Source organism: Mustela putorius, unplaced genomic scaffold (genome assembly GCF_011764305.1).
Source record: "Mustela putorius furo isolate JIRA1106 unplaced genomic scaffold, ASM1176430v1.1 tig00003853_pilon_pilon_pilon, whole genome shotgun sequence".
Classification (NCBI taxonomy): Eukaryota; Metazoa; Chordata; class Mammalia; order Carnivora; family Mustelidae; genus Mustela; species Mustela putorius.
In genome coordinates, this window is record NW_025422005.1 from 8,174,344 (window position 1) to 8,226,898 (window position 52,555).

Genomic DNA, 52,555 nt, shown 5'->3' on the forward strand with positions numbered 1-52,555 from the left:
TTTAAGCCACCGACTTTGTGGTTATTTTTTGCAGTGGCAGCAGGAAAGGAATGTACCCCCAAACACAGGAATTCTAATCAGTTCCATTTCACATGATCACCATTGAGAAAGGACACACACACACACACACACACAGTGTGTTTATCCTGGTATATCATGTGTTCTCAAGGATCTTCCTGACTGGAGAGAACTGGTTTTGACAAGATCTTTGTGAGAACCACTTAAGAATTTCCACATCCAGGATGCCTGGGTGGCTTGGTCTGTTAAGTGTCTGACTCTTGATCTCAACTCAGGTCTTGATCTTAGGGTCGTGAGTTCAAGTCCCATATTGGGCTCCACACTGGGCATGGAACCTACTTAAAAAATAATAATAATAATAATTTCCACATCCAACAACAGGCTTCCTGCTCTACACAAGCCAAACCACATGCCAAACTTTCTGAGACAGGCACCTCAGGACACACATACCTCCCAAGTCAACTCAACCCCTAGCCCATGTCTTCACATCATGACCTTGGGCAAGTCATGGGTTGGGGGTAGTAGAAGGGCTCCTTAACTAAACTCAGAGATTGTGAGCCACATATGTAGATCCTGCTGAAACCACACCAAAAAATGTCCCCTCAGCTTAACCTTAGATGGATTCTAATGAGGTCATGGCCACCCCTACCCCCCGACCCATAGGCAATGGGAAAGCAGAGCGTCTGAGTGGACAGAGATGACAGTCTTAATGGGCTGCAGTTAATACACCTCCATTAGCAAAGTTTACAAACACACCTAATGGTGTGGACATGATGTTAGGGGAAGGGACCTGTGTACGAGAAGAACCTGGATCTTGAGCACCAAGCTTGGGCAAATCCACGTTTACCCCATTCAAGTAACTCAAAGCAGGAGCAGTGCCTGGGGCACAACGGACCTGGAGGGGTGATGGGAGCAAGTGGTGGGCCAGATGGCTGAGCCTTGAACCCATGTGATTCACCAGTGGTGACTAAGACAGTCACAAGGTGAGGTCAGAGCAGCTGCTAGATGGGGAACAGCTGGAGGACGGGCTGGATGTGGGAAGGTTATTTCAGGGGTCCCAAGAGGAGCTGATGGAGGCTGGGAGCTGGGGGGAGGAGCAAAGTAGGAGAACCACAAGACCTTGGGACAGACTGGAGGTGGGGCTTGAGGAAGGGGCAAGGTCAGGGGTGACTCTGAGGTTCTGGCTGATAGATGGGAGGGTTGGAGTGGAGCAGGGGCTCCAGGAAGAAGGGTTGTGAGGGAGAAGAGGAGACCCTATGTGCTCACCTCTCCTTCCATCCACTAAACAGAGAAAGGAGTTTTCCCTCACTTCCCCTGCAGCCAATGAACCATGGCATCGGGACCAGACTAAGATCCACTACGCTAGTGCTACCAAGGTGCCTCAGCCTGGGAGGAAGAGCAAAAACTCCAGAAACAGAAATGGGTTCTTTTCTTGGGGACAATCTTGCAGCTGCTCAGGCTCCCGCTGGACCAACCCATTCCCAAGGCTGTGGTGCTTATTCACCCCCACTGCTCAAGCCCCCATTCCTCACCCTCTGGGGATATCCATCTCCCCCACCCCAACTCCCAAGCCAAGCCCAGAGTCTTTGCTAGTGCTTATTAAGCTACTAATTAATTGAATTTTTCCCCCTCATTGCATGCTGTTAATTAGTTTCTTGTAGTAACAGAGACTATTATTCTTGGAAGTAATAACTTGGTCCAGGAGGCAGTTTTAATGTTACTTATAATTGCTGGAGAAGGCGGGTTCTTGGGCTCAGGTGGGTGGAGCTGTTTCAGGAAAGGAAGTAAAATTGACAAGATTCTCTTACCTGAAAGATGACTTTTATGTTTGTCTTTTTTTTTTTTTAAGATTTTATTTATTTATTTGACAGAAAGAGTGAGAGAGCACAACCAGGCAGAGCCGCAGAGGGACAGGGAGAAGCAGGTTCCCCATTGAGCAGGGAGCCCGATTCGGGGCTCAATCCCAGGACCCTGGGATCATGACCTGAACCGAAGGCAGCCTCTTAACCAACTGAGTCACCCAGGTGCCTCGACTTTTGACTTTGTCTTAATGTTGCCCTGTGTTTTCCAAATTTTCTCCAATGGTAAGCATTGTCTTTATAATATCAAAAGCATGCTGGAACTAATACATGAATTTAACAAAGTCTCAGTTTATAAAAATCAATGTACAGAAATCTGTTGCTTTTCTATATACCAATAATGAAGCAACAGAAAAAGAAATCAAGGAATCCATTCCAATTACAATTACGTCAAAACCGGTAAGATACCTAGGAGTGAACCAAAGAGGTTCAGAGTACACTCTGAAAACTATTGAACACTTATGAGAGAAACAGAAGAGGATACAAAGAAATGGAAAAATATTCCATGCTCATGGATTGGAAGAATAAATGCTGGAGGCATCACGATTCTGGACTTCAGGCTCTATTCTAAAGCTGTGATCCTCAAGACAGTATGGTACTGGCACAAAAACAGACACATGGAACAGAATAGAGAACCCAGAATTGGACCCACAACTATATGGTCAACTAATCTTTGAAAAAGCAGGAAAGAATATCCAATGAGAAAAGACAGTCTCTTCAACAAATGGTGTTGGGAAAACTGGACAGCAATTTGCAGTATAATGAAACTGGACCACTTTCTTATACACACACACACACAAAAAAAAATAAATACAAAATGGCCAAGAAACCTAAGGAAGTTTTCGAAATCCTAGAGGAGAACACAGGCAGCAACCTCTTTGACCTCAGCCATAGCAACTTCTTACCAGACTCATCAGCAGAGCCAAGGGAAACAAAAGCAAAACTGAACTATTGGTTCTTCATCCAGAAGGAAAGCTTCTGCACAGCAAAGGAAACAATCAACAAAACTAAAAGGGAGCCTACAGAATGGGAAAAGATATTTGCAAATGACATGTCTGATAAAGGGTTAGGATCTAAAATCTATAAAGAATTTATCAAATTCAATACCAAAAAAAAACCCCAAATAATCCAGCTAAGAAATGGGCAGAAGAGGGGTGCCTCATGGCTCAGCTGGTTAGCAACTGACTTGATTTGGGCTCAGGTTGTGATCTCAGTGTCATCAGATAGAATCTTTCGTCAGGCTTCATTCTGGGTGTGGAACCTGCTTAAGATTCTCTCTCCCTGCCCCTCTGCCCTTGGCACAGCTCACTTGCTCTCACTCTCTCTCTCTCTCTCAAAAAAAAAAAAAAAAAGAATGAATGAAAGAGGAAAGAATTGGGCAGAAGACATGAATAGAAATTTTCCAAAGACATCCAGATGGCTAACAGACACAGGAAAAGATGCTCAACATCACTCATCATCAGGGAAATTCAAGTCAAAACCATAATGAGATACCACCTCACACCTGTCGGAATGGCTGATAGTAACTACACAAGAAAGAACAGGTGTTGGTGAGAATGCAGAGAAAGGAGAACCCTCTTGTGTTGTTAGTGGGAATGCAAACTGGTGCAGCCAACTCTGGAAAATAGTAAGGAAGTTCCTCAAAATGTTAAAAATAGAACTACCCTATAATCCAGCAATTGTACTACTAGGTATCTACCCAAAAGATACAAAAATGCTGATTTGAAGGGATACATGGACCCCAATGTTTACAGCAGCAGTATCAACAATAGCCAAACTATGGAAAGAGCCCAAATATCCATCGACAGATGAATGGATAAAGAAGAGGTGATCTAGGGGCACCTGGGTGACTCAGTGGGATAAAGCCTCTGCCTTCGGCTTAGGTCATGATCCCAGGGTCCTGGGATCGAGCCCCACATCAGGCTTTCAGCCTGGCGGAGAGCCTGCTTCCTCTTCTCTCTCTGCCTGCCTCTCTGCCTACTTGTGATCTCTGTCTGTCAAATAAATAAATAAAATCTTTAAAAAAAAGAAGAAGAAGAGGTGATCTACATATATAAGGAATATTACTCAGCCATCAAAAAGAATGAAATCTTGCCATTTGCAATGAAGTGGATGGAGCTAAAGTGTGTTATTTTAGGCGAACTAAGTCATAGAAAGACAAATATCATACGGTTTCACTCATAGGTGGAATTTAAGAAAAAAAAAAAGGGGAACAAAAAGAGAGATGGGGAAACAAACCAGAAGAGACCCTTAATGATAGAGAATTGAGGGTTGATGGAGGGAGGTGGGGGGGAGGGGCTGGATGGGAGATGGGCATTAAGGCGGGCACTTGTGATGAGCACTGGGTGTTGCACGTTAAGTGATGAGTCACTGAATTCTACTCCTGAAACCAATTTTGCTCTGAATGTTAACTAATTAGAATTTATCTTTTTAGAAGACTTTATTTGAGAGGGAAAGAGAGAGAGAGAGCACAGGAGTCCGATGCAGGACTCAATCCCAGGACACTGAGATCATGACCTGAGCCAAAGGCAGATGCTTAGCTGACTGAGCCACCCAGGTGCCCCTTAACTAATTAGAATTTAGACAAAATTTTGAAAAAACATATATATATATATATAATATCTAAAGTTTTTTTTTTAAAGCAAGGCAGGCAAGGCCTCAGAGTGTCTAGGAAGATCATGCCGGGGCATGGAGCCACAGAGTGCTAGGCTAGGAGCTGGGAGAGTGGGCTCCCTTTGCTCCCACAGCTTCTGTCCCAAGCTATCCCTTCTGCTTCCTCTCCATGATCCCACAGCTAATAAGCAACACAACCAGGGTGCAAAATCTGGACTCGGATTCAGAGCCCAGGGACCTCATGGGGACCCCTAACGAGTTATGGAAAGAAAGCAGCTGGGAGTGATGTCTTCCCCCGTCAGGAATCGGGGGCCACAATGAGGAGATGATGAAGAAGCATCTGAAATTGTACCCCAGACTGCTAAATCCCTCTTTCCCATCTTCACAGAGCTTGCATTCTAGTGAAAGAAACAAGAAATAAGCAGAAAATAAAGTGAAAAAGAAGACCGTGGGAACAGAGAAACATACCGTCGCTAGGATGATCAGGTCTCCTTGAGGAGCCGACACTGAAGCTGAGGTCAAACGGATGAGGGGGAAACCCAGCCTTACCGTATGGGTATTCTTGAGGACATGTCTGGGTTTACCTGGGAGGAGGGCCTCGGCGCACCCCACCCTCCCCGGCCAGACTCCTGCCTAGTCCTCAGAGCACCGCAAAAAGCTATCACTCACACCAATAAAAGCACCAGTTAACCTTGATGAGACCACAATTAGCCCGCAAGGTCTTAACTCCATCATTAGCCTGGGCGTGGGAGGGGAGGCCAGTGGGAAGCCCATCAGATTCCCCAAACGGCCTGTGGTGTTGAAAAGTGGCCAGAGGCTGAAAACACCGGACTCTTCCATGGGAGTTCATTCTGTTGTTCCTCAATTCTCCCCAGACAAAGCAGCCACTTGCAGTCAAGAGGGTCATCCTTGGCGGCTCCCTAGTACACCCCCATCCTTGGCAGCTGCTTCAGAAGACAACACCAGTCAGAGAGCTTAGGTGCAGTGATGTGCCGGTGAATGCTTACCAGCCCGCTCTCCGAGGGGGGAAAGCCCTGAACTGCGGCATCTGCCAACGCCCGTGGTGTAAATACTCCCACCAGGGCCCACTGCAAACAACCAGCCTGACCTTCCCGAAGACCAGGTTGGGAAGAGATGCAGACAGGTGCACCACTGCTCAACCCTTGGCAGGTTTGCTCATCGGCAAAGTGCAGATTAAACGAGGTAAGGTAAGTCACCGTCACCATCAGGAAGAGCCTGAACAAAAGTCAGTGTTGATAAAATAAAGGTTTCCCTTTCCCACCCAAGGAAAGCATGGGAGTCCCAGCACAACATCGGGAAATGTCACCGGAGCATTTAGGGATCATATATCTTGTTTAGCCATCTGGACAGACATGGCATGGAGTGGGATTGTGGGAGACAGGCAGGACAGAGAATGTAGAACCCATCAATTCCCAGTCCCCACCAGTGCTCCGCGCCATCTCAACTCCCGGGTAGTAGCAGAAGGGAGGGCTCCCCAGGACAGGGGCCAGGCTTGGCTGGTTCACCCCCGCATGTGCAGCCCCCAGCCCAGTGTACAGCAGGAAATAGCAGATGTTTGAGAGCGTGTGCCAGATGACTGAATGAATGCATCCTAGAGACCTCTCCCAACGAAGGAAGGTAGCCTCCCCCTCTCAGCCCACGCACATGCACGACATGCAGCCTAAATCATGATCACCAGGCCAGCACCCCCCACCTCCCAGACCCTCACCCCCCACCCCAGGACACTGGGAAAGTATCATGGGACCCAAAGATGGGCACGCGGTGCCGTGCGAGAGCAGGTTAGAGACAGCCCCGTTATTCATAGCAGCAAATGCCGGGGAAATAAATATCACACTGCCCTAACCCTTCCCACCCCAGGCTCTAATATCCTTTCCGCAGAAAGAGGCCTTATTATTCAGTGCCCGTGGTGACAGCTAACGAGTAAATCAGTGGCCTGGAGATTGCTCCCTGGGGAAATTGTCTATGACTTCTGGTGGCAGCCACTCTGTAGGGGCTGTGTGGGAATAGGAAAGGTCACACTGGGGCAGAAGTGGGGGCAGGGCTTGGGTATGGAGAGAAACTCCCCACCCATCTTCTTGCTTCTCGGGAAGCCCCACCCCCCACCCCCACCTCACCCCCATGCCGTCACTTGCCTTCCTGGAATAGAACCAGCTCATGGAGGACATAGAGGCACCATTCAAAAGAAGTATCATATAGTCTTCTGGGCACTAGCTCCCCCAGGACCCACATCGTGGAGGCAAATCCACCCTCCTGGGCTGGAATGGGTAAGAACCAAATTCACCAGTTACAGTGATAAGAGATCACCTCTGTTTTCCCCCATGTCAATACCTGATTCTTAACTATGTGCCTGGCACATAATCACCCCTCAATAAATACTTTGTGAATGGAGAGATGAATAAAGGAAGGCACGAAGGAATGATGACAGAACAGGCATGGCTGTGCATTTTCTTCTATTTCTCTGCCTCGTTATCTTCCTAATCTTTCCAAGGACGCACCACCACTTTTCATCACGGCAGTGATATAATTCACTGGGTCATACCAATTTCTAGTCGCCTGCTTCAAGCACCGCTTGGTTTTGCTTTCCCTTCCTCCCACTGTCAAAGTGACACCACCCCAAGGTCCTCTTCCTCCCTGCAGATGGTGGGCATCGTAGGCAAACTGGACCCTGTCCTCCCCGCTGGGGTAATGTCTTCTGACATCCCCAGCAGGCCCCCCACGTGATGGCCTTCCTAGAATGCCAGATGCTGGGCCAAGCAAGGAGATAGTTTGGGGGTAAGAGGGCTCTCCTATTGCCTCGAAACCCCACAGAAGAGTACATTTTGGGGGACGAGTGCCTGGGAGGCTCTGCAGAGAACGGGATCCACGAACTTGGTGAGGGTAAAAGACCCAGTTCTGAGTTTTCCCCAAGGTCAGCAGGATACAGCAGCACCAGCCCTGCTGCCTGCCACTCTGGCAAATCTTTCTCCTAATTATATCTGAATTATGCAAATCAATACCAATGTCGATATACGATTTCCTCTAACAAGTCAAGAACATGCAAGAAGTGAAGACCTGGAGAGACGGAAACCCATCTAATTAGGAGTGAGATTCTCTGTTTTTCTCTTGGCTGTGGGAGTAGTTGGCTGCGTGATAACCCCAGGGAAGAGAACGCTGGGGCACAGAGCAGGGCAGAGGGCAGACCGAACATGAAGATGGGGTGTGGGCAGGAGGGGTCAGGAGACAGGGGCCATGCTGACAGCAGGATGAGTTTAGGGCCAGTCTCAGATCAAGCGTGTAACCTTGGAAACTCTCCTTCCACTAAGCAGTTTCAAGTGTCTCGAAACTTGTTGTTGGGGGCCCCGGAACACAGAGAAGGCACAGTCTGCTCCCTTTGGACGTGGGCTAAGAAGGAAAGAATGAATGAAGGAGTGAATGAATATTATAGTCATCATACACTGGACCTTCGCCATGTGTCTCTGCTTGACTCTGTGCCGCCAGGCTTTCATCTAATCTTCAACGCTCTGAGTCAGATACTACTATGACCCCATTTCAAAGATGAAGATGGTGAGGTCAGAGAGGGGAAAGGGCCTGCCATGGTTCCATGACTACAAGTAGAGGACACTAGCCCTCATCGTCCCACCGCACCCCACTGCTTCGTTATGTATAAACTTGGGGATCGTAGACAGAGTGTGGACAGACAGAGTTGCCTATGGAAGGGTAAGAGAGGGAACAAGAACACCTGCTTTAAAGCCATGGGGGCCTTGGGCACAGTGACCCCTCCTGCAGACCCCTCATGCAAGGAAGAAGTACCAACATCTGAACCCGAGAAGAGGAAAGTCATCACAGGAAGGGGCTGGCTGAACTCCATTTGGAGTTTATGCCCAATCATTCTGTTATAGCATCTCTTCCCCAAGGGGAGACTGGAACACCTGGTGAGCTCTGAGGGCTCAGCATGAAGCACTACGCTGTAGTAGCTAAGGACCTGGCCTCTGGAGGCAGACTGTCTCCAATCCCAGCTCTGCCACTAGTGGCCATCTGGCTTCTAACAAAGTACTCACTATGCCTCAGTTTTCCCATCTATAAAAGGGGACTGATGGTAGTACTTGACATATAGTAGAACCTCAATAAATGTTAGCTATCGTGATTGTTCGGGGCAGAGCTCCAGGCCTCAGGATGAACAAGGCATCATCTCTGTCCTTGAGTGGTTCATAGTATAAGGAGAATGGGAAAAGGCAGCACTGAGATAAGTCAGTTATGGAGGTGAGCAAAGGGACCGTGGGAGACCAAGAAGGAAGCCCTTACCCTTGCCTGGCTCAGTGCTCTGGGGATCTATGGAGCAGTCAAGGAAGGCTTCCCAGAGGTGAAAACACTAGGGCTGAGTCGTGAATGATAAATGGTGCTTACAAGGTAGAAAAGAAAAACAATGGTTTTGCAGGCAGAGGACCCAGCCTGTGCAAAGGCCTGGAGGCATTCAGGATGTGTACATCAGCCCAGGGCAAGAGCTGAAGATGGCGAGGTGGGCAGTACCTTGTCTTCCAGAGCCCTTGAATACCAGGCTAAAAGATTGGGATTTTTCCTAGAAATGCCAGGAAGACCCTGAACATGGACAAGATGAGATTTACACGTTGGAAAGAGCGCCCTGCAGGTGACTGGATACTGGAGCAGAGATGTGGAGTGGGGAAGGCAGGAGGCTGCGTCCTGGAGCCTAAGCCCCAAGCTCCCAGCTCCCAGCTCCCAGTCAGACTCCCTCTGAGGGGCTGAGGGGGGAGCCGGAGCTCAGCGGGACCAGAGAAGTTATTAATCGCTCCACAACGCCGCAGGCCATGGTCCATTTGCTGCTTTTCTTGGTCTGTTTTGAAACTGTGAAATGAGCTCCAGTCTTCAAGGCGGCTCTAATAACCATCCTGATTCTGACATTTAAATTACAGATGGCATTTTCAATTAAACAGGCGCTCTCAGCAGGTTTAATCTAGCTATCAGTTCTGGTCTGTTCTTTAAGTGCTTTAAAAAAAAAAAAAAAAAAGGCCAACAGTGAATGCTAGGTCTCCTTCCAGGAGGAGGGAGGGTCTAAGAGATACCACACCAACTCTCATCTTCCAGCTCCCCCAGGGACTGACACAGCCTCCTGTCAACAGTCACACTCCACTGAACCCACCCTCTTGCACATCCAGTGACAGTCACAAAGCCACACACATAAATACAGATCCAACCTCTCAGCTGTAAGCCCAACAGCTTTGGAGTCATTTTTGTCACAAGTGTACTGAGGCCGTGCCTCTTCTGTCTGATCAGAGTCATAGTAAGAGATTCTAGAGCAAGACAAACCTCGATGGAGGTCCATTCTCTACACGAACCAGCTGTGTGACCTGGGACAACTTGCTTAAACTTGATGAGCCTCAGTTGTCTCAGCGGTAAAACAAGAATGAAGATAAGGCCAGGTGCGAGTAATGTATTAAGGTGTCCAGCACTAGTGTGGGCTTATATGAATGCCTATTAATCCTTGTGCCCCCTACTCTCCTTCCCTTAGACTGTGCTACCCTGCTGTCTTGTGGTTCTCCCATTCAGGATTTCCACTCCTGGATTCCTGGATTCCCCCGGGGGCGGGAGTGGGGGTGTGTAGGGGGGAGCTGTCGCTGTCCACAGTTCTGAACCATGCTTATTGCTTGCCTTAGTTCCAGGTGAGTTATCTCCTGTCCCACCAGCCTGCTTCGCTTGCCCTGAAAATCTCACCACCACCCCGCAAGGCAGCCCCAAAGGCCCAAATAGCCTCCTAAGGTTCTGCCTCCCCATATCCCAAAGTGATTAAACTGAGCGCAAGGGGCAGAGACAAGGAAAGGAAGTGTGCCCAGACCTCCAGCCCATATCGACACAGAAAATCCCCAGCAATAGTCCAGCTGCTGGGCTCTAGCATGTGTGTCTGAGGCTTGTGTTGCTCTGGTTGATCCCTGCTCTCTTTTTGGGTTCTGGTCTTCTCTGAACTTTTGTCATCTGGACTCCGAAGTGCAGGCAATAGACCTTTGCTCTCTCCTTCCCTCAGCCCTAGTTCCACTTGGTCAGAAGTGGATCTGGAAGGGAAGGGACAGGCGGTCCATTCAAATATACCCCAGCTGGCCACTTGCAGCTTCTCCAAAGCCAGCTTCTCCCTAAAACACTGGAATGAGCACACACGGTGCATCAGGTCAAGACTAGAGATCCTGTCCACCCCAAGGCCAATAGACAGGGGGAACATCCTCCTGAAGACATTAGAAATTGGGGGGCAGGGGGGACATTGGGTTGCAGCTCAGATACTCCATAAAACAGTGTCTCCAAGGGAGGGTTTTATAAGAGAGAAAATTCTTCCAGTCGAAACTTATTTGCAGAATACGAACCGTTCATAAAGCACGTTCTCAACCACCCCATCACTGGTTCCAGCAGGTGTTCCGTGTACTAAGTACTATTATCCTACTTTATAGGGAAGGAAGCTGAGTCAGAGAAGTAGAGTAACTTGCCTAAGGCCCCTGGGAAAAAGCAGCAGTATGCGGACTTGAACTCTGGACTCAGGAAGTCCCATTCTCCCTGTCCTCATGCCCCAGGCCACCTTTCACAGGAGGGTAGGGCAGTTGGCAGAAGACAAGGAGGGCCAGTGCCCTCTCAGGGCAAAACATGGAGCCTGAACTGAAGCCACGGGAATTCAGCCAGACGTAAGAAGGCAGATGGGTGTGCGTACTGCCCCCACCAGGCTCTACACACCTGCAATAGGTGCTTTCAAGGCAGGGCACACCTGGGCTCGGCAAGGCTAAAGCTTCAACTCCCCAGACAAGTTCTCTACTTTCACCTCCTCATGGTCCTTCCCAGCATTTCTCATCTGGGCTCTGTACTCTGTCTCCCGAGCCACAGCCTTTAGGGGATGTGCAGGACCTCAGAGGAGACTTGAACCCCTCCCTGCACACATCCAAACCAGATCACTACCAGTCCTCGGTGAGCACGTGGAGTGTGTCCAGTGCTGTACACAGAACAAACTTAACTCTGGAATAGGTATCATGATGTCCATTAAAAAAAAATCTTACTGAGATTCTAAGGGGCAAAGAACTTGTGCAAAGCCCTCCAGCTCTCTAAGAGTAGAGACACATTTGAACCCAGATGCTGCCTACATTTCTTCCAACCATGCCCACTACTACGGGTTGATGGCTGGGAATTGGGGGCAGCCTGGGGAGACGAAAGGGATTCTGGAAAGTCTTGGAGACAGAGCACTTCTGGACTCCCCCAGATCCAGCCTCCACACTACCCCAGGTGCCCCCCCTTCACGGGTCCATAAGCTTCCATCTCCCACACCACCTCTGTTGCTCCTTCCACAAACCCCTGTGGACTACAGGAAGCAGCCTTGGATGACCTCACCCCTGTCCTTCATAAGGCCTCTAGCTCTGGCCCCTCTTCCAAAGCCCTCAAGTAACTTTTATGCCCTAGAGGAAATATAATACTCATGAAATCAAATATTTGTTTTGAGCCCTAACCATGCCAGGTGTTGCACTGTGCCTTACACCATCCAACTTCCTTCTCATGTCCACCAAACAAGGTAAGCCCAGTCTTGCTCCCTATTGGACAGTGGAGAAAACAAGCTCAGAGAAGTCTGGAGTCTTACTCAGAGTCACACAGCCAGCAAGGGCTGGAGCTGGTCACTCCTCTTCCTCTGCACCCATGCCTGAGCTGAGGACCTCGGCACTGCGGTGGCTCTCAGAACCCAACCCCAGGTTTGCTCTCTGTGTGTCAGCACCAATTCCTCTGGCTTCCTGAGGTCCCATGGACCAGGCGGTCAGATCAGGCACTGAAACTCCCCCCCTCCCCGCCACCAAGAAGCCCAGGTCTGCCAGCTGTTCCTACTTCCTACTTCATCTCCTTTCTGGCTCCAGAGTCTTCCCGATGCACACACACCCTTCCTCAGCCTGGGTTCTCCTCCACCCAGAGGACAATGGTGTAGGATGCAACCTCCCCCTCCACACACATCTGATCCCAGAACCGAGGTGGCTGACTCTCAAGGGAGGCATGTTCATTCCCTCCTATAACATGGCCTCCGTTTCCTGATCTGTACCTGGAAAGGTACAGAATAGGGGGTGCCTGGAGTGAAAACACCTAAGACAGAATGTGCCGGCAGTCTGCGGAGAACAGGAAAGAGGACAGCTCCTCTTTTCCATCCTCTTCTTCCTCCTTATCCTCCTCCTCCTCCTCCTTCCTTGGTCCCTGGGGCAGGTGTCTAACGGATACGGCAGAGTTCATCAGAATCTCTCAGCATGTGTTGGGAGGAAACGCTCGTAACATAAAAAGGCAACCGTAATATTAAAACATGACTTTATATTTGGGGAAAATAAAACAGATACCTAGGGCTTTCACAGTGCAGGCTGGATATAATCGAGCCTAGCAAAATTGTCTTGGCCATTGGAGATTGTTCCTGCATGTGGGGGATGGGACACCGATGGGGCCTCGAGGAGAGCAGGTGCCCCTCGAGAGTCGGCAGTGCCACTGCGGGCTGAGCTGCTCTCGGCTCAGGGGGCACAGAGCCCCCTCTGCCCCCACCCCTCTCTCCCTGGCCAGACCTCCAGCTCCTGCAAAGCCCCAGCTTCGGCCCCCTCCCCAGCAACTCTCTCGGCCCCAGCTCATTAGCCCTGAAAAATCTGCTCAAATCCAGGGGGAGGGTTTTTCAGCTAAAATAGCTCCATCTTGAACCAGCTTTTTCCTTTCTTCCCCACATCATTAGTGAAAATGCAATCTCGGCACCTCCTGGGCTGTGTGGGGTGAGGGAACCCCCCTCCCTAGGGACCCCTGGCCAAGCAGAGGGCCAAGGCTGGGATCTGGCCTGGGGGGGCGGTGGGCTGGGGAAGCAGATGGAGCGGGAGACCATGAGGGAGGCAGAGAGTCTGGGCAGAGCCCGGCTCAGGCCGACACCGCATCGTCCTCGCTGAAAATTGGCAGCACTCACTGACGGCAGGACTGTGGCTGGCAGACTGCTTGTCCTATGCCCCGTGCTGTGTCGAACACCCGCTCATTCTTGCCTGGAGCCCATGAGTGGCGGGGCTCCGTCCCAGGACCTATAACATAGGTCTTCTTCAGGCCCCACAGCCCTCCTACCGCCTTCTCCCAGCCTGTGGTCCTCCCTCGGTGAGTCCATGCCACGTCTTGCCCACAAGAGGGCCATGACTGGCTCAGAGGCGGGTGCGGGAACCCACTGGACTTAATGTGGGGAGTGTCGGGCCCCTTCCAGAGTGAGCCTGTCTGGGATGAAGCCACACAGAGCCAAGAGACAAAGAGAAAACCCAAATCCTGAATATGCCATTAGAACCCCTGGATCCAGCTATACCTGAGAGAACTCTACATTGGGCTTTTCTGTTATGTGAGCCCCAAATCTGCTTTTTCATTAAATCACTCCCAATTGCATTTCTGTCATTTGCAGCTGACAGAGTGGCAGCCAGTATAAGGATTTTAGTAAACCCATTTTTTGGATTGGGAAACAGATGCCCAGAGAAATTGAGCTACTCTTCCCAGGTCACACAACTATGCCTGGGCAGAACCAGTATCCCAGAGTAAAAAGCTCTTCCAATTTGTTCCAGCTGGGATTTGGCAGGGGGGTGGGGTTGGGGGGGGGCCAGGGACAGGGGGATGGATTTGAGGCCATTTTCAGCTTGGCCCAGAGAGGGAGGGACAAAAAGGTAACAGGTTGCCATAGTTACTAGTTCGCTGTGTGGCCTCAGAAAAACAACCTCAGCTCTCTGAGCCTCAGGCTGGGAACAAAATGTCTCATTCCTGCAAAATGCAGGTGGCCTCTTGGGCAGGTGAGATGACTGCCTCTTACCCCCCCAGCCCAGAGTACTGTGAGCAGGGGGCTTCCCCAGCCAGGCGATAGAGGCCCCCGTGGTTGTCAGACACTCCCCACCAACATGCACACTCCACCTGGTTTTAAATTGTCTCGCAAAGACCAAATCCAATTTGGTATAACTCCGCCAGCTCTGCAGTGCAGAATTCATCGGACGAGAAGCCTGCTTTTGGGGGAATAATTCATTTTTCCGGTGTCGGAGAGCAGAGTAATTGATCCAGGGGGCTGATGCCTCCCTCCCTCCTCCCTCCCTGGGACCATCTGATGCCAAATGCAGCCCAAGACAGTTAGGTCAAAGTCACGGCAATAAATAGGAGGGGGGGCTTCTGCTTTAATATATTGGATTATTCCACTCAGTGGTGACGAAAAACAAGATCTAATTCCCTGAGAACGCCAGCTGAGAAAATCATTTCCCTGCCTGCTTCTCCTTTACTTGTTTTTTTTTTTTTTCCCCTTTTTTTTTTTTTTTTTTTTCCAAAGACATCTTTGTCTTGATGCAGGCCAGGAGGGCCTTGCTACATCCTGTACAACAAGAGATGTCTCTGCACCTGCCCAGGGTCTTCTATCTTTAGAGAAGATTCAGGACCCTCTTGGCCCACCACCCTCAATTGTGGGTCCCTAAGGACACAGATTTCTGCTCAAATCCACAGGACACTGTGGTGCTGAGCACATTGATAAATTATAACAAGAAGCCCCAGGAGATGACCGGTTACTACCGCAGCTCCACCTGATGAGACAGGAAGCTAGGAGCTGGTTAGGGAAGTGATTTACCTTCTCACTATTCCTCAGATCGAGAGTCCATTCACTGCTATCTCCAGGAAGCCCTCCCTGATTAAGGTCCAAGTTAGATGCCTCTCCTCTTGGGTTCTCAAAATACAGTGGGCCTTTTCCTCATAGCCCTTTTACTATGGATTACAAGCTGCCAGATTTGTTCATTTTACTTCTTTAACAAACTCACATACAGTCCTTGCTATGTGCAAGCCCTGACCTTTACAAATATTACTTTGTGCACTACCAATATTCATTCATTCGATCCTCATAACAACCCTCTGAGGTTGAGTACTATGATCAGCCCTGATTTATAGACAAGGAAGCTGGGGCGCTGACTGGTTAAGTGACTTGGCCAAGGTCACACAGCAGGGAGGGTCAGAGCTGGCAAACTAGGTATTACCCCCTTTTGTTAGTGAGCTTCTAGAGGACAAGCCCTTCAGGGGTTCACTAGAGCCCCATGCCCCCCCCTCAGTCCCACCCCTTACAGGACAGAATCTGCCATGAAAGTCAAGTCATGTGGGGACAGCCTCTTGGTGTGGACAGGACTCCCTCCCTGGAGTGGATTCCAGCTGTGTGGCCTCCGGCGAGCCTGCGTTCTCTGGCCGTTGGTGAGAGCCACAGTCTCTCACACGGGAAGGGAAACAGTGCCTAGGTGTGCTGGAAGGATTCAGAAGTCACGCACCAGCGCCTAGCACACAGTGAGCATTCAGTAGGTGTGCAATACCATGAACTAGAAAATGCAGACTTCGGGGATATTCTTGCCACACTCAGAAAACAACAGAACCTTATCAATCCCGGTAAACGAAGCAAGGCCTGAGATCTGGATGGAAAGGTGGACTCTTTCTTAATAGTAGTAGCAAGACGGGTGAGTTACCAACAATTACCAAGAAGAATTTTGCAATCAAGCACAACCCATTTGCTTCTGGGAGTTACCGAGATGCCAGCGAGTCTGAAATGGAGACCTACTGGGCCAGAAATGGCAAGTGAGGAATGTTTCATTCATTCGGCAAGTGTGGGTTGAATGCCTTCCAAGTGCATTGAAGCAACGTGGAGTGGGGGAGGGGCACAAGCCCAAGGGCCTCTCAGATCCAGGTCCGTCCCAGCTAGCTTTGCAGGCCACAGTTTGTGAACTTGGCCACTAGACCCCCCTCTCAATGTGTCAAACTTCCCTTCCATAAATTGGGGTGACAAATGAAGCTTCCCCCAGGGGCCGTTATGGGGAGCCTGTGAGATAATGTAGCCGGGGCAGGAGATGGACAAATGTTCGTCTCCTCCCCTACACCTCACCTCTCCCATCGGCCCCAGCGGTGTGGCAGTCCCCCTGACCCATGCGGGCCCCCTGTCTTATACAAAGAACCCAGCAGGTGCCAGGAACTGGGCCTGGAAGCGTCAGTGCTTGAGTTCCTCATAGACGCAGAGCAGGATGGCACGTGGGGTTGCAGGTCCCATTTTGCAGCTGAGGATGAGGGGCAAAGCCAGATGAAACCCAAGTGCTCTGTCTCCAAATCCAAGCTCTTAACCCCGACTCCCGGGACAGGAAAGGAGGAGAGCAAGCAGGGTGGGGAGGAGGCTGGAGACCCCTGCGTGCAAGTTCATTTACCAAAGCAACCCCAGAACGGAGCCCATGAGGCTGAGACAGGTCACCACGCGATACCTCAAGGGAGGACAGGCAGGGAAGGGTGTCAGGTGGCCTGGGATGGAGACGGGTGAGAGGTCAGGACCTTAAGGAGCAAATGTCTTGAATGTTCAGGGACCCAGATGCTCCTGGGGAGCCTCCCTCCTTGTCCTACAAACCTCACCTGGCCAGGTGATTCCATTCCCTTCACAACCCCCTCCTTGACTTCAGCCCCTTCTCTCATCTAAGTAGTTCTTCCTAACATCTAACTGAAAGTTCTCCTGCTGCATCACCAGCAGACCCCTGCTGGAGCTCTAGGAGACAGCCCCCAGCCCTGATCACCCTGTCTGTAAGATTAGCAGTGGCTCCCGGCTCAGGGTGGTAATCCTGCAGACAATTAATTGGCTTTTGTTGGAGGAGAATGAATACCGTCTCATCTTAATCTTCTTCATTATTCTCCTTGTTCAGCAGAGTCAACACAAGATTAGGTTTAATTTACGGGGGAAAAAATAGCAAAGTCATTACTCACCAGGAGATCAGGACTGTATCTGCCTGGTGTTCTGTGTTCACTGCAGGGGAGGAGCCAGGAGGAAGACCCAGGGCTCTGCCAAGCTGGGGGTGAACTAGCAGGGGTGGTGGCGGGGGAGGGGGCGGGGGTCATATCTGCGCCCCCAGACCCGTTAGGGGCTGGATTCCCGGAGACCACAGTCATCCTGACCTTAAAGAACTCTAGCCTCAGAGGACCTAGCATCCTATGTATTTCTCAGAAGCTGGCGTTACAGCAGCACCAAAGCGAGCAGGAGGCCCAGACTCTCAGGCCCAGCCTCAGCCCCAGACAAGAAATCCGGCTTGGAATTCAAATTCCTCCTGCTGGTGCCCCCCTTCCTCTGCAGAGATTCGGGCAAGAGGAGCCCAGCCTGGGAACTCCCTTGACGATGCTGACACCTAGTGGTCATCTGAGGAACTGGCCCCTCTTCCCTCCTCCCTAGACTATAGCCACTGCTGAATGTACCATGCCTACAAAAATCCCGGTTTACAAAGAAAATAAATCAGAGGCGAAAAGGAGAACTTTTCCCCATTGCAAAACTGCTAAATAGAGGGCCCCATCAAGAAATCTAAAAGAAAATTAATTTTACCTTCCCCAGCCCCATTACCAAAATGGCTCAGAAAAACGTAGCATCCCCCCCTTCCGCCTGAGGCAATCAATAATATACTTAGAAGGCCTGGAGCCCGACCACCCTTGTCATCTCCACTGTTTCCATGCTTAGTCACCTCAGAGGCTCTAGCTTCTATCCTGGCTCTGTCACCTGGCATGTGCCCACCTTTGACCCTGTGCCAGAGGGAAGTGGCTAGGACTTGAGCAGGAAATTCAGCTCAACTGGATTTGAAACTGGAAAGTCATGACTATCTATACATTGGTTATATCCCTGGGCAAGTTACCCAACATCTCAGAGTCCGGGCTCTTTCATCTGTAAAATGGCAATATCTGTATCTACCGGAGAGGTCGAAGGAGACGGTGTGCTTAGCACAAGAATGGGTTCCCACCTGGTCCTAACCGATGCCTGTTATCATCCGGATAACTGCTGTTCCTCCTGGGAAATTTGGTTTCATCACCTTGACTGTAAGCTGCTCATGTCTAACCCCCATTCTTAGGTCCTGCTGAATAGAGCAAAGCTTTTTCCTTAAAACATGTATACTTTGAAGACAGAGCACACAGCAGGTGCTCAGGAAACTCTCAGGACTGCCTGCCTATATCTCCAACCTCACGTCAAACCACTTCCCTACTTGCTCACTGAGCCCCAGGCTTTCTGATCTGTGAATGAATTCATTTCCACCTCAGGGCCTTTGCACTTACTGCTTCTACAATGCTCACCACCCCCCCCATACCTGCATGGCTGGTTTCTCCTCATCTTTCAAATGCCCCTTCCTCAAAGAGGTCCTCCTTGATCAGTTTGACAAAAGGACCACTCTCACTCTCTAGTTTGTTTACTTCACTATGAAAGTCAAGTGCCTAAATGGCTAAGTGAAATTCCAGTTCCACCGGATATTTGCTGTGTGGCCTCAGGCAAGCTGCTTAACCTCTCTGTGCTCTGGGTTTCTCTCCTATGAAAAAGCAAGTAGTAATAGCTCCCCCTCCATAAGGTTATTTTAATGAATATATATATATATTATATATATAAATAATTAATTACCAACATGATAGAGTACTTAGCATTCATATCAGGCAATACTCTGAGAGCTTTATATATATATATATATTATATATATATATTAATATATATTAATATATTAATATATTTATATTAATATATATTAATATATATTAATATATTTATATATAATATATATATATAAAGCTCTCAGAGTATTGCCTGATATGAATGCTAAGTACTCTATCATGTTGGTAATTATTTATTGAGCCGCTTGTATTTAGTTTTCTCTGTCTAGACTGTATATTCCAGGGGGCAGAGTCCTCGTCTAGTTTAACCCTTCCTGGCAGATAGTAGGCACTCAATAAGCACTGACTGATTAGAAAGGACCTTCAGGAACATGCACCTCTCCTGAGTCTATGATCAGGGACCAGAGCCATGCTGCTAACCTGTCCTCTACCCACACTCTCCCAGCCCCCCACCCCCGCTGGTCAGTGTAGCTTTTCCCTTGAAGGAAGCAGACACCTGCAGTCCTATAATCAGTGGGGGAGGGGGGGTTAGGGGTGAAGCGCCCCCTGTTTGAAGCCCATTGCACCTAGGCTGAACCTTGTGCTTTTCGAATGAATCTGTGAGCCATATGCCACGTCTTGGTTTCTCAGTATCCTCATGTGTACTGCAGGGTTAACAATGCCCTCTCCCCCTTCCCCATCATCAGCTGGGTCATGGGGATGGTGTGACAGGCTGTAACCCCATGAATGGAGTGCTTTGCTGCCCCACCTACCCCCTGAAACATCAGCCCTTTGATGACTCAGGAGCAGCTGTCTGGTTTTCCCAAGCTAAATGCCACCAGTGTATCCAACTATCCCTCTGGTGACAGGCACTCAGGGACAGTGGGTCCGAAGCACCCCATTATCTGAACCCCTCAGGTCTCCTCTGTGGGTCCCATGCTCTGGGATCTTAGGGCAGAGAATCTGGTCTCTGGTTTTCTGGCTCCCGATCGTCTGCAGATGGCCTCACGGGCCTTCTTCCCCTTCCCCCGTTCCCACCTCCCTGACTGCTCTGTCTCCCCCATCACGGCCCTGGAGGCTGAGGTTTCTCTGTGCCCTCTCCCGCCTCACTCCGCATTCATCCCAGCCCTCACCAGGGGCCTTGGCTTTGGCTGCTGGCCACATACGCTCCTGTCTCTCCAGCCCAGAGCCCCAGACCTCTCAGGAGCCTCTCTTCTGACTGCCCCGTGATGCGGGGGGGTGGGGGGGCCTCCTCCACCGGCAGCACCTCCCATCCCCACATCACAGCCCTGACATCCCGTCCCCACGGGCACCTGGATTCAACTCCTACCTCTCCTGCTCACCGAGTCTCCATCCAGCTTCCTCCTCCTCCTCCCGGATGCCCCCGGGGGAGGTGGGGGTGTCCCAGGCCTCTCCCAACTCACCCTCATGATGCTCCCCACATGCCCATCCTAGCCTATCGCCCCAAAGCACCATCTTGCCTATTACTCTTTTGTGTAAACCTGGAATCTCACGGAGGGGTACCCTCGTCCTTCACACTTTCATCAAACCCAGCAAGACATCAATTCCCCTGACCGGCAACTCAGGTAAGTGTGGATGGTGCCTTCCCCACCAGACTGTGTGAGATCCCCTAGAGATGCCTAAGGATGCGCATAGGGCAGGGGCTCTGCCTCCACCTTCAGACTGGGAGTTCTCTGAGAGACTGAGGCTGTCCCCAGAGATGGGACTCCAGCTGGAGGGCCCCCCCCCCAAGGACACTGGAGATCTCTTTCCAGGGTGCCCCATATTCCTGGGACAAAGAGTGTCTTCCTCACCCCTGGACCCTCAAGGCCCTGCACGGAGCCTGGCACCAGGGCCAGGGCTTCAGGAATTATGAGGGAATGAATGAACCTGTGAACAAGTGCAGCCGGCCCCGCTCAAACCTGCCGTCCCATCTGACCAGCAGGTGGCAGCAGGGCTCAGAATCAAAGGAAAGCTGGACCGCCGCTGAGATTTATTGGTTACCATTTCCAAGAGGAGAGCCGCTGCGTTGAGACTCTCCGTCACCTATAGGACCAGCGTCCTGGGTTTGAGAGCTGCTGGGGAGGCCAGAAAGAGTGCCGGGCACCAAGGCCCTGGCCCTTCCCCTCAAACCAGCGCTAAGGGGCCAGCCTCTGGGCAGGGCTGGAAAAAGACCAAAAGACCAGATGCAAATGACTCCTGCTCAGTCCAACACCAGAGACATCCCAAAGTCACCCTCCCCATCTCCCCGTCCCCACCTGGGGTCACTGTCACCCATCCCTGGGCTCAGGAGAATTCCTATTCTAGGTGAGCGGCTAACAACCCCCTCCCCCCACCCCACCCCCGAAGATCCTGCCCTCAGAAAGGAACAAGATGGGGACCAAGGGATCCGGAGAGGCCTGGAGGGCAATGCCCCCCCCCACGCCCCGTTCTGGCCTCTGGGCAGCTTGGGTGTCAGTCAGGCGCCAGGCCCAGCTCCCCACTCCTCGCCCTCACAATCCCGGCCTTTGTCCAGCCCGCCCAGGCCTGGCCAACTCTGCACCAGCCCAAGGGCCCCTGGAAACCAGAGCAGCTGGAACCCCACCAAGTATTTTTCCAGGCCGGGCCAGGGGCCCTCAGGAGACAGAGGATGCAAAGGGAGCGGTGTTCATTCATCCGTTTGTTCATTCATTCCTTCCTTGGACAAATAATATTTATTAGGCGCCCACTTTGTGGCAGGCACATCGTACTAGGTGCAGGGGGTTCAGCGGTGGGCCCAGCCCAGGCCCAGACCCTCACCCATCTTACTTTCCAGATGCAAATAGATGCCAACAAAACCCCTCTTTCCCAGTGTGGGGGCTGGGCTTGGAGTATGGGGCAGGGGAGGCTGTGTGGGGGTCAGGGTGGGAAGGGGGAGGAGGCTACCCACTAGACCTACATACCCCAGACCTCTGCCCCTCCGAGGCGGCTGAGGTTGGGGTGGGGGTGAGGGGGGTCCCTCAGGGCTCCACCCACACGCTGCTGTTGGTCACCCGGGCCCCGAACCAGCCCTTCCAGTAGACGGAGTCCTGACCCCCGTGCTCGAAGCGGACAAAGCGGACGCCGGGCCCATAGTCGGTGAAGGTGTGGGAGATCTGGGGAGTGGACGTAGGAGGGTCAGATTAGGGCCCTGGCGCCTCCCCCAGCCACGTCACCCGGGTGCACTTTCCCGCCTCTAGCCTCCCCCCCTACTCCGGGTTTCTCAGCCAAGGTCTCTCTTCCACACCTCCGCCAAGTAGGCCCTAACCTCGTTCCGTGGGCGGGGTCCCCACGAGCCCCGCCCCTCTTCCCCAGGCCCCGCCCCATCACCCGGAGCCTCCAGATTCACCTGGATCCAGCCCGCATCGTCGCTGTCTGGGGGCACGGCCACCTGCCCGCTGCTGAACTCAGCCAGCACGTCCTCGTGCTCCGACAGCAGCTTCACGGTGAGCTCGTACAGGCAGCCGGCGTCGCTGCGGCCCGAGTACCTGCCCCGAGGGAGGGAGCGATTGCTCGCCAAGCTCCGCGGAACTGGTACTGCGGGCCGTGCCTGCTACAGAAGTTCTCATTTCTGCCCAACCCCGCCGGCCCGTACTGCCAAGGTGCCCGTTTTACAGATAAGGAAACTAAGGCCAGAGAGAGAAAGGACTGGCCCAAAGTCGAAACCCAAGGACTCCACCCCAGACCCAACTCTGAGGCTAAAGCCAGCTGGCAGGGACGCGTTTTGTTTTTTTCACTGCCAACCTTTAGAAATCAGGAGCGGAGGTGGATTTCCACCTTCTCCTGAAAACCCCTGGCCCACGTGGCCACGACCACTAGAGTTGGGATGCAGTGGCCCCTGGGGCAGAGCAGCGGCTCCAAGCTGCCCCTACACTCTCACACACACACACACACACACACACACACACACACACACTCCCCGCTTCACCCCCTCCCCTCCCCCAGTCCTTGCCCGGCCCCATGGCCGCTCACCAGTCCTTCGCCACGATGGCCGGCTGAGTGGTGTCCAGCAGCTCCTCCCAGTAGCCCTCAGCCTGCAGGTCAATGACCTGCGCTTTGCGACACCACCTGGGGAACTGGAGTTAGGAGGGGGTGGCGACCCCTCTCCCCCTTTGCCCTCCACCCCCCTTCTCCTTACTCAAAGGACGAGGCGAAGTACTTCTTGACGCTCTCATCGTGGATGAATTCCGCCCCACAGTCTCCGGGCAAGTCCTCCACCCTCCAGCCGTCCCCACCGTGCTCCACGTCGCACCAGCCCTCCAGGTCCTCTGTAGGAACAGGACAGCCCCACGCTGGTCACCCACTCCCTGCTAAGGGTGTGCCTGGGCTGGCTCTTCGTCCGATAGTTGGGCGGGGGGGAGGGGGTGCGGAACGCGGGACTTGAACGGTGTGCGCTGGGCAGGTGATGGTGCGCGTAGAACCGGAGGCACTTCCTGTCCGTCCCCAGATTCTCTCTCCAGCCTGGGAGGGTCCTCCACGGGGCCGGTCTTGCCCTGGCTCGCTGAGAGTGGAAGGACCTGGGAAAGGGACCCCACTCCCCGCCCCCAGAGAACAGGCGGCCAGGGAGGCAACCATATGTACAGTATTTGATGGGGCCACTCTGCAGAGCCTCGGGCCAGGGCTTTCTCCCACGTAGCCCTCCGAGTGGGCCAGCATTGTTCCTGCCCATTTTGCAGAAGAGGAAACTGAGCCCGCCCGGCCCCTCACCTTCTCCGCACGGATTGCGCAGCAGGTTGCGCCGCCGCTTGCTCAGGAAGTAGAACTGCTGCCAGTGGTCGCGCTCGTCCTCCGCGCCGCCCTCGGGCACCAGCCCCTCCTGCTGGCACTTGAGCAGCCAGAGAGGGGCGCCGTCCACCAGCTCCTTCCAGCGCAGGCACACCAGGCGGCAGGCCTGCACCAGCTGCGCGGCGGGCAGCTCGGCCAGCACGCGCAGCAGCAGAGGCTCGGGCAGCTCGTCCAGGTACGGCGCCGCCGCCGCCTCCTCCTCCTCCTCCTCCGGCCGCTCCTCCCCGGCGCTCGCCTCCTCCGCGCCCGCCTCCTCCTGCTGCCCCTCTGGGCTCACCTCCTCCTCCGGCTGGCCCACGCTCTCTGCAGGCGGGGGCGCGGGGGGGTGGGGCGGGGTGCTGTGACTCTGCTCAGACCGTCCCTCTCCGAGCTCGAGAACACCCATGCCTCGGGTAATCTGCCTCCCACCCACCCTCGGATAATCCGCAGCTGGGGCCCGAGATTCTGCGCCCAGAGACTGGTGCCCAGTGGAGGGGTGAGGACCACAGACCAGCCCCCAGTCGCAAGAGTGGCCTCAGAGGTCTCAGTTGTCCCTGCAGGGCCAGTAAACCTGAGAAGACAAGAGCTGATAAAATATTCCTATAAGGGCGTGCATGCATTGCACAAACTTGACTTGATGTGTCACACCTCCACTCCTTTATCCTTACCACCACCTCCTGAGATCCCTGCTCCCCTCATCTCCTCCAGGGAGTGCTCCCAGACTTCCCACCAGGACATCTTCCCACTGTGGAGCTCCTGTCCTGCCTAGCTATTGTCCTAGCGCGTGTGTGGGCTTGGAAACTCCTCTCTCAGGACCAGACTCAGTGCAAGAGGGCAGGAACTGGGTCTCGGACACTCACAGCTTCATCCCAGTGCCTGGCATCTGGAACCCTCTCTGGCACACTATCGGCAGCTAATGTTTACTGGGCATTGAGCAAGAGCTAGGCATAGTTCTGAGTGGTTTCTTTACTCTAAATCCTTACAGCCTCTCTTCCAGGTTGTTCCTGCTGCCGTTGCTGTTTCATTGATGAGGAAGCTGAGGCGTAGAGGGGTGAGACCCTCCGGGATCACCCAGCCTGGACTTGAACCCAGGCAGTCTAGCTCCAGAGCCACCATTAACCACCATGCCCTCAATGAAATAAGGTATTGGCTTTGGAGGCGCCGTTTTGAGTTTGATTTTGGTTCACCAAAGGTTACACCCCTAGTTTGAGGGCAGGGTCGTGGGGATCTGAGGTTGAACAGAAGGGAGAGCAGGGGTTGGAACCCCCTGACAGCCACAGCTGGGTGATGGGGGAGGGGGGCTTCCTGAAAAAGAGCAGGTATACGGAACAAACACATATAATAAATGCTGGAGAAGCGAAGGTCCTTTCACTCCCTTCTTTTCCTACCCCCGGCCCTCTGTTTCCTCATCTTTGGAATGGGAGTAATCATTGGGCCAGGCCACTGAAACAAGTGCTGATGCTCTGATCCCCTGAGGAGGGGGCCAGGGCACTCTAAATTGTAAGGAGCGGGGGGGGGGGGGGCAGATGTCAGGAGCTGCAGGCTGGACTGTGTCCTGGAACCCAGCCGGCCTCAGCGGGGCCATCAAAACCTTGAGTAAGCAGATACTGAATGCAGCGTCTCGGGAGGAGGAAGACAGTGGCGAGGAGATGGGGCCACTCCGGGTGATGGGGGGAGGGCAGTGTTCTCAGACCTAGGATGGTGGGGGGGAGGGTTAGTCCTAAGGGTTAGAGACTGGAAAGCCCAGGCAGGGGTAGAAACAGGCTGAGCAGTGGGGGAGGGCACAGGCAGGGTCTAGACCCAAGTCAGGGTGTTGCCAGGACCCCAGCCTGCCAGCACTTACCCTCCCCATGTGCAGTATTTTCTCCCCCTCCCGCAGTCAGACCCTGGAGCTCAATCAGGGTTTACCTCTTCTTCAGAGCCCAGAGCACAGTCAAACCTGCATAATACTCTCCTTTGTTAATAGCTTTTTTTTTTTTTTTTTTTTGACACATCTTTATGATGTGGGGGTTTACCCTTTCTCTTTTCCAAAGAAGAAACTGAGGCCCAGAGAGGCTTACTAGCTTCACTCAGGAACAAAAGGCATGCAGAGAGGAAAATGCCAGGCCCCAAAGCCACATCACCTGCCTGTCCTGCTGCCCACAGCTCTCTGGGGAGCTGGGCCCAGTGTCCTCACCTCTCCACCCCTCCCCCTGCCCTGCCCTGGCCCTGGTGGACACCTGATGCTCCCCCGAAAGGTGCACCTTGCCCGGTCCCCTCTCCTGGCCTCAGGCCTGGCTCTCCAGGCCCCAGATCTGATTACAGCCCCCCCCCACCCTTTTCCAGCACACACAACTCCCCACATTGTTGCCATCGGAAAGTTATCTGGCCCCTGGAAGCTGCCTCCCAGGCTGACTCACCTGCACTGGGCCCTGGAGGGGAACAGCTGAGCCCTGGGAAAACAGCAGGGCCCATTCTGGGGCCCTATAGAGGGAATGGCGAGGGGGTCATGGATGGGGAACAGGGGCTGAAGGAACTGGGAGTTTCAGTGCTAGAGGAGAGGCGCTTGGCTGCCTGAGCGTGCTTGAGTGTTTCCTGTGGCCTGCTCGGAGCAAGGCCCCCCTCAGATGGAATCTGCAGACAGGTCTTGTTCCCACCCTGACTCAGCAGGCAAACCCTACAGGCTCAGTAAGGAGTTCAAGGGATGGGGAGGGGGATGTCTCTTGTGCCAGACAAGATGACTGGGCAGTCTCAGAGGGCCCTGAGCATAGGCAAGAGCCGTGCCCCAGCTCCCACTCACGGGCTGGTCTGATCCCCACTGGGCAACCAGCAACGCAGTTGAAAAGCAGCCCCACTAGCCAAGGGAGCCCAGAAGGAAGACTGGGATGGGGTGGGGAGAGACGGGTAACCCCAAGAAATCCTTGGGGATACAGGAAGCTGAGGGCCACAGCTGGCAAATCAAAGAAGTTGATGGAAGAAAAAGGCATGCAGCCTCCTGAGATGTGTCCCAGACCCGAACCCAACAGACCCTCGGGTAGCGGAGAGGGGGGAAAGTGGGATGACTCCTGCCCTATGTCCCTGGTAAGCAGGACCAGGAGCCCGTCACCTCTGGAGGCCTCCAGCCAGCCAAAGGGCTGTGCTCTTTTAAGAATGTCTCAAGGGGTTTGCTTGGGTGAAAGTTCGCCGCGCTGGATGTCGGGGACCCCCTCGCTCTCTGATGCCCCTCTCTGTGGCAGTCGCCCGCCTGACCCGGTCTCCCCTCCCGGGCTTGAGCGAGTGGATCCGGCTGGCGTCAGCTACCTGGTTCACCGTCTCCGTCCATCGCTGCGGAGGGCGGTCTTGAGAGAAGGAGGAGCCGGAGCGCTGCGGGGCTGCCCGAGTCCCGCGGCGGCGGCGAGTCCAGGCGCTGTCCGCGTCTAGGTCGGGGCCCGGCTGGCCGCGCCTCTTAAAGGCCCCAGCCTCCCCCCAGCCCCCGCCCCGCCTTTGGCCGGGCGCCGGGACGCCCCGCAGTCTGGAGCGGTCGGCCCCAGGCCTGAAGCTACTGGTTCCTCGGCGGACCCAGGAGGCAGGGAAAGGTCGGGAGTCGGGTTTTTTAATGGGGGGGGGATCCGATTTGGGGCGTCTTCCAGCTCCCTCCAGGGGTGGATGCTGGGAGGAGGAGACGAGGGGGCAGCGAGTCTGGGTCAGGCGGAGGGTGCGGGGCGCGCAGCCCAGGAGGAGGGAGGGGGACAGAGGCTCCTCCGGTGCCCCCCCCCCCCACCCCAGGTAATTTTCCTACAGCGCGATGGGGAGGCACGGCGCGGGGCAGGGCCGAGGGGGCGGGCCCGGGGCGGGGTCTGGCGGTCCGGGGCGGGGCCGCACGCTCCAGCTAGGGCAGGCCGAGGCCAGCCCAGCCCCAGGGCGGAGCCGGACCGCGCAGCGGCGGCGGAGCGCAGGTGACCGCGGGGAGTGGGCGCTGGGAGCCCCGAGGTGGGGGAGCGGGCGGCCCAGGGCCCCGCGGGCGGGCGGACTGCGCGGTTTCCGGGCAGGGCGCGAGGAAGGCCCGGCGCGGACAAGGCCCAGGCCTCGGGGACTGCGCGACGCGGCCGGGAGCGGCAGCGGAGGCGAGAACCCGGGTTGGGGTGGCTAATCGATGACCAGGGGTCTGAGCCCCGGCTCTGGGGGGTACTTGAAAGCCACAGCGCGAGGTGGGAAGGCTGCAGGCGCGCCGGGGATCCTGGGGCTGAAGCCCAGCCACAGGGGTGGAGGTGGGCGCCTGGGAAAGGCCTTTGACCATCGCCCACCCCCTCGCGAGTCCCAGCTGGGCAGATCATTTTATTCTGCGGCCTTGAGAAAGTCTTTGAGCTCTTTGGACCTACGTCGGAGACGATGATAATTATCCCCTGCCCCCAACCTCTCTTCCACCTCCGTTGGAGGACTTGCTGGGTGGTTCTGCCGGACTGCGCATTGTTACTTCCACTCCATAAATACAGACGGGCCTGCTGGAAAAGGCTTGCTCTAGAATCAGAGAAGACTCCGTCCTCCATCCCTGTCCGTGTGACCTTGGGCAGGTACTCGCACGCCTCCTGGCCTCCTGAGCGTCCTTTAGAGGCTGTTGTGAGGTGACAGTAAAATCAGTCACCTTTTTTTTTTTTTTTTTTTTTTTTTTTAAGATTTTATCTATTTACTTGAGAGAGAGAGAGCGAGAACAGGAGAGCAGACTCCCCCGCTGAGCAGGGAGCCTGATACTGAGCTGCATCCCAGGACCCTGGAATCACTATCTGAGGCTAAGGCAAGAGGCTTAACCCACTGAGCCACACAGGCGCCCCCAAATCAATCACCTTTTATCAAACATCTGTTGCATCAGGTTATCTGAAACCATTTTAGTACTGTTCCTGACCCCATTTTACAGAGGAGGAAACTGAGGCTCAGAGAAGTACAGTGAAGATCCTGAGATAGTAAATGGCAGAGCCGGGATGGGAACGCCCACCGCCATGGGGTGCTGCAAATTTTCAATTCTGGGGAGGGAGCCCAGTCTATATATCTTTCTATATATCTCTCGATAACTACAGGGGGGCGTCCAGAAGCTACCCGCCATGGCCGTTGGGAACATCAACGAGCTGCCCGAGAACATTCTGCTGGAGCTGTTCACGCATGTGCCCGCCCGCCAGCTGCTGCTGCGCTGTCGCCTGGTCTGCAGCCTCTGGAGAGACCTCATTGACCTGGTGACACTCTGGAAGCGAAAGTGCCTGCGGGAGGGCTTCATCACTGAGGACTGGGACCAGCCCGTGGCCGACTGGAAGATCTTCTACTTCCTCCGCAGCCTCCACCGGAATCTCCTACACAACCCGTGTGCTGAAGGTGGGGTGCAGAGCAGGTCTGGCATGCCCCCAATGCACACACTGTCATGATAGTAGCTGGCTTTCATTATGCACTTACTATGAACTAGGCACCCTGGATGGTTTAACTCCTTTAATCCTCTCACAATAATCCTAAGAGGTAGATGCTGTTAGCACTCCCATTTTTCAGACGGGCAAACTGAGGCAGAGAGGCATTTTTGTATTCCAAACCTTATTTCCCCAGTGACCTTTCCTAGGAGAGGGACTGTTGGCCAGTTGGGACTACCTGTGCCCAAAATACAAGACCAGGAAGTCAGAGCCATATTCTGTTGGCCTAGTTCCAAGACTCCAGGGCTAGGCTTCCTAGGACTGCCCCAGAGTGCAAAGCGGACTTTACTTATGGAAGAATGAGAGATCCAGTCTTCTTTCCAGCATTTACAACAGGTAAAACAAAACTTCTGCATCACCTGGAGCTCCCTTTTTCCTTTACTGTGCTGTAACCCATCGGCTGGACACTGGGATGAGATGGGAGGCTCGTTTCCCGTTGTGTGGCCAAATTCTGGAGCAAGATAATGATGACATGACTCCAAGCTGTCCACAGTTTCAGATGCCTGCCTCCGTTGACTCCCCAACAGCCATGTTCTTGACCACCAGCTGGTATACTGTGGTCCATAAGCCAAATCTGGCCCAGAAGCTAAAAGTCATTTTTGCACTTATTTAAAAAAAAAAAAAAAAAAAAAGACTGCAACAGAGATAGATAGTGTATAGCCCACAAAACCTACAGTATTTTGGCCCTTTACAGAAAATGTTTGCCAGCCCTTGTTCTTAACTCTGGTTTACAGTGGACAAAACCAAAGCTCAGAGAGGGAAAGCAACTTATCTAAGGTCACACAGCCCAGTATCTGGACAAACCCCAGATCGGCCTGGTGGGGGTCAGAGTGTTCTCCATCCCTGAAGGAGATTCACGTGGTCATTCACATGGTCACGTGTCTTGGGATTCCCAGTGGGAATCACCATGATGCTGGGCACATAGGCAGTATCTAATAGAAGACAGCCACTGTTGATCTGCAGTGTCCTACAGCACGGGGCTCGAGGGCAGCTGCAGAGATTCAGGGAGAGGACCGGGGAGGAAGGGGCTCTTGTGAGAAAGAGACCACTGGGGAGGGGGGGGCTTCCCTATGATGTAAATTCTGCTTTATGGCCAGAGGGCTTTGAATTCTGGAGCCTGGACGTGAATGGAGGTGATGAGTGGAAGGTGGAGGACCTCTCTAAAGACCAGAGGAAGGAATTCCCCAATGACCAGGTCAAGAAATACTTCGTGACTTCTTATTAGTAAGATCCGAGGCTGGGGAAGTGTTGGGGTGGGGGGAAACCCAAGACACTTCGCCCTGGGGTCTCCTGCTCTGGGAAGGGCAGTCCTAGCCCCTTCCCCCCCAGTGCCCTAGTGCTGAGCCCCAGTCCCTCCCACCCCTCTGCCCGCCCCCCAGCACCTGCCTCAAGTCCCAGGTGGTGGACCTCAAGGCCGAAGGGTATTGGGAGGAGCTGATGGACACCACACGGCCGGACATCAAGGTCAAGGACTGGTGAGTGCCTGGGGCGAGGGTCTGGGGGAGGGGGGCCTGCCACTCAGGCGCCCCACCCCCACCCTGCCCCCCCATCTCCAAGGCCCTGATGGGCCCTCCCTCTGCCCGCAGGTTCGCAGCCAGGCCGGACTGCGGGTCCAAGTACCAGCTGTGTGTTCAGCTCCTGTCATCAGCACACGCACCTCTGGGGACCTTCCAGCCAGATCCGGCAACGATCCAGCAGAAGAGCGATGCCAAGTGGAGGGAGGTGTGTGGGCGAGAAAGAGGGCAGGTAGCACGTCGCCCAAGGTGGAGACTGCAGTCAAACAGGCTTGGGTTCAGATCCCAGCTCTGCTGTTTCTCACCTGGGCCTTGGTCGCTCAGGGTCTGAAATGATGCTGGTAAAGCCATGTTCAAAAAGGTTGACTGTCATTAGTTATTAATATCAGTTATTACTACTATCTACACCAGGGACACCAAATATTTTCTTATCAGGCCAAATACAAATATTTTGGGCTTTGAAGGCCAAGTTGTCCCTGTCCCAACTACTAAGCTCTTTAACTCTGCCACTGCGTGGTGAAAGCAGCTTTATGGACATGGCTGTGTTCCAATAAAACTTTATTTACAAAATTCTACAAAAGGGCAGTGGGCCCCTGGGCCACAGTTTGCCAGTACTGTCCAGTAGAATTTTCTGCAGCCATAGAAATGGTCTGTCTGCACCTGTATGGTATGTTATAGCCACATGTGACCATGGAGCACTTCTTCAGAGCCAGATTCTGCTGTGACTGAGGAACTAAATTTTTAATTTTATCTAATTTTCATGAATTTCAGCTTAAATAGCCACACGTGCCCAGGGATGACCATAGTGGACATCTTTTGGCAGTTTATAGACTTTCCTTCTGTTCCCTTCAGTTCCTTTGAGTTGCCCTTGGGTAATCCTGTGGTGTGGACCCAGGAGGATTTTGCCCCATTTTACAGAGGAGGAAACTGAGGCAGAGAGGGGAAGTGGCCTGCCCCAAATCACAGAATTAGAGCTAGCACTGAGTTCTGCAGAGTCTTGGTCCACCACTAAGACCTCGGCCCCTTCCTTGTTCTTTTTTTTTTTTTTTTACGATTTTATTTATTTATTTGACAGACAGGGATTACAAGTAGGCAGAGAGCAGGCAGAGAGAGGAGGAAGCAGGCTCCCTGCTGAGCAGAGAACCCGATGTGGGGCTCGATCCCAGGACCCTGGGATCATGACCTGAGCCGAAGGCAGAGGCTTGAACTCGCTGAGCCACCCAGGCGCCCCCCCTTCCTTGTTCCTGACCTCTCTCCCTCTCTCCACCTGTCCCCCACCCAGGTCTCTCACACGTTCTCCAACTACCCGCCCGGCGTCCGCTACATCTGGTTTCAGCACGGCGGCGTGGACACTCACTACTGGGCCGGCTGGTACGGCCCGAGGGTCACCAACAGCAGCATCACCATCGGACCTCCCCTGCCTTGACACCCCCCAAGCCCTGATCCGCCAAACCCTGACTGCTGTCAGAGAAGGGCTGGGTTAGGGAAGGGGAGGGGGACCAGGCTCCCCCAGACCTCCTAGTTCATCCTTGCCCCTCGGTTGCCTATTTTGTGGAGCCTCTCAGTTTGTGCGGCCCTCACAAGCTGGGGGGGGGGGGCAGTGCTCTAGGCCCAAAGTCTCAACCTGAATGATGTCAGGGGAGGCCTGGTGTCAGGCCCTTTAAGAGATGGGGCCCCTGAGGTTGGGGAGGTGCAAGGTGTTCTCCCAGGCTCCTCCAGGAGTGGTCTCCAAGCTCAGATGCCAACCTAGATGTGTGTCTCTTCCTTCCCCTCCGGGGTCCTTCCTCCCTGTCTCCATTGGGGGCCCTCGGAGCAGGGATAATCTGGACAACTGGCCAGCCTGTGGCTGCTCTGGCTAGTGCAGATGCTGGGAGGTGACCATGTAGCTCAGCCAGATCTGGGAGCGGAAGGGGGGCTGTTCTGGCCTGTCCTCTGCTTCATCCTGCCAACCCAAACTCTTTGCCTGCCTGCTCAGAGACATGACTTTGACCCAGAGGCTCAGGTCTAGTCTGAGAGGGTCAGGGCCAAGATGGAGTGGGGGCCAGGTCAGGTCTGGACGGGCCTCACTGTCAATGAAGCCCAGAAGTCAGATGGGCATCAAGTGGGGGTAGGATCTTCAGAAGACCCCTGGAATTCTGTGCATGGTAACCCAGGGCAGGGGAGGAGTGCATCAGACCCTGAATCTGAGAGCTGCGGCACATAAGCCCTGGGATGAGGTGAGTGGTTTTCAAGGACCACCTGTCCGCCTCTATGCCTAGACCAGCTGCCCCGGGGCTTGGAATGTCCTAACCTACCCTTGGAACTGCCTTTCCTTGCGCCTCCCCACCCTGCCCAACCTTACTCCTGCCTCTCCCTCCTGCTGGAAGGACAGCAGTGCTCGGGTTCTGCCCCTGCTGCATGCAGCTAAATAAAAGGTATTTTCGGCCCAACCTTTGTCCTGTGGTTTCTGGTAGGAAAGGCAAATTTAATGGTAGGTCCTGCCCTGGACCTGCAGAAGGTGAGCCTGTGTGGCTTCTGTCCAAGGTGCAGGGAATGACTGACACTTCAGGAGGCAGACTATGGCAGGACCCTCATACAGACTCCTTAATGAGCTGCCAACGTCTCACCCCAGCAGCCCTCCAGTACTGCTAGCTTTCTCCAGAGGCCCGGCCACACAAAGCTGGGGTGAGGGGGGAGCAGTGGATATCTGAGATACACCTCATGCTGGGTGTGCCGTCGCAGGCTCACTGCTCACTGGTATCTTACTTACTCTGCCAAGAGCTTTACTGACATTAAGTGAAGCCAAAGCATTTAGAACGGTGTATGGCACACAGTGTGTGCTCAATGTATGGTTTAATTATCTCAATAGTCAGCTGGATTAGGGCCTCAGCTTTGGCAGGGACACCACTCACTAGCTATATGTAAGTTAGCAGAAGACACCTTTGGGGGACACGCAGCCCTGATGAGTTAAAAAGGTGGCCTGAGCAGGGCACCTTTGTGCAGTGCACAACCTGCACAACCGTTTTTGGTTGCCTTAAGTAGGTGCTTGATGATTACCTGTTGAAGGAGTTAAGGAATTAATGACAAAAATGCGGAGATTTTTCCTTTGAGTAAACTGAGGTCTCCCTGAGGCCGAACCCTAGTGAAGGTAAAAGTCCTGCTCCAGCCCCCTAGAGTGTCAACAATCTCCTTCCGGGAAGAGTCCCGCCTCCCTCCCTACAGCGGAGCGAACTGGTGAAGCGGCCTCAGAGTGGCCTGCGCAGAGGTGGCGACTAGGTTCGGTGAACGCCCTCTCTTCCCGGAAAGCAAAGGGAAGCGGTGGGACCCTACTGCTGAGCCGCCGATTACCTGGAGGAGAAGACAGATTGAGGCTGCGAGGTTGGGGGAGGCCGTCGCGCGACCCCCGGCACTGCGGACCCCAAGATCGCCGCGGAGTAGCTGCGGTAGAAGCGGGCTGCGGGCTTGGGGAAGGCGGTGGGCGGGGAGAAGGCGGTGGGCGGGGAGAAGGCGGGGCGGGGCGAAGCGGTGGGCGCGGCCCCGGAGCCCGAGGGGGCGGTCCGAGCGCGCGCGTGACACGGGGCGGGGCGGGGCGACAGTGGACAGCGCCGCCGAGGCCGGAGGCTCCAGACCGACGCGGAGGTCCGGTCCCGCCGGGCGTCCCGCCCCGCGTCCAGGTCGCGGCCCAGCTTGGGGAACGGGCGCGGGGGGAGACAGGCGGGGGAAGAGCTGGGTGTCCCGCACCCGAAGGCGGGGGTGGCGGACGGGGGGCGGGGCGTTAACTGAGCCGGTGGCGCTGTCCACCTCGGGCCTCCGGGACAGCGGGGTAGGGGCCCGGGCGGCGCGCGGTACGCGCGAGACCAAATCCCGCGCGGCCGGGCCCTGGCTCAGACTTCGGGAAGTGCTGCCTGGGAGCGACACCCTGGCCACAGCTCGCTGGTGGCGCCCCAGCCCAGGGCCGATCTGGGACCTCCCGGCACACGCACGCCCGCCGGTCCTGGGACGGGCCAAACTTTCCCAAGCCTTAGCTTCTGCTTTTGAGAAACGGGCTTAGTAACCGTGCTTACAGGGGTCGTTGAGAAGGTCGCGACTCTGGCCGGGCTCGTGGGAAGCACAGGGACACCCCCCCCCGGGGGGTGGGGGAACCTCACCCCATGCCCCATTCGTGCACAGTCAGGCCTCGCCCTAGACCCACGAACGCCAGAAACTAGGGGAGGGGGTGCGACGAATAACGTGCGACCAGAGCCAGAGACCAGACTCTGGACGCCTGGGAGAGGAGCTCTTCGCACCTAAGTCGCCTCTGACTCCCACCCAGCGACTTTTATTTGGCCTAGAGAGTGCTTTTAGAAGTTGTCAACATATAAAAACCGACAGGTTTCATATTTTCGAAACTGCTTATGTAGAGTTCCTTCTGAAAAAGCAGAAGACCTAGCCACATAGAGTTTTTCCCGTCATAGCATTTTTGCACAAGGTACAAGTACCTTATTTATTGTTCTCTGCGGTGCTGCCATGTTCCTGTCTGGGCGGGAGCCACAGGAGACGCTGTGCGTCTGCTCTCGTTTTTGCTGGGATGGTAGCTTTGAGAAGTCTGTGGATTCTTTGGCCAAGTCTCTATGGAAAATGAGAAGCCTCCTCAGAGACTTCACCTGTGGGAGAATAACCCGTCCCTCTCCCACCTGTGAGCGGATAAGGCCCATCTGAGTGACAGGGGCTGGCCTTCCCTCCCCGACCCCACCCCCACCCTGGGGTGGGGTGGGGAGGGTCCCCTTAGAGATCTGAACAGCCAGGCAGGATTCAGGCTGGGGTAGTGGCACTGTAAAATTTTCCAAAACCCTTGTGCCATTCAGGTGTAGAGGGAGGAAGGTGTTCTTGGGAGCCGCTGACTACTACTGACGAGCGTTTTTGCTCTAACGATAGAGAAGTAATGATGTCCGCCCGGTGCTAAAGGCTTGCCTTGTACTAACTCAGACCTCCCGGCCCTGCTGAGGCTGGGACAGTCATTCGCTCCTCTTAAGGCTCTCCAGCTAGCCACTGCAGGCCAGGATTGAACCCCTGGCTGGTCTTGCTCAGGATCCCTCAATCGGCTTTGCAGTTTCTGAGCATTTCAAAATGGGCTCTGGCCTGATGCCCCAACCAGGATGGAGAGGCAGGTCCTCCTCGATGCGGTGTCTTATCACATCTGGCTTCCAGGTCAACGTGAGCGATTTGGGGAGAAGTTGGTTTTAGCAACTAGCCCCACCCCTTAATGAAGCTGTGACACAGAACGTGAAATCTTTCTTACACCCACAGACAAACAGTGACTTCCCAGCACTGAAATAACCTGACCACAGACTTCTGCAGAGCTTGCAGACAGTGGCGTGGCCTTGGCAAGGTCTGCCAGTTCACTGGGCCCGGCAACTTAAAATAAAGCAATTATTTTTTTTAACAGGGCCGGGGGATAGGGGAGGAATGGGTGCAGGGGGTGGGGGTCAGGAGAGGGCCTCTTTAAATATCAGCCCCTGAAATCTTTGTTAATATTTTTATTACACTCTTTCAAATGTGTGTAACGTGTGTGAGTGCTCTCTATTCTGACGGCCCACTGCGTACCCAGGAGAAGGCCTGACCCCTTTTGTTTCACAAAAGAAAAAGGATGAAGAGCCCCTGGCCCAGGTCCCTGGAAATCTGAGGGGTCCACCTCCTTGGTCAGGGCTCATAAACACTGTTGCCCCCTACAGGCCTGTGGGCAACGCCTGCCTCCCCCGCCTCCCCGCCTCCCCCACCAGCCATGGCCCTGGTCAGCATCAACGAGCTGCCCGAGAACATTCTGCTGGAGGTGTTCACGCACGCGCCCGCCCGCCAGCTGCTGCGCTGTCGCCTGGTCTGCAGCCTCTGGAGAGACCTCATTGACCTGGTGACACTCTGGAAGCGAAAGTGCCTGCGGGAAGGCTTCATCACTGAGGACTGGGACCAGCCCGTGGCCGACTGGAAGGTCTTCTATTTCCTGTGCAGCCTCCGCCGGAATCTCCTGCGGAACCCGTGTGCGGAAGGTGGGCTCGGGGCTGCCCCGGGGCTGGCTCCCCACCTTTCCTGAAACTCAGGGCCTTTGCACCTGCGATTCCCACACTATCTGGAATGTTGTCTCACACCTGGACCACTCTCTGGCACCTGAACCACTCGCCCTTGGTTCCTCCTCGTTCTTCGTTCTTCAGGTCTCTGTTCAGACACCTGGCCTGGTCCCCCTGCACCCCCGCCTTTATCCGGTCTCTCCTGTTTCGTTCCTCCGTAGCGCCTTCATAACCTGTAATTATGTTTTATCTCATAGCTTTTGGTTTTTTTTTTTTCTCTGCTACAAACTTCAAGGTCCAGGGGCCTAATGGGTCTTGGTCACCACTCTACCGACACGAGTGTCCACAGTAATGCCTTCACATAGTGCTGGAAAGACGTTTGTTGAATGAACAAACTGCACATTCAGCTTTCCCTCTCTTGCTCCGTCCAAGCTGCCTGACTCATACAGAAGGTCCCTCCGTGCTGGGCCCTAGACTTCGCTGGGCTCGGGGCTTCACAAATGTCCTTCTCCCGTTGTCCCCATTCCCCAGAGGAAGGAAAGGATTTTCAGAGGTGACTGTAATCACATCACTTGAGGCCCCTGTTTAACTTACTAGGTTCTCTTGTACTTGCCAGGGTCTTTTTCCTTCATTGAGCACCTACTGCATACCACACACCAGGCTTCTTGTGGGGGGGCTTGGGGCAACAGTTAATGGTTTGTACACAGTTTGTACCCTTAGAATCCCCATCGTGCCGATTTTCTCTCTTGAACCTCATGAGGACCCCAGGAGTTAACCAAATAAGCAGGGTTGGCTCCATTTTATGGGTGGCGAGCGTTAGGCCCCATGGTGAGGATCTGCCCTGAAACTGCCCAGTTGCTGGGGTCTGGTCCTGACCGATGAAGGCCCTCAGGCCCCTCTTGGAGTCCCCACTGACCGTGGCTCAGTCTCTGCCTGCCCCAGATTCTGCTCAGAAGCCGCCCAGCCAAACCGCCAGCTCAGCTCCCACAGCTCCACGGAGCCCACCTGCAGCGCTAACTTACACTGGGCTGTGGGCCGGTAGCCGGCAGTCCAGCCTCACTTGGACCTCCTTGAGCCTGAGCTCGGCACAGCCGGCTCCTGGATTTCTGTGGTATTCCCCTGCTTCTCTCCTGGCAGGCCCCAGGGCACCTGGGGAATAGGTGCGGGCTCCTAGTAGAGGGAACAATTTGGAAAAGTTCCCTTGGTGATTGTTCTGGAAAGTCTTGGTAGAGAAACACTGCTGGGTGTAAGGTCCCCTCGGTTCAGTGTGGAGGAGACCGGAACCTGCCAAGCCAACCTGGTGGGGATCGCGAATACGGGTTCGCTGTGCGCCTCCAGCACTGAGGATGGCCACCTTCACGGTTATCTCTCCCACCCTGGGCAGAGGGGCTCCGAGCTGGCAGAGCAGCAAACCCAGAAAATTGTTCCGTGGGCCCCCCCGGGGTATCAGTTACATAGTTAGGGTATCAGGGGAAATGTGAGTCGTCACGTATGTGGTCTGCATTGGGACAAACGGACATTAGTCATTAAGAGCAGAAATATTATCATAGGCCCTTCATAACTTCCTGTTTTGAGAACTGAAACTTCAGTATTTCCCAGAATCCCCCAGCAACACCAAAGGAAGAAAAGGCTAGTTTAGAATTCCTGGTAATACTTTTTTTTTTTTTTACCCCCTCCAGCCTCATGTTAGGAGTCAAACCAGTCAGGGACGAAGTGGGAGAGAGAAGGTCCCAGATCAGAGCTGATGTGGTGAGGACAGGTGGAGACACGCTGGGAGGAAGGGCACTGTGTCGGGGTGCTTCGAGGCACAGTTGGGGTGCACACTTGAGACGGGAGCCTGAACAGGCCATGCCTTAAACCCCTCCTCCCTCCCTGGCTCAGGTGGGCAGGACCGGACCAAATGTTTACACAGGGGATCTGACCTTGGCTTCTGTTTTTCCCTAGAGGATCTGACATCCTGGCAAATTGACTCCAATGGCGGAAACGAGTGGAAGGTAGAGAGCCTCCCTGGAGACCATGGGACAGATTTTCCAGACTCCAAAGTCAAGAAGTACTTTGTCACATCTTTTGGGTAAGATTAACAACTTGAGCTGGCAGTGTCGAGAGGGAGAAGGGTCAGGACCCCTTTTGCCAAATCTCAGGCCTAAGTGAGGGCCCCCCTGTGCAGCTGGAGGCAGTTTCCAGACAGGCGGAGTCCCACTTTTAGGAAGTACTCAGTGGCCACGATTAATAGCCGTGGAGGATGGAGTCCAGTGCGGGGGCCTAGGAGCCACTGGGTGACTAGGGTGAGGCAGAGATGCCTATAGGTTCCTCATCTAGAACAGGGGTTCCTGGAGGTGCCCTCGTTGGGACCCTTGAACTAGATCACGTGCCACCTAGGCACAATAGGGTCAGGGCCTCTGCGTGTTTCTCCTAGGCCAGCGACAGCCAGAGGCAGAGGTCCTGCAGCAGTCTGGGGACACTGCTGGGTCCTGGCCATGCAAAGCACACCTGGGAACATAAGTCTTTCCTTTTGCTCCCCAGGATGTGCCTCAAGTCCCAGCTGGTGGACCTCAAGGCCGAGGGCTACTGGGAGGATCTGCTGGACACATTCCGGCCTGAAATCGAGGTTAAGGACTGGTGAGTAGGGCTTGCGCCACGCTCCACAGCCTTCCCTCTTCTCTTCCTGAGGATACCTAGAGGCAGCGCCCACTCTTTGCCTGGCGGTGTCCTGGGGTAGGCGCTGCCCCGGGAGCCGGCACTTGCTCATTCCACTTTACAGATGGGGAGGCCGAGGCCTACCCATAAGCTGTCGCAGACGGCACTAGAGCATCAGAGGCAGCACGGCGCAGCCTCCCTGGACTTCGCTCCCTTCCCTTGCATCCATCCCATCTGCCTCCCCTGGTCCCTTCTCTGGGCTCCCCTCAGCTCCTTCCCAGAATCCTGCTCTGTGCCCAGAGCTGTGCAAGGCTCTGGCTTGGCCCGCAGTGGAGGAAGGACCCCAGTGCCAGCCAGGGCCACCACTCTAAGGGTGTGTGTGTCGGGGGGGAGATGGTATTGAGGAACGTGGTATTGAGGAACATGAGGAGGACAGCAGGGCTAAGCAGAGGGTGAGCTCTGCCAGCTCCCATCACAGGCCGCCCCTTGGATCTCCCACTGAACCCCCACTCTGAGCCATGATGACATACAGATGGCTCAGTTCCCACAGCCCAGGCCTTTATCTCCATAGAGAACCTTTTCATGTGTTAAGGGAACGTCTTCACTGGACACCCCAAAGGGTTGCCACTTTGCTCTGATATGGCCCCACACAGAGAGCCTGCAGATCCCAGGGGCATAGGAGGGCCCAGAGAGCAGTGAAACCAGCTGGGTCTCGGGCTCCAATCCGTGGGTCTGCTGCCTGCCCTCCTCCAAGGCCACCTTCTGTCTGGGGGTGCACAGTGCTGAGCCCCACCTGCCCCCAGGTTCGCCGCCAGAGCCGACTGTGGCTGCACGTACCACATCCGAGTGCAGCTGGTCTCAGAAAACTACATCGTCCTGGCCTCCTTCGAGCCTCCGCCTGTGACCATTGATCAGTGGAACAGTGCCGAGTGGACAGAGGTGAGGCCTTTCCTGCTTGGCCCTCACCACCCCCTTCTCGGGGACCTCCTGCAGGACCTTCCTCTTGCCCGCTGCAGCAGAGTGATGGCCCCAGCCTTCCCCTCCCCAGCCCTGGTGACCTCTTCTTCTTCTCCCTTCCTCCCAGGTGTCCCACACTTTCTCGGATTACCCGTCAGGGGTCCGCCACATCCTCTTCCAGCACGGGGGCAAGGACACCCAGTTCTGGGCAGGCTGGTACGGGCCCCGTGTCACCAACAGCAGCATCATCATCACCCCTAAGATGACCAGGGACCGGGGGCCTCTCCACGGCTCAGCCTGAGACCCTGCAGGGGCAGGAGAAGGCTGCCCACCTGCCCTCCTCACTTCATCTGCACGGGCCCTTCTGACAGTCTGACATCCGCTGGCGTTCAGCCATCCACTCTCTGGGCCGCTCGACTTCCGGAGGTCCCCTCCAGCTGAGCCTGTAGTGGGCAGTGAGGGCCCCTACCCTGGGAGCCCCTACCCCAGTTCCAACCTTGGGCAAACCCAGCAATTTGTGGCAACTCCCTGTCATATACTCTGACATTTCCTGACAATAAATATTTTCAGTAAAACCAGCCTGGGGTGGGGTCTAGTGGCGGAAGCCCTGGTTGCTTCGGTGGAGAAGCTGCCCCTCCTCCCACGTTAGTTCGGCTGCTCCTGTCCCTCCCACTCCAGGTAGTGACTGCCCAGCTCAGCCCTTGGGGCCATTTATTGAAACAACTCACAGCACAGTATTTGAGACAGACAGTGTTGGCCGGCCAAATCCCAGGAGGCTAAGATCAGAAATCACAGTCCGAGCATCCTTCCCTGCCTTCCCGGGGAGAGTTTCTCCACGAAGGCAAGCAGCCCTGAGCAGCGCCGTGCTGGAGGGTGGGTGGTCCATACACAAAGGCAATAAGAGCACTTGGAATCAGGGTGGCCCTACAGCACTGCCCTAGGCTGGGGCCCCCAGTGTCCAGCGGTGGGAACATCCACGGTGGGGGCAGGCACACCCTCAGCTGCTTTTATGAGCTCGCTCTTCCACGTAGAGCTGCATCTGATGGACAGGAGTACACAGCCAAGGTCAGGACTGAGGAGTGCCCACAAGCCCCGGGCAGACAGATCTCTGCCAGAGGCTGGGGTCGTGTGGCTGGGGTCTCCAGCCACTGGTTAAGAGAAAGGCAGTTTGGAGCCTGACACCAGGCACTCCCTGGTCATCACGCCTTGAGCCACGCAGAAGCCTCTGGCAAGGCCTCCGCACACCTTCCATAAAGCTTACCAGGTCCCCACACAGCTCACCTTTAAAATGTCTGACGTCATGGTTTTTAGTGGGATCAGTCGGGGGTCGTGCATGTGGACATCCTGCTCGTCTGCCAGGATCCAGGGAAAGTCCTAGGGTGGGAGACCGGGGGACGCTAGACTGTGGCCTGCCCTCACTTCGTGACCCACTCCCTCTCCAGAGCTGGGGATCCTCAGACTTCAGGGAACAGCAGAATCACTAGGGAGCTCCCGGCAGGACAGATGCCCAGGCTCCTGAGGGGGCGAGTCTACAGATCCCAGCTGGGCTGGGAACCCAGTGGTTTAACTGGCCCCAGGCACCAATTCTGAATGGTGGGGGGAGGGGCGGTGACAGCAAGAACTGCCACCGAGCTGGCAGCCCCAGGACATGGCTCCACCCTCTTCTCCGTGCTGAGTGCCCAGGCTTGGCAATGACAAGTGTGTGACCACCCAGGAGACATACCACAAAAAGCCACCAGCTGCTGGGCACTGCCATAAGCAAGGTAATGAGCGCACTGCCAGCAGCACCCCTGCCCGCTCTGGTTTTCAGGGCCTCCCGGCTGTGTCTTCCCGCCCACCTCCCCCAGCCCGCCTCATCTCACCTTGATGACCTGAATCTTCTCCATGTTCCGCGTGGCAGCTTCTCTCGTGTGCACTAAGACGGTGAAGGTACAGCCTGAAGAGGCAAGCATTTGGTCAGGGCCGGGCCACCTTACGCCTGCCACTGGGCATAGCCTCTTCCCACCTCCCCAGCTGGCTCGGCAGCCCCCCAAGAGGAGACGAGTGGAAACCAAGGACCAGGACAAGACACAGTCAGTAGGGAGCCTGAAGCGAGTGGAAATCAGGGTAGCTTCCTGGAGGAGGTGGACTCTCAGACAAGTTCTAAATGGCAGGAAGGAAGAGAGGCGGCTTGCTGCAGCCAAGTAGGAACCTGAAAACACAGACCAAGCCAAGGGAGCCCTGGCGATGCCTGAGGACGGGGGTGTGGGGGGAGAGCACACCTGGAGGGTTGTGGTCCAGGACAGCATCACAAACACTGATCTTCAGGATGAAGGCTCGGAGCAGCTGCTCCACATGAGACAGCAGGGAGTCTGAGCTGGAAGGAGAGAAGGAGGGCCTCCCATCACCCTGGCGCCCCCTCCCACCAGCAGGCAGTCAACCCTGGGCAGGCCTGGGGGCCCAGAGCCCCTCTCTGCTTCTGAGTGTGTTGGTTTCTAAGGGCCTGGCTACTTATCTTGTCTACACAGTTAAAACCATCTGAAAACCAATGTCAAGTGCCATCCCAAACTAAGTCCAAATGGGCCACAGGGAGCCCCAGTAGGTCATTCTAATATGCAGCCCAGTCTAAGAAGAAGGACACAGCCCAATCCTGTTCATACCCCAGGACACCAAGCCAGGAAGGGAGAGGGATTGCCCGAGCCTACACCTTGCCCCAGGAAGCCAGCAGCTGACCAGCCAACACCCTTGCCCAAGGGTGGACACTTGACTGGAAAGGCAGAAAACTGGGTCTGTGTCCTAACTCTGTCACCATTTGGGTGACCCTGGGTAGCTCATGTCATCTCTCCGGTCCTTATCCATCTGGAACATCAGGTTGGGACTAGCCCTTCAGCAACGCCATGATCTTCCAGGTGTGGACATCACAGAGGTTACATGGAGAGCACACCGGGTGGCCGGCTGTGGCTCGGCTGCTAATAGGCCTCGGGATGGCGCACTTGCCATTTTTCTCTTTACCAAGCTTCCCGGAGGAGGTGGACTCTCAGAGGGGTTCTAAAAGGCAGGAAGGAAGAGAGGTAGCTTGGTGCAGCCAAGGAGGGACCTGAGAACGCAGACCAAGCCAAGGACTTCAGGGGCTGCCTAAAGCGGTGAGTGTGAGACCTGTTTCTAGAGACTTCACAGCAGTCTCCAGGAGACCAGGAAGAGGCAGCTTACCTGATGGACAGCAGCGGCGGCTGGGTGATTTCAAAGACGAATTTCTCCACTGGGCGGTGCTCTTTGTCCAAAATCACCACCACCACCTTCTCCACGTCATTCTGTAAGGACAGGAGTCCCCTATTCCAGAACCGGGTAACCCACCACTACCACCATCTCCCCGCCACGGGAAGGATGGGAAGGATCCACGCACAGCCCTGTTCAGCTTCTAGGCTGAAGGTCCCTGAGAGCCCAGAAGGTTTGAAAAGTTCAAGTAGGCACACTCCCTGACATGAGTGGTACAGACTGAGACAGGAGAGGCTGCCTGGGCCTTAACGGGGCTACATCTCAGAGAGAAGGAGGAAACTCTGAGGGGCCAAGCCCAGAGAGAACTTAGGGGTGGGAAGAGAAACAGACGTGAGCTCTGGGGCAGTTAGGCCCCAGTCAGCCAGCTCCACTCACCAGGGCTCCCGGGCCCCAGCACGCAGATTGTGGCTCATGTGTCCTGACATCTGCCCCTGGGCAGGGACACTCCAGGACACTCCTGTACCCACTTCAGGGTACAGGAGACAGGCTTTAGGGTGTAGAGTCATTGGGGACCCTGCACGGTCCCAGCATCACCCCATCCTGGAGTGCTGAAGGAACAGACTGGGGGTAGAGGTGGGCTGGGGGACTTGGTGCTCTCACCTTCTCCAGGAGTGGCTTGACACAGTGCAAGGTGTCCTGGATATACTGGTTCAGCTCCGGGTGGCAGGACATCTACACACAACCCCATGATGGCTTGTGAGGCCCGAAGCACCAACGGGAAACCACCCGACACCCCTCCAGGAGCCCAGGGAGAGAGGCCGGCAGCTCCCTAGGGCTCCACGCCCAAGACACTGACTTCCCATCATGGGGCTAAGAACTGCCAATTATCCAAAGAGAGGGAGAAGTTAGAAGAATTCAGTCCCAACATCAGCACTTAATATAGCATTGGGGGTTTCTAATGGGTCCGTGGGCTCCTCCAGGGGCTGAGAAGTCCCTAAATTATGTGTATTTGGGCATACAAGCATTTTTCCCAGAGAAGGGGTCCAAAAATTTAGTCAGTTTTCAAAAAATTGAGAATCTGAAACTAAGAGCTATTTGGCCTTAGATAAATCACTTAGTTTCTCTGAGCGTAATTCATCTGTGCAAGATCTCGTAAAGACAAAGTGAAGAGTGGATAAGCACCCAGTACACAGCAGGTGCCCAATAAATGCTATTCTTTTTTCACTGTACATCCTTCAAACCTCCATCACCTTCCAGTATGGGGTCATCCATTTATTTTAACATTTACTAAGTGCCTTCTAAGGGGCCAGCAATTCTAGAGTGGGGAGAGGGGAGCACATACTTACTGCTTTGTCTGCCTTTTGGACCTGAGACAACCCATTACAATGTAGGCTGAAGGAAAGCACCTGAGGTTTCTAGGAATCACCTCCTCAAAGCAATCATTCGTTCATCAGCCTCAGGAGCTCTTTTAAATACAACCATGCCCCACGGGCAACTCTGATCCCAGGGCCTGGTCCCTAACTTCAGGCAAGGGGAACTCCAAGTTCAGAGGGCACGAAAAGCAAAGTCACCGCAGTAGTGGGGGAGGCTCTCAGGCTATCAACTGGGAATTAGAAGGCAAGGCCAGGGGCACCTGGGTGGCTCAGTGGGTTAAGCCTCTGCCTTTGGCTCAGGTCATGGTCTCAGGGTCCTGGGATCGAGCCCCGCATGGGACTTGGCAGCAGGGAGCCTGCTTCCCGTCCCCTCTCTGCCTGCTGCTCTGTTCTTGTGATCTTTCTCTCTACCAAATAAATAAAATAAAATCTTTAAAAAAAAAATAGAAGCCAAGGGCCAGCCTGGGGTGAATGTGGTGGGGGAAGGGGCCTGAGCCTAAAAGTGGAGGATGGTTCAAAAATCTACCCTCTAGGGACGCCTGGGTGGCTCAGTTGGTTAGTGGTTAAGCATCTGCCTTTGGCTCAGGTAATGATCCCAAGATCCTGTGACAGAGTCCCACATCGGGGTCCTTGCTCCTTGCTCAGCGGGGAGCCTACTTCTCCCTCTGCCTTCTGCTCCCTGTGCTTGTGCTCACTCTCTCAATCTCTCTGACAAATACATAAATAAAATCTTTTAAAAAACAAATCCACCCTCTACCCACCCTGTGATGACCCAGTGGCCCCCGCCCAGATGCGGGGGTTGGGGGGCGCTCACCTGGACAGGCACGTTGTACTTCTTACGCTTCTGGAAGATACCCACCGGGTAGACCTCGCGCACGTAGAGGATGAGGTGCACAGCTACCTCCAGGAACTCGCAGAGCACGTCGGCCACCACTGCCATGGGACAGAAGCCGGTGAGCTGGGAAAGCTCGCCGGCCCAGGCCCCCCCTCGCCCCCCACCCCGAGTCCACAGGCTCCGCCTCCCTACCTTGACCAAAGTTGAGGTCCTGGCGCGTGAGCGTGGTCATCCTTACCGCCACCTAGGGAGTGCGGCAGGAGTGAGGGCTAGTTCCAAGGGGCTGGGAGCCGCAGGGTCCGCCGGCCTCCACCGCCCCTCCCCTCCATCTGGGGCAGGACGCTCCCCCTTCACACAAAATCAGGGCCGCTAGAATGGACCCTCCCCCCGCGCTGGCGTCCCAGCTCGGGGACATCAGCTGTGCCCGATAGCCCTGCTGCCTCGGTGGGCAGGAGAGGCCAGAGCTGGGCGCATGGCCACAGAGGGAACGGCGGGTTGCGCAGGCCCGCGAGAGTAAAATGGGACTCGCGAAGAGCGAAACTGGGCTGGAATAAGACTCCCCCCGCTCTGCCTGGCCGGAAACCTCCCCCGAGGGAGCCCCGCCCCCTCCCCTCCCCCGGTACCGGCTCCGGCTTCGGGGCCCGGCTCGGGGCCCGGCCCCGGCGCGGGGAACCAGCGACCCAACCACTCGCGCCTCCCGCTCAACCAGCGGCCTGGAAGCAGCTCCGTGACGTCCGCGCGGCGCTCCCGCAGGTCCTAGTGACCGCCTCCGGCCACGCCCACTTCCCCGCGCAGCCAACCGTGGGGGCGGGAGGGAGGAGCAGTCAGGGGCGGGGCCTGGGAGGGGCGGGGCCGGCCTTGGCGCCAAGGTCCCCAGGCCGCGCTGTCTCCCTTCCCTTCAGGGTGGGCGCGAAAAAAAGACGGCTTTGCAGACCGCTACTTATTTTGCTCCCTAGGCCATCTTTCTCGCTTTGGGAAGCTCTGAGAGGGGGCGGATAGGTGGTGCTGGTGAGAACCAGGTGGAGGGCACAGCGGGGGACTAAGACAGCGACATCTACTGCTAGCTCCAGAGTCACCATCCCCGGACCTCAGCTGCCCAACCGAAAGAGAATCCGCCGGCTCCGGGGGCGGGGACAGCGGAAGACAGGGTGCACCAGGGACGCCCCAGTCCCGCCCCCACCCGGAAACTAAATGCAGCCTGGGTTTACCTCCCAAGGAGATAAAACCTCCCCGGCCCAAGCATCATAGGGGAAGCTGCCCTTAATAAGGTGCCAGCCCTGTGCGAGGCCCCGGGCTAACTGTGCCAGCGGATTATCTCTCTAAATCCTCAAACCAAGTCCGCGGGACAAGTACTATGATTGTCCCCACTTTACCGATGAGCCAAACGAGGTTCAGAAGGGTGAAGTAACCTGCATGAATCACACATCTTTTGAGGGAGGGGATGCGTGTGGAGTTGTCCTCAGCCACAAACACTTTACTATTTTGGAATCCCCTAGAGACACGGACTCTGGAAGGGCTGAGAGGCCCCTGGGATATAACAACAGTAATGTTAATCGTCACTAATACGGATTGAACATTTATCTGTGAAGCACTGATTTCTTTAATTCCCTCATTAACCCTCAGAGCAAAGCACCCATTTCCTAGCCCCACTTCGTAGATGGAAAACAGGCTCAGAGACGTTCCCTAATTTGACAGAAATCACACAGCTGGTAAACAAACCCAGTTCTGACTTCTAATCTGACTCCAGAGCCTCAACTCATTTTCAGCCGCTTTATCTTACAGGTGGGAAAACTAAGGTCAGAGAAGCATGACCACAAGCCTGGGGAGCCTTCCCTGACCTCTGGACTGCTTGTTAGGAGTCACGCCCACCTGTGGGTACACAGATCCTGCCAGCAGTGTTTATCCGTTACAGTTCAGTATTGGAAACCTGTACTCCTTTTCACTCCGGATGCCTTCAAACCTGCATCTGCCCACTTCTGCTGGGGTGAATGCAGGGGAGAGGGTAAGTAACCATTAAGCCAGGAATACCAGCAAAGCATTTCTCAGAAGCAGTCCTAGGAAATCTGGATCAGAATCCCTGGGGAACCCATTTAACACCTGGGACCCAGGTCTCCCTGACCTACTGGACCAGTCTGGGTGCAAAGTGGGGTACCGGCCCTTTAACAAGTTCCCCAGGTGCCCCGATGCCCCCAAAAGTATGGGGATGGCCTAGCACTCTGGGCTGTTCCCAAGGAAAGTCTGCATTTCATACAATTTCCAGGCTTACCCCAAAGTGATAGATGAATTATTTCAAGAATTGACACACTGGCAGCCCATTTTGGGCTTGTAAACAGTGTCCCCTGCCTCCTTGAGATTTAATCATCTTGGATACTTTTTAGCACTGGAGACAGAGGTCCTTCTTTGTCCCTGTCTGGAGCTGTTCAAGCAGCTTTTCTCACTGGCGACATGAAGTGGCAGTCTTGCGGGGGCGGGGAGGGGGTTCGGGGTAATTCCTTGTAAATTGTTTCTTAGGATTGAATCTGGGGTGGGAAATTAAGAGTCCAGCTACTCCTGCAGGCTGGCTTCAGGGTACAGTGTGAGCAACATGGGAACTCGTGCCCGGTCCCCAGCCTTAGCCCCCTGTCCTGAGAAGACACAGGGCAAGCCACCTGTCAGTCTGCTAACCTACGGAGCTAAAGCACATCAAAGAAACCTTGGCGGACATACAACCCAACACTCAACATCTTTCAGACACGGAAGTGAGGTCCCAACAGCCTCTGTTTGACTCCGGGGCACCTCCTAGAAACCCATGGACGAAATGCCTACATTTGGGGCTTTGGATTCAAAGCCAGCCATAATCAGAGGAAGGCAGGCTAGGAGACAGATGAAGAGAGATTCAAACTGATCTGCTCCTTCACCCCAAAAAGGCCTCTGTCTTTGTATAATGAACAGGCTGGACAGATGTTCCCTAAACCTCTGACGGCCTTGGGTTCCATGGGGGCCAAGAAGCTGGAGAGGGGTGGGGAGGGCCACGGGGGAGCTCTAGGAGGACTGATCATCTGCCAATCTTATCCATAGGGCTCTGCGGCATCTGGCTTTCTAGATCTTAAGCACGTCAGTGTGATGGATAGTCTTGGGACCCAGATTACATTATGGGGTTAATTTATTACATTTTTGAATACCCATTTGCTGGGAGACTGTTTTTCAAAGTTATTTGCATATTTTTCATCATAATGACAATATGTAGGAGGGCATCTGGGAGGAAAGAATGGAGGTTTAGGAGGAGAAGCTTATTTGCCAACTGGAGCAGGTCCCTGAGGGTGTGCAGTGAGGACAGAAAGAAAATCATTCTCAAGAGACATTGAAATCGAAACCAAGAGAAGGCAAGGTGTAACAAAGTCTTGCAACGACCAAGGCCTTCAAGGAGCAAAGGAAGATTCCTGGGGTCCCCCTGAAAAGACACGCAACGAGTGAACTGGGTAAAACAACGGGCAGTGGAGTGTCCAGACTCCTGAGATGCTGCCAAAGTCCTCCCAGACTGAGAGACTCAACATTCGTCCCATCCCTGCCTAAGATTCCTAAAATGCCAAACACGGGAGGGGCTGGGGAGGGGCAGTCACAGAGAGTCAGCCACATAGAGTCTGGTGACAATCCCACTGGTCGCCCCCCCCACTTGTTGCTCAAGGACCATTCCAGTTAGAACACCCCCTGAGGGGCACCTGAGGGGCTCAGTGGGTTAAGCTTCTGCCTTCCGCTCAGGTAATAATATCAGGGTCCTGGGATCCAGGTAATGATCTCAGGGTCCTGGGATCGAGCCCTGCATCAGGGCTCTCTGCTCAACGGGGAGCCTGCTTCCCCCCCTCGCCCTCTCTCTCTGTCTGCTGCTCTGCCTACTTGTGATCTCTCTCTCTCTGTCAAATAAATAAAAATAAAAAGAACACCCTCTGAGCAGAGACCCAGCCCTGTTCATTCTTTTGGTCCAGCACCTAACCCAGGGCCTGGCCATACCCAGGTTCTCAGTGAGGGCATGCAAAGGAATTAAGAAAAGACAGGAGAGAGGAAGCCATGGTGCACAGTGACTCATTACCACTTGCCCCACTTGAACCCTAACTTATTCTGGATGAGAACAAACCTGGAGCTTCCACGCCTGCACTACGGGTGGCCACGTGCAGGGAAGAGCGGCTTTCAAAAATGAAGTAAGAGCTCTTTCGCAGCCAGCGCCGGGAGTGATGGGCATCTCTCGGGACAACTGGCGCAAGCGCCACAAGACCGGGGGCAAGAGAAAGCCCCACCACAAGAAGCGGAAGTACGGCCTGGGACGCCCCACTGCCAACAGCAAGATCGGTCCCCGCTGCATACACACGTCGGAGTCCAGGGAGGCAATAAGAAGTACTGTGCCTTGAGGCTAGACATGGGGAACTTCTCCTGGGGCTCTGAGTATTGTCCGCACAAAACGAGGATTATTGATGTTGTCTACAATGCAGCCAGCAACGAACTGGTCCGCACCAAGACCCTGGCGAAGAACTGTATTGAGCTCATTGACAGCAGACCGTACCGACAGTGGTACGGGTCCCACTATGCACTGCCCCTGGGCCGCAAGAAGGGGGCCAAGCTGACGCCTGAGGAGGAAGAGATTTTAAATAAAAACGATCAAAGAAAATTCAGAAGTATGATGAAAGGAAGACAAATGCCAAAATCAGCAGTCTTCTGGAGGAGCAATTGCAGCAGGGCAAGCTTCTTGCGTGCATCGCTTCACCACCAGGCCAGTGTGGCCGAGCAGATGGCTACGTCCTAGAGGTCAAGGAGCTAGAGTTCTAGCTGAGGAAAATCAAAGCCCGGAAAGGCAAATCAATCTTCCTCCCACCTTCAGTCATGTAAGAAAGGTGTTTATTGTCCTGTCCAGGAAAAAAAAAAAAAGTGAGCTGGGGCGCCACTATGTGCCCCCTCCCCGCACCCACCAGGCTGCTCCTGGGCCTAACGCACTGCTCCCCTCTCCGCCCCTGGTCTTTAGTCAGCAGTGAGGCCCTTTCCTCTCTGAATCGCAGGTTCCTCATCTGTAAAATGGGATAATGGTAGCACCAGTTCCATAGAGCCGGGGTGTGGGGGGCAGAAAACAAGTGAGATGTTTGCAAAAATGTGAAGTCCGCAGTGTCTGGCCCATACATTCTCAATTGGTGCTGCTATGACAATGAGATTAAGATCTACACGCACTGGGGCACCTGGGCGGCTCAGCGGTTTAAAGCCTCTGCCTTAGGCTCAGTTCATGATCCCAGAGTCCTGGGATGAAACCCTGTATCCGGCTCTCTGCTCAGCAGGGAGTCTGCTTCCCCCTCTCTCTGCCTGCCTCTCTGCCTACTTGTGATTTCTGTCAAATAAATAAATAAAATCTTAAAAAAAAAAAAAAAAGATCTACACTCATTATCCAAGCCCCTAGAGCAAGCACTCTGTAACCAGCCACCATGCTTTTCAGAACCCGATCTAAAACACCCTCGGCTGCATCCCCTTCCCCATTTCCAAAAAGGCAGCCCCCAAGGTGCCTTACAGGAGGACATGCATCCCCATGGCCAAGATGCCTGAGGACAAGGGACTGTGACCCGCACTCAGCTCCTCCCCTCCCTGATCTGGCCTTCTGAGATGAGGCCTCACTAACATAGCTCCCCAGATCCTCTGCTGACCTCAGACCCAAGCCGGGACCATGACCTTAGGCCTGCGACACGGTGGGGGCTTCCAGCACCTCGGCCAGGGCACAGTAAACACATGCCATCCCCTCCCTGGTGTTCTGCTGACTCCCCAGCATCATTGACACCTTGTTCATCAGAAGGACCTTACAAATCATCTCTTCTTAGACTTAGAACCTCCACCCAGAGACACAAAATGTCTTGCACAAGTTCAGGGGTTCCTGGGCCCTCTGAAGTCATCTCAGACCACAGGGTAAGAACCCTTGATCTGGCTCAACTGCCACTTTAAAAAAAAAAAAAAAACTGCTTTGACTGAGATGTATTTCACAAACCATGAAGTTCTCCCTTTAAAGTATGCAATTTAGGGGCGCCTGGGTGGCTCAGTCGGTTAAGCGTCTGCCTTCAGCTCAGGTCATGATCCCAGGGTTCTGGGATGGAGCCCCGCATCAGGCTCCCGGTTCAGTGGGGAGCCTGCTTCTCCCTCTGCCTCTGTCTTCAGCTCCCCCTGCTTCTGCGCTCATTCTCTCTCTCTCTGACAAAGAAATAAAATCTTTAAAGTATGCAATTTAGTGGGTTTTAGTAAGTTGTACAGCAATCAGCACTAATTCCAGAACATTTTCATCCCTCCAAAAAGAAAACCCCCCACACACAGTAGCGGTCAAGCCCCACCCCCATCTCCCCTCTGCCGGCCCCAGGCAACCCCTAGACTACTTTCTGTCTCAATGGGCTTGCCTATTTTGGACATTTCATATAAATCCTACAATAGGCAGCCTTTTATATCTGGCTTGTTTCACTTCCATAATGTTTTCAGGATTCATCCATACGGTGGCAAGTATTTCATTCCTTTTTATGGCCTAATAATATTCCATTGTATGAACCCCTCCCCCTCCCCCCGCCCCCGCAGATTTTCTTCATCCTCTCATCAGTCAATGGATATTTGAGTGGTTTCCACTTTGGCCATACAACTCTGGGGGAAACTGAGGCTCAAAGTCACCATAACCACAATGGGATAGGAGTCCAGGCCTCTCCTAACATCTGTCTCCCAGTGCATCACTCTGGGACAACCCAGAAGACAGAGAGCATGGCAGAAGATCACCCCATTGGTGAACAGCCAGAGGAGCCGCCTTTGAACCACAGTCTGGATACTGCCAGAGTTTCATTCCTGAAAAGGAGGATCAGGCCCACAGAGGCCCCTCCCATCTCAGCCCCCATCACCTCTTCCCAGCGACAGTTCCTGGCCGTCTGCCCACTTTTGTCCTTGACCTCCTGCAGTCTACTCCCAGCTTTAGCAATTGGAGTGAACTCGTTAAACCCTATCAGGTCATGGCT

At 54.4% G+C, this 52,555-nt stretch overlaps 4 protein-coding genes across 11 annotated transcripts; 2 read left to right on the forward strand and 2 right to left on the reverse strand.

Moving 5' to 3' along the window:
* Nucleotides 1–21,530: 21,530 nt before the first annotated feature.
* FBXO2 (F-box protein 2) lies at nucleotides 21,531–27,045 on the reverse strand. 2 transcript variants are annotated; one of them, XM_004741487.3, is made up of 6 exons: nucleotides 26,913–27,045; nucleotides 23,577–23,957; nucleotides 23,008–23,137; nucleotides 22,842–22,937; nucleotides 22,219–22,357; nucleotides 21,531–21,985 (listed from the first exon to the last, which is right to left on the reverse strand). In XM_004741487.3, exons 1-6 carry the CDS (start codon nucleotides 26,932–26,934, stop codon nucleotides 21,851–21,853), a joined length of 903 nt encoding a protein of 300 aa, XP_004741544.1. In that variant the 5' UTR covers nucleotides 26,935–27,045; the 3' UTR covers nucleotides 21,531–21,850. The 2 variants fall into 2 exon arrangements, with proteins under 2 accessions (XP_004741544.1, XP_044919676.1); XM_045063741.1 differs by lacking the exon at nucleotides 26,913–27,045 and adding an exon at nucleotides 26,033–26,757.
* A 28-nt stretch (nucleotides 27,046–27,073) lies between these two features.
* Nucleotides 27,074–32,981, forward strand: FBXO44 (F-box protein 44). 5 transcript variants are annotated; one of them, XM_004741488.3, is made up of 6 exons: nucleotides 27,074–27,187; nucleotides 28,664–28,952; nucleotides 30,136–30,262; nucleotides 30,418–30,513; nucleotides 30,625–30,760; nucleotides 31,835–32,981. In XM_004741488.3, the coding sequence occupies exons 2-6, from the start codon at nucleotides 28,688–28,690 to the stop codon at nucleotides 31,976–31,978; spliced, it is 768 nt and encodes a 255-aa protein (XP_004741545.1). In that variant the 5' UTR covers nucleotides 27,074–27,187; nucleotides 28,664–28,687; the 3' UTR covers nucleotides 31,979–32,981. The 5 variants fall into 5 exon arrangements, with proteins under 5 accessions (XP_004741545.1, XP_044919678.1, XP_044919679.1 ...); XM_045063743.1 differs by lacking the exon at nucleotides 27,074–27,187 and adding an exon at nucleotides 27,455–27,547; XM_045063744.1 differs by lacking the exon at nucleotides 27,074–27,187 and adding an exon at nucleotides 27,455–27,547 and having other exon boundaries at nucleotides 30,136–30,233.
* Nucleotides 32,982–33,752: 771 nt separating this feature from the next.
* Nucleotides 33,753–40,744, forward strand: LOC101674087 (F-box only protein 6). 2 transcript variants are annotated; one of them, XM_004741494.3, is made up of 6 exons: nucleotides 33,753–33,974; nucleotides 36,243–36,554; nucleotides 38,517–38,643; nucleotides 39,096–39,191; nucleotides 40,013–40,148; nucleotides 40,294–40,744. In XM_004741494.3, exons 2-6 carry the CDS (start codon nucleotides 36,293–36,295, stop codon nucleotides 40,465–40,467), a joined length of 795 nt encoding a protein of 264 aa, XP_004741551.1. In that variant the 5' UTR covers nucleotides 33,753–33,974; nucleotides 36,243–36,292; the 3' UTR covers nucleotides 40,468–40,744. The 2 variants fall into 2 exon arrangements, with proteins under 2 accessions (XP_004741551.1, XP_012904514.1); XM_013049060.2 differs by lacking the exon at nucleotides 33,753–33,974 and adding an exon at nucleotides 34,097–34,205.
* Nucleotides 40,745–40,860: 116 nt separating this feature from the next.
* MAD2L2 (mitotic arrest deficient 2 like 2) lies at nucleotides 40,861–46,347 on the reverse strand. 2 transcript variants are annotated; one of them, XM_004741484.3, is made up of 9 exons: nucleotides 46,193–46,347; nucleotides 45,762–45,813; nucleotides 45,549–45,667; nucleotides 44,022–44,093; nucleotides 43,356–43,456; nucleotides 42,428–42,522; nucleotides 42,029–42,102; nucleotides 41,448–41,540; nucleotides 40,861–41,205 (listed from the first exon to the last, which is right to left on the reverse strand). In XM_004741484.3, exons 2-9 carry the CDS (start codon nucleotides 45,799–45,801, stop codon nucleotides 41,164–41,166), a joined length of 636 nt encoding a protein of 211 aa, XP_004741541.1. In that variant the 5' UTR covers nucleotides 45,802–45,813; nucleotides 46,193–46,347; the 3' UTR covers nucleotides 40,861–41,163. The 2 variants fall into 2 exon arrangements, with proteins under 2 accessions (XP_004741541.1, XP_044919681.1); XM_045063746.1 differs by lacking the exon at nucleotides 44,022–44,093.
* Nucleotides 46,348–52,555: the final 6,208 nt, after the last annotated feature.

Excerpts from the sequence above, each read along its gene's own strand:
- FBXO2 (XM_045063741.1), bottom strand. The coding sequence starts at position 26,087 with ATGGGCCCTGCTGTTTTCCCAGGGCTCAGCTGTTCCCCTCCAGGGCCC. Across the intron at positions 22,358-22,841 it reads GCCATCGTGGCGAAGGACTG|GTACTCGGGCCGCAGCGACG; the intron begins GTGAGCGGCCAT and ends CCCTCGGGGCAG. Across the intron at positions 21,986-22,218 it reads ACGATGCGGGCTGGATCCAG|ATCTCCCACACCTTCACCGA; the intron begins GTGAATCTGGAG and ends TCCACTCCCCAG.
- FBXO44 (XM_004741488.3), top strand. The coding sequence starts at position 28,688 with ATGGCCGTTGGGAACATCAACGAGCTGCCCGAGAACATTCTGCTGGAG. Across the intron at positions 28,953-30,135 it reads ACACAACCCGTGTGCTGAAG|AGGGCTTTGAATTCTGGAGC; the intron begins GTGGGGTGCAGA and ends CTTTATGGCCAG. Across the intron at positions 30,514-30,624 it reads GACATCAAGGTCAAGGACTG|GTTCGCAGCCAGGCCGGACT; the intron begins GTGAGTGCCTGG and ends CTCTGCCCGCAG.
- LOC101674087 (XM_004741494.3), top strand. The coding sequence starts at position 36,293 with ATGGCCCTGGTCAGCATCAACGAGCTGCCCGAGAACATTCTGCTGGAG. Across the intron at positions 36,555-38,516 it reads GCGGAACCCGTGTGCGGAAG|AGGATCTGACATCCTGGCAA; the intron begins GTGGGCTCGGGG and ends GTTTTTCCCTAG. Across the intron at positions 39,192-40,012 it reads GAAATCGAGGTTAAGGACTG|GTTCGCCGCCAGAGCCGACT; the intron begins GTGAGTAGGGCT and ends ACCTGCCCCCAG.
- MAD2L2 (XM_004741484.3), bottom strand. The coding sequence starts at position 45,801 with ATGACCACGCTCACGCGCCAGGACCTCAACTTTGGTCAAG. Across the intron at positions 43,457-44,021 it reads TCAAGCCACTCCTGGAGAAG|AATGACGTGGAGAAGGTGGT; the intron begins GTGAGAGCACCA and ends CTGTCCTTACAG. Across the intron at positions 41,541-42,028 it reads AGAAGATTCAGGTCATCAAG|GACTTTCCCTGGATCCTGGC; the intron begins GTGAGATGAGGC and ends CTCCCACCCTAG.